Source organism: Ctenopharyngodon idella, chromosome 17, assembly GCF_019924925.1.
Source record: "Ctenopharyngodon idella isolate HZGC_01 chromosome 17, HZGC01, whole genome shotgun sequence".
In the NCBI taxonomy this organism is placed as follows: Eukaryota; Metazoa; Chordata; class Actinopteri; order Cypriniformes; family Xenocyprididae; genus Ctenopharyngodon; species Ctenopharyngodon idella.
The window spans coordinates 17,015,648-17,076,866 of record NC_067236.1 but is presented as its reverse complement, the minus strand read 5'-3'; the positions used below and the strand labels follow the sequence as shown (position 1 = coordinate 17,076,866).

The following is a 61,219-nucleotide window of genomic DNA, read 5'->3' as shown; positions in this document are numbered from 1 at the left end:
AAAGGGTCAGTTCCCCCAAAAATGAAAATTTCTGTCATTAATTACTCACCCTCATGTCGTTCCACACCCATAAGACCTTCATTCATCCTTAGAACACAAATTAAGATATTTTTGATGAAATCTGAGAGAGCTCTCTGACTCGTCCATAGACAGCATTTTAATTCCCACTTTCAAGGCCCAGAAAGGTCGTAAAAACATCGTTAAAATAGTCCGTGTGACTACAGTGATTCAACCTTAATGTTAAGAAGTGACGAATACTTTTTGTGCACAAAAACCAAAATAACTTTATTTAACAATTTCTTCTCTTCCCTATCAGTCTCCTACGCTGTTAGTGTAAACACAGTGCAGCGCTTCCGGGTTCTACGTCAGAATGCCGGCTCATTATTGGCCGGCTCCTGCGTCAGCATCACGCATGCGTCATGGTGCTCACGTGTACAGCGTCGGCCAATACAGAGTCACGTTCTGACGTAGACCACTGAAGCGTTGCACTGTAACATTAAGGTTGAACCACTGTAGTCATGTGAACTATTTTAACAATGTCTTTTCTACCTTTCTGGGCCTTGAAAGTGGTAATTAAATTGCTGTCTATGGAGGGGTCAGAGAGCTTTCGGATTTCATCAAAAATATCTTAATTTGTGTAGCTCTTACGGGTTTGGGACGACATGAGGGTGAGTAATTAATGACAGAATTTTTGGGTGAACTAAGCATATGTCGTTTGAATCATTCATAAAATCAACTAACATAGTGATATTGGATTCATGAAACAATAACTCTTATGAAGCTATGCTTTTTAATGAAGTCAAAATGTTTAACGAAACAGCTTTGAACTTGCACGTGAACAGTTTGAATCAGACTTTCACTCAGTCTGTGAATCATTTAGAGGTGTTACCGAGCTCAAAATGATTCGCTCACTGAACAAAAAGTCATTTTACAGTTATGTCCGATTAGAAATGAACTAGGAACCGCTACCCTTGTGTTGTTTACCTATATATTTCATTTGTGAGACTTACTTATGAAGCGATGCTTTTTAATGAAGTCAAAATGTTTAATGAAACAGTTTTGAACTCACATGTGAACAGTTTGAATCAGACTCTCACTCAATCTGTGAATCATTTAGAGCTATTACTGAGCTCAAAATGATTCTCACTGAACAAAAAGTCATTTTACAGTTATGTCCGATTTGAAATAAACAAGGAACGCTATCCTTGTGTTGTTTACCTACTTCAATCTATTCCCTAATTATACAGCTTATAAATAATGTTTGCTGGTATTTTATAATAAATGAACTGAAACGAATCATAATAAACTGAAGAACTTTCACAGTGTCAGGGTAAAGCAAAGTGTCTATATGAAATCTATTATGCAATTGTTGGTTTAACTTAAAAAAGTAAGTTACCTGGTTGCCTTAATTTTTTGAGTTCATTGAAATGAAAAATTTGAGTTAATACAATGAAAGCAATTGGTTTAATCAACAGAAACTCAAAATATTGTTATCTGAACCACATTAATTATTGAAGTTGATTTGACAAAAGAAAAAATGTGATAACAGATCATGAAATAATTTTTTACAGTGCGGCAGCTCAGATTATGTGCATCCAATTAAGGCATTCGAAAATTGCTCAGTCATACAGATTGTTTTCAGGTGTTTATTCAAATCATAATCAGACCAACAAACACATCATGCATTTTCCTTTTTCAAAGATCATTTAAAAAGAAAGAGAAAAGAAAGCACCTTTATCTACATACAATCTTTTAAAAGGGATAGATCACCCAGATATGTAGGTTCTCATCATTTACTTACCATCATGTCATTCCAACCCCGTGTGATTTACTTTCTTGTTGGGAAAAAAAGCAGCTGGGGCATACTAAATATCTCCTTTTGTGTTCCATGCAGGAAATAAAATCGTATGGGATTAAAATGACATGAGTATACAATGACAGCCTTTAACTTGGTTACATTATCTCATGTAGCGATGATCAAATGCTTTTTTCTCCCACATAAAATGCAATATTTTTCTAAATATTTTATATATTTACAATTACATAAACATTATAATTACTTTGAATTAACTACTAAGAGTTTCTGCATATAGGAATTGAGCCATTTCTGTCTTTCCATTGCTGTCAAAAGCTTACTCTTTTCTCTAAATGCAGCGTCATCTGCCACCACTATGTTTCTCTTCTGCTGGTGACCCACCCGTGAAGGCCAGTTGCCCGTCCAGCCCTTCACCAGCTCCTCCTCCATCTGTGACTGGCTGAGCGGAAGCCAATCATCTCCCACCAGCTGTTCTCTCTCAGCCTTAGCTGCTCCAAAATCTGGGGCGGTCAGCATCTGAATGCTCCAATCACGGAGCGAGATGGCGGGGAACAGCACTTCCCACTGTTCGCTTTTGGAATCCTCTTGACCAATAGCAGGCAAGTTACTGTTTGGAAGAGAGAGATGTGTCAGAAATTTGTAGGAAGTGACCATAAATAAATATGTAATGATAACTCTGATTGGACAATGAAACGTGATTTATAATTTTATAACAGAGCAGCCATTTTACACACATAATTGGGGCTGCAATTTCTAGAACTCTTTAATCTATTAAATGTTGCCAATTTATAAATGCTATCTCCAAAAATGACATGTAAAGTATATTTTTTAAGCTTTTCCTGGCAGAACTTTTAGTACCTGAGGAAAATTTGTATATGTTAGGAGAAAGACTTCCATGCATGTGAAATTTTAAGTCTCTAGCTCAAATGGAGTTTGGTGTTTTGAATATTGCAAATTTAACCACTAGTTCCTAAATAACCACACATCTAATCCATCCCATAATTAAACAAAATGCAACTTTAGTAAGTTTTCACCAAAGGGATATAGGATATAAAAATGCTGGGTTAAAAACAACCCAAGTTGGGTTAAAAATGGATAAACCCAGCGGTTGGGTTAAATGTTTGCCCAATGTGCTGGGCAGTTTTATTTAACTCAACTATTATTTAAAAATTACTATATGGCTGGCTTAAAATGAACCCAAAATAGGTTGGAAATTAAAAATCAGACACATAATTACCAGAGGCAACAATAATAATTAAAAGGTGAACATTTATTAATAAGCAATTTAATAAATCTTTATTGTTTAAATATTATTCATTAAACTGATTAATAAATGTTAATTTCTCATATGTTTGGGTTCATTTTAAGCAAGCAATACAGTAATTTTTAAACAATAGTTGAGTTAAATAAAACTACCCAGCAGGTTGGGCAAACATTTAACTTTTTTAGAGTGTAGCTGTTCAAAAAGAGGTCTAACAACAACAATAATAATAATAATCAGAAATCATCATCAAAAACAACAATGTTAATAATAATACTCATATTTTTGAGGAACAGTTATACCTTTGCAGAGGTCGAAGTTGAGGCTGTGGAAATGCAGATGCCATCAGAGTCACACTCATAAGGACTAAGAACAATCGGGCAGGACGAGGAGGCAAGGATAAAGCCACCATCTACAGATGAATATGTTGACCAAGACATAATATTAGAAAAATATTTCTGTACAGATGAGAGAGGTAGAGAATATACATGTGCGACATTCAAAATGTAGATACTGAATGTAATTTACTCAGATATGAGGAATACGAGGGATGCTGACTATTTCTAGAAGATAGTTCTGACTACAGGCAACTTTGAAATTAAACTCATATATCAGCCAATCAGAAGTATATTTCAAACATCTATATACATTATTTACGCACTTTCACTCACATTATACAGCAGTGCTTTAGAACGGATCAAAAAGGTACATATTAATAGCTACATTTTCATATTTTTTTTTTTAAATAATAGACAAAGTTCAGTCGATGTTTTTGCAATATATTTCAAAATTTCAAAAAAAAAATTCCATCTGCAATTTTGTAAAAGTGCAATTTTTAAAAAATAATTTTAATAGTAATATATTATTAAATTAACAGGTATATTGTTTAATAATAGCCAATGTTTTATGTATATTTGAATATATTATAATTTGCAATTATAGTATAGTTAATATTTATGTTTGTGGTACCTTTGTGGAGTAGTTCTTCCTCTTGGCTGTGTGTTGCTGTGGTGAAGTTTTTTGTCTCCAGTGTGTGGAGTCAAAAATCCAATCAGTCTTGTGTGACTCCAAGCTGGTTTGCAAATCTTCCATGCAAAGAGGTCTGTGATTGTCCAATATTTCTGTCTAACGCTCTAGGTAGGTAATTGTTGAGAAGTTACCTATGGTTTCTATGTATGTATTGCTTTATCAACTTAGCTCTACCTCCAAACTCTATTGTGCATTGTCAAGTGCCAGTGTGAATATATACAGGATTCGGATGTGTGGGATTATATATACCTCTCTTTTTGTCAGAAGTTGTAGGGGGAAACAGAAAAGATAAAAAGGCATGTGTCATTCTCCTTGTTGAAAAGGAAACCGAGCTGAAAAAGAGAAGGCCACACCCCTGAATGTCCTGTTTGGATGGAGCCTTAAAATAGAGGAAAGAATCAGAGGAGAAAAGACAACTGTTTGGACGTCAGAGCACCTAATGATGTCTCAAAAAAGAAAAAAAGGATAAATCTGGAAAGTGCAGCATGATCACAAAATCATGATCAAAACTAGTTGTTCCAGCACTATGGCGTATGTATAACGTCCTTGACTCAAGCGTGTGACCTACCTGTCGCTGGGCGTAGCCTATAGGATCATGAGTTACAAGATAAGGGTCGATAATGAGGATCCTGAACCGAATTTGAAGTGACGTGCTTGCCGTCCTCATGCAGCCCACGCAGACGTTTGGATTCTAGGCCAAGCAAGACGTCACTCTCATTAAATTTGAAAGGTCTTGTCAAACACCGAATCCCCCACAACAAGACAATTTGTCACATTTTATGCAACTTCAGGTAGGTTTTTGCTTCAGAAACACTCCACACAATCTGACAACTGCTAAAACGGTCATGTGCAGACAACATTATTTTTTTATACGCAAGGTACACCTTGTTTTCTAATGAAAATATGTGTATTTATGGTATATTTCATTGTTATTCAATTAATCAGACCGTGGAAAAACATGCGTTCAGCTTATAGGCGATATCCGGAAAACATTCATTTTCATTCAGCACAGGGAGGCTTGTTACCGAAGCTGACTTTAGCTAGGTCTCATTTAAAATAATGGGCAGCGGTTGTGAGTGCAAGGTTCAGACGAGCAGGTCCTGACAGTCATTATAGAGCGCGACAACAGCGACGTGGGTCGGACATGAGTGGAGGGACAAGAATGAAAGCGTGGAGGGAAAGAATCAGGGCGTGAGACAGATGAGGTCAGCGGCGAGAGGCTGAAGAGATGATCTGAAGCATTTAGTAGACTCTGGCCTCGATGTTGGTTGTTGTAATCCATAGATCTGCAAGTTTTAACATCCACCGTCAACCGCGAGTGTGAGTCATGAGCTCTTTTTACACAAGCTAGCACTCTCTCTTCTCTCTTATTCCTCACCTCCTTGCCTTTCATATCCTCATACAAACCTCGGGATTTTCGTGCCCACAAACTGTGAAAAAACTCAAAGAGTAGACTTTACTTAAAGGTCATCATCATACGAATGAAGAGAAATTTTTTGGAGTGTTTATTCTTAAAGTAAACTCTAAACTCTATCTGACAAAATTAGGCTAGCACTCTAATCATTCATTTTCATAAACACTGGTATTACAAACCTCTATCAAATCATTAAAAGATCAGTTCACTTCAGAATTAACATTTCCTGATCATTTACTCACCCCCATGTCATCCAAGATGTTTATGTCTTTCTTTCTTCAGCTGAAAAGAAATGAAGGTTTTTGAGGAAAACATTCTGGGATTTTTCTCCATATAGTGGACTTCAACAGTTACCAACGGGTTGAAGGTACAAATTGCAGCAATGCAGCTTCAAAGAGCTCTACATGATCCCAGCCGAGGGTCTTATCTAGCGAAACGATCAGTCATTTTCTTAAAAAAAATAAAATTTATATACTTTTTAACCTCAAATGCTCGTCTTGCACTAGCTCTGCGATACACCACGCATCATGTAATCACATTGAAAAGGTCAAGCGTGATGTAGGCGAAAGTACCGATCCAGTGTCTACAAAGCGAATGTGCAAAGACAGAGTCAAAACGGCCTTTACAAAAAAAGGTAAAACAACAATGTTGGACGATTTTGAAGTTGGAGGAGAAAATGAGATGGAGTTTTTCGCCCTACTGCAGTACTTCCTCCTACGTCACGTGTGACCTTTCCAACGTGATTACGTAATGTGTGGCGCATCACAGAGCTAGTGCAAGACAAGCATTTGTGGTTAAAAAGTACATAAATTTAATTTTTTTAGAAAATGACAGATTGTTTCACTAGATAAGACCCTTAATCCTGGATCATGTAGAGTCCTTTGAAGCTGCACTGAAACTGCAATTTGGACCTTCAACCCATTGGACCCCAGTGAAGTCCAATATATGAAGAAAAATCCTAGAATGTTTTCCTCAAAAACCTCAATTTCTTTTCGACTGAAGAAAGAAAGATATCTTGGATGACATGAGGGTGAGTAAATTATCAGGAAATGTTCATTCTGAAGTGAGCTAATCCTTTAATATGTAGTAAATATACATGTTCTGAACATATACTCTGAATATAAATAAATATTCTGAACTTCTGAGAGGGGAATGTGATGGGTGAAACATTTAAAAAATATATGGCTTTTCCTATTATCAAGGTTATGATAACATTAGCATTCTACAGCCAACACAGAAAGATGCTTTTTGCTGCCAGATTATGTAGTGATCTACAAGCAGATGCTAACAGCAGCCATGTTAACAAGCCAAACCTTGACCCCCTGAGACAATAATATGGTCTAATGTTCTTTCTAAAGGTCTGTAATATAATAGTAAAATATGTAGTAAAAACAGTCTGTTATGAAGGATACAGTAATGTGATGTTATGCAAGCGAATCCCTTCATGAAGGGCCCATTAAAAAGCAGTCAGCCAGGACATGTTATGGTCACTTTAGGGAAGTAATTTGCCATTTATGATCATGTGATCGTGAGTGGCGGGTTTGCAGGATTCATTCATGAAAACTGATGTAATTTGTTTTAGATGCTATGTGGGATAAACAGTTAATCCCAACGGGAAATGTTTATGATTTTATAAACTTGAATAAATTGAAGACACAAAGTGGCTATATTTAATGCAAACACTAATCTAAACTGTAAATATGAATTTTGCTGGTATGTTGTAAGTTTGGCATTGACAAAGGTCACATGTGACCAAAACATTTGCTCTTTTCTTTAGTAAAGTATTGATTTTATCTCGCACTTGATGACTTCTATGTTCCAAACAGCCACATATAAGACCGTTATGCTTCAAATGTTCTGGCCTCACTTTCGAATTAAATTCCTCCCTGAAAATTCATATGATGTCACTTCCTCTTCATCTGGAAAAACCTTTGCACGTTTTATCATGACAAAGTTTAGCGTATTATTTAATTTTAAGAAGAATCTCTATATGAAAAATGCATATACTGTACTTTTTAAATATTTTTTTAAAACAATTAACACATTAAACAGTATTTAAACAGAGCTGGTTTATAATTACATTTAATTAATATGTTTTAAGCTTTTAAAACGCATAATAATACACTTTTAAAATGATTTTTCTAAGTTGTATTCTAAATGCAACAAACATTGAGTACGTTTTATAAGAAAATACTAGCCTATTTCAGTTTTTCTACTTTAAAATTTCATGCTTAATTCAATGACTGAATGTTTTTTCTACACCATTTTTTTAGTGTAGATTTTTGTGTTTAGTACACCATCAGATGTTGTGGACACAAATGGTTTCATGGTTGTCATGGAATGACACTGTAATCAGTCGAGGATTTCAGGGATGTGTTAATTAAACTGTCACATCTGGAAGTGAAGAACAGCATGACATCACACATTTGCATCATACACCTCTGCAATCATCTCATGTGTATTACAGTCAGCATCAATGTCTCATTTTTACCCCGCTGCATTCCTCTATCATTGATATGCGATAAACATAGCTGAGCTCATCTGCCTCCAGAGAGGCTCTACCACTCAGAATTTCAATGTTTGATAAAACTGCAAATATTCTTCCCACACGTGTCAGTCTGGAGCTAAAGCTTTGGTGCCATCTTAAATATGACAGGTATTCATACACCCCCTCCCATTTTTGTTCATGCACAAACAAGAACGTTGCTATTGTTAAATCTCTCATACTAACTAATGTGAGGGTTCTGTAGGCAGTATTGTTCTGGATCATATTTAGATTTTCAGTGTATATGAGTTACTGTAATTGTAAATTCACTCTTACACAACAGATTCAAAGCTAAGTAACACCATGTGAAAACCATGTACCTATTACCGCACAATGGCACTTTTTATTAATTATTGACATCTTTCATAATGTTGGTGTTACTTAGCTTTGTGTTGTGCCTAAGAACACCTAAAACCATGCAATGCACAGCCTCTCATGCGACTTATTGCTAATTTATACATTCAGATCACATATATATAAATATATATATATATTGTGCAGAGACATGAAAGTGTTTTATCTGAAGGGGAATCCTAAAGTTGCTCTTTACATATGTGTAAACACAGCGTAAATGATGTAAAAAGTATTTATTACCAGTATACATTTATAATATAACAAACACCTTGGTTTGACAAGTGTTGTGCTCACTGAAACACATATTGGGTGATATTCATGCTGCTTAAAATAATTTGCACAAAGTCAGAGCTTATGTCTAAACTACTGTATATGTTATGAGATATAAAATGCAGCAACAATGAACCAAATATGAAGAAAATATAACACGGAAAGCATATCTGTATGGCAAATTACTGAGTATATAATATAAAAGCAATGCAGGTGCATAACCAGTTCAAGGTCTGTAAAGATGCATTGCTTTAAGAAACGTATAAATGAAGAAATCAGCACCGAAACAGGGTATGAGTCACAATCTGCTGAGCCCTGAGATGTGAAAGGATTTGCATTGTTGGAAAGTTAAGTTTAATTTATAAATTGTGAAACTTTCAAGGACTGTATATTGCTTGAGAACATCAGATCTGCTGAAGTAAAGGCTAACTAAGGTGAAGGATGTATCTGTTGTGTGTTTGCTGATATTATTGAGTCTCAAAAAATGAATGTTTTTATGATGCAAGCTCTTCATGTGAGGCTCACCATGCGCCTTTAGGAGAAAAAAATTAGATCTTTTCAAAACAGTTTTCGGATTCCAGTCCTGGACCTTTCCAGGAAGCGTTTTAAAGCAAATGCCACTCACCTGAAAGGCAGTCTTTGAATTCATGCAATTTCCCTCGGCAAATAGCACATTCTGCTATGTGGTTAGGCATTGTAATTTCAGTTTACATTCTTGAACATCACTTACATTCTTTCGTATATTAAAGTTGTCCATTCAAGCATCTCAAACCCTCTGCTAAAGACCCCCCCACACACGCACACCAACTCAGTAGTTCATATCAAATTCTCTTCTGTTGCTGGTGTAGTTGGTGTCTGGTCCACAGACTCTTGTTCTGGCCAACGACCATGGCGGTAGACGAAATAATACTCTTTGCGTGGCTCACTGTGGTGCAAGGTGGATTTTATCGTGAGAGGAGAATCTTCAGGAGCCAAATGCTTGTAATGGCCTTCCACTAGCACACTTAGGCAGTAGGATTCAGGATCCAATACCTCAAATTTCTCTGCACACTGATTGCACAAGTCCTGAGCGGTAGTGTTGGGACGTGCTCCCAGGGTCTTGGTGTTGGAGCCGGCCTCCAGAAAGGACACGTTAATGAAGTCCTTTCAGACAGGAAAATGGAACAAAATTTAGTAAAATTAATACTCGCGTTGACTGACCAATAGTTTTCTCTAGCCATTTTGATTGTCATAGTACCTGTACAGAGGAGCGTGACGCTCTGGCTTTGTTTAGGGTGCGGCGACGCTCCCAACGATGGATGGAGTCCTGGATCTCCAAACTTAGCTGTCTGGTCACAGCTTGTTTATCAAAATTTTTGATGTGCTCCAGAGCTCCATAAGTGGTGGTGAGATAATATGAACCTAGAAGAATATAGATATATATTATAATGGTTATATTGCACCAACTTTGACATGCTGGCTGACATTCAGTGTTACTTCCTTTGTGACCAAAGCAAGTGATAAAAATGGTAAAATATGTTATTTATTGGCCTTCAACTATGGCACTCTTCTCTCCCAGGGGTTGATTTTTATTGAAACTAATGTATTTGCTACATTTCAAATGTATTTTATTTAGGTTTTATGGAGAAAAAAAAAAAAAATGCTATGGACGTCAATGGGGACCAGAAACGGTTTGGTTACCCACATTCTTTAAAATATATTGTTTTGTGTTCAGCAGATCAAAGAAACTCATACAGGTTTAGAACAACTTGATTATTATTGCACTTGCAATAACAATAAAACGTGCTTTTGTAAAATAATGAAAGCAAACAGGGTGTGATTTCTGCCATCTCGCTCTGTGAACTTGAGCGCGCCAAAAAAAGAAAGAACCGAAACCCCATATAACTTGCCTCAGACATGAAAAGTATATCTATATAAAGCAAAATGTTTACTTTTAAATGAACCAATTGAAACCGGAGGAAACTGGTTTCTTTTCAAGTCTTCAGTTCCCAGACCTCGGATTATTCCTCCGTCCTGGGTCTGAAGGAACATGACTATGGGGCGATGCCTAAGGTGAAAGAGACTCTCCCCTGAGTCAGCATTGTTCCTGAAGGCCAGGACGTTACCCACCAAGCCGGTCAGAACAACTTCAGCTTTGGTGTGTAAAGCGTATTCAGTGGCCATTCTGCATACCAGGCTGACCTGCTAAGAGACCTTGATGAGGGTCTAGACGCATTAAGAGAGCTGCGCCTGGCCACTAAGGAGATGGCCAAATCAGTCGGCCAGTCTATGGCAGCCCTGGTGGCTACGGAGAGACATCTATGGCTAAATTTGTCTGGTATGAAAGATGACAAAGATAAGAGTTTTCTCAAGGATGCCCCGCTTGCCCCTCCTGGCCCCTTGCCGAGAGGTTTCAGGAGGCAAAAAAATCAGGCGGTGGCGTTCCAGAGATATCTCCCTCTCAGGTCTCTGGGGCTGCTGGGCTGGGCAGGCACTTCGAATGCTTCGGGGCACAGAGGTCTCCTGTGAGCCCATATCTTAGTGTCCGCCCAGGGACGTTGCGGCACTGGGATGCTTGTTCCCTGTGTGGTGGGTCCCAGAGCAATCAGTGAGGTCATTCCCTGCCGGTTCGCCGCTTCAGGGTGCCGAATTAGCTGCTCAAGTTACACCAGAGACCAGACTGGTTCCCTAAGTAGATTTTTTGGCAGCATGGAAGCTTCTGCAAAATGTATCTTAATGGGCCCTGCACAACGTAGAAAAGGGTTACAAAATTCAGATCGGGTCTTGCCCGCCCAGGTTTAATGGGGTCCTATCCACAATAGTAGGCCCTGAGCAGGCTCTGGTTATGGAACAGGAGGTAAAAGCTCTGTTGGGGAAGGAGGCCACAGAACATGTTCCTCCTCCCAACATTGTAGAAGCTGTGACAATCTAAACAAACAAGTGAAAAAATATAAAAAGAAAAAACAAAATAAATAACACCTGTCACTTCAAAATCGTCATTTCCACCGTTGTAATTTCCACCACAGAATGTATTTAAACACAATGCACGGACGTAATTTTTCTTTGAAGTATGCAATCACTCCGTTATACACATGATCACATCCATGGCTTGTGTATGCGTGTGTGTGTGTGTCCTCACCCTCTCCGAGCTGCAATGCCGGATCCATTAGCTCCATCATATACTCTACATCCAGCAGCAGAGCGCTGATGTTACAGCGAGCCAAGACGTACATCAGCACAGGCAGGAAGTCATCAGCCCCGTGAACCTTTCCTGTTACATAACAATCAGGAAATAATCGAAATACATTCATCAATAAAATATAAAACAGTTGAGCAGGATTCATTCTCATTTTCCATTGCTTTGAGAATAAAATCATTGTGGATATGCTGCCACATTGTTTAGGGGCAGATCGATGTGTGGCCACTAACAGGGAACACTTTCTCATTCCTGAACGCATTCATTGCAACACTACACAGATTCCTGTTAGTCATTTGTGCTCCCTGTGTTTTATTTGTATATAGAACAAGAAATATATGCAGGAAAGAAATGCACACTAGACTGCGTCTGGAGTGCCGCCAATACACTACAATTCAAAATATGCTGAGAGAGCTGTGCTGTACACTATAAGAGTCACATGACTGACATTATTCTGTATGAGCAATGGGGCCAAATCATTTTAAGACTTCAGGCTTTTAATGCTTAAATTTGGACATTTGACAATGAATGTCAAACAAATATAGATACATATGTTGGATGTAAAAGCTGGTTTGTATCTGTATACCCATGAGCTGGTTATGTCCATTACTTATCAAATATAATCAACAATAAACCGACATCTGTTTCATTTAAATAGTGAAAACATTGCTTGCTGTGAATATGAAGTCTGTAGCAAATTTAGCCTCCTGTATTCTGAACCTGTCGCTGTGCGTCTGTTTTCACGCTAGCTTTATCACTGGTGCAGTGAAGTAGACTGTAAATAAAATAGCTTTCAATTTGTTGGCCAAACTGGAAGGCTAATTCATCCTGGGTTCCCTTAGGAATTTTTTAATGGGTTTTTAGAGTAGTGGTTTTTGAGTAAAATAAGGTCTGTGGTTTACATTAAGAGATTTTCATGTTTTGGATGGAGAACCTGATTTCACCAAGTGCAGTATGTTCCTGGATCAACATCTTTGTTGATCCAGTCATTCCAATCAACCAATCAGATTTGAAGGACACGTTTACAGTTTATGTCAAGTTTAGTCTTACAACCAAGGTTAGTTGCTTAGAGGCCATAGAACACATCTCTGATTTTTAGGGATAACTTATTGGTAGGATTAGGTTTAGGGGTAGGGATATGGTTAAGATTACATTTTTGGGCAGGAATGTTGTTCCAGGATCAACAAAATATGTCTAACTTGACAAAATCAGGACGTGTTTTGGATGCAGAACCTGATATCAAACTTTTTTTCCCCTCCACATTCTTAAGGTTGTTGTTTTAAAAGTTAAAAAGGAAGTCCATATTTAGCAATTTGCCAGCAACTCATGTTTTCCAATCACTCAATTGTTTCAAAATGTACTTTGAGGTTTATGTGTGTGCAATTGATGTTGTAAAACAAAATAGTGTCTTACAGACATTATTTTGCTCAGAAATTAAAACCACTATTCTTAAAACATCAGAAATTCCCAAGATATTATCAGTTTGTATTAACTGTTCACATTAAAATAATTAAACGTTTTTATAATACAAAGGCTAGCACACAACCACAATATAACTTGACCGCAGTACATTCAGCTTTCAAAGAATGATTTATTGGGAGTTCATCTGTTCCGATCTTCATTTCAAAACAGTGCTTTGCATTTAAATGAAGTAGCAATGCAATTTCGAAACAAAATTGCATTGCAATGCGTTGCATTTTAATCTTGGTAATTTAGAGGCGACGTAGTGATCTCTGTGCAAGTAAATTGTCTCATTAGATGTAAATTTCATTACTTCAGTATTACATTCCCACAGAAAACCCAGTCTTTTTATTATGGATCCAAAAATAGCACCTGCAGTGTGATACAGTCATGTTAATTTAAGATAATAAAATCAACTAAATGAGAGTAATAGAACCAAAATGTCTATCTTTTCTAACTTACAGTAGTCAACATTTGAAGTGGATCAAAAAAGTTCATCAAAGTTGTCCTAAGAAGAAAGTTTTAGGACAACTTTGATGAAAGGTTTTGATCCAGTTCAAATGTTGACTATATGGTTACACAGTTAAGAATAAACCCACTGGAATTATAGTTCAATTAATTTGACTTCAATTAAGTTTAATTAGTAGATTAAAAAAAAAAGATTTAATGAAACAACACGAAATGTCATTGTTGATCACACTGATAATTTTTCTGTGAAAATGTGTGTTTTTGAGGGAAAAGATATTGTTTTTGGACTTCAGAAAAGGGTTGTTGATGCCCATGAGACTAGAAAGTGTTGCCAAACCATTGCTTAAGATTGTGGTTTGGAAGTTGTAATAGAGGAAATGGATTTCATTTGTGACTGTTCTTTGAGATGGATAATTCTTTGAATAACACTTGAATAATAGCTCAGGATCTGCAAGCAAAGCTCGTCTGGGCTAATCTCAGTGCTCATGAATACCTATTAAAGAAAGCACTGAAACAAGAATGGTGTGTATGAAATGATAAAAAAGAAATATAGTAGATCAGTGGTTCTCAACTGGTGTATTTCAACCCAAAGATGGGTCGTGACTCTGTTCTGAGAGCAAGGAGGTAAATGATAAAATGCAACTGCATAATTGTGAGTTGTTAGGATACTAAAATAAATAGCCTTATCCATTTGTAAAACAAAAAGTTCACAGAAAATGTGAACTCTCTCTGTTATTTTGGCACAAATTCAGCTGTCACTTGATGGAAGCAGATGCCAATATGGATGGGTTGCATGACATGCCCTCATTTTTGAAAACCATGAACAAAACTATGCAAGGTAAAATAAAATATGTTCAAGACTATATTATTTTTGCTTCATTGGAAACAAGGTCTTGTGCCGACCACATTGTGTTTTGTGCAGTGAATTATTGGCTTTTTTTTTTTTCTTTTTTTTTTTTTCCAAATTAAAAATTCAGTTGAAAGTAATTTAATTTTTTTTTTTTAATTCAATTAAAGTTTATTTACATTTCCACTCTGGGATCAATAAAGGAAGTCTAAGTCTAAAACTGACAATTTTGTAAATACATTATTATAGCATTATAGCATTTTGTTAGAGTTCATGATAAATTTCAGTTGTTAAATACCGCTTTTTTTACTTTCACTTTTATTTGGCAAGTGTAAAATATGGATCATGAAGCACAACCAAATGAAAACCACTGTAGTAAACCATAGTTTTGGTGGGGTAACACTTTACAATAAGGTTCATTAGTTAAACATTAGTTAATGTATTAACTAACATGAACTAACCATGAGCAATACATTTGTTACTCTATTTACTAATCTTTGTTAACGTTAGTTCATGAAAATACAGTTAGTTCACAATGCATTAACTAATGTTAACAAGATTTTAATAATGTATTAGTAAATGTTGAAATTAACATTAACAAAGATTAATAAATGCTGTATAAGTGCAGTTCATTATTAGTTCATGCTAACTAATGTAGTTAACTAATAAACCTTATTGTAAAGTGTTTTTTTTAAAACGAAGCCCATCTTAAGCCGTAGATAACTTAAGCTTAGCTGAAGTTCAGCTCAAACTTTGTTTCAAATTCACACAGGACTATAAATAATACAAAAAGCCTGGTAATCTGTAACACTATCACTTCATGAAAGTGAAGCGCTCTGTTTACAGAACTAAAAAAAAGAGAGGGGTTGTCTTTAAGAACAGGTCAGTGGTTTATCCATGCTACTTTCAGTTGTTCTGCATGTACATGCAGAATAATACAAACAGACGAGCTTCGAGAATTAATTTTATGATACATACTATGCATGTGCAGCCCTTTGCACAAACACTGTCTTTTGCAGCTGTAGCACTTCCTTATTTGGAGGCGCTAATGCCAGGTTTGATGTAATCTGGACTAAATTTGGGGTGAAGAGGAAAAGGCGGAGCCTGGGCTGTAGAGAAACATCGGTTATGTGTTTTCCGTCCCTCTCTGTGATCTTTCCTCCAAATTCTCTAGAACTGATGAGTAATGATCTGGCCTACATTTCCCTAAAGCATTAAGCGTAGGCCTAAGTAGATCATAGAAACTATTAGCAACAACAGTCTCCAATATCTGCTAAGGCTAACGATGCATTCGGGAAATGCAGCCCTGACAGGTGACATTAGATATAATGCTAAAAATATATATTATCTATGAACTAGATATATAACTTTCCAAATTTTGCTAAATAGACTTGTTTCCCCATAGATATCATTTCGTATTTGTTTTATATAATATACAAATTTAATAAATATAAATATATACATATAATAAAAAAATAGAATAGAATATGATGTGAAAAATGAAATAGAACTAAAAAGGATCTAATAAGGGTGTATCTGAACACTAGAGAATGTTTATAGAGGATGTTAGAAGGCAGATATATTATTATTGTAATGTTTAATACTAACATTATGGTATCTGTTTATAAACATGAATGCCAGGCATCATATAAGTATAGGATCAACTATTTCTCTAATTCACAACATTCCAAATCAAACCCACCTGGACTGCCCACAGACATGGATTCGTAGATCATTTTGCAGGTCTTGAGGAGGAGGTCGATCTTCTTCTGAGGTGAATATTCTTGGTGTAGGTTACTGAGCTTTGTTTGAATTTTCTCCATGACGGCGTTTTCAGGAACACTTGTAATGACCCCCAGGTCTGTGGTGGTGGTCCCCTGAACCACTTGCTGGTTCTCTTTTAATTTCTTCAGATTTCCTGCACGGGAGTGGATATCCTTCAGTCCATTATACACAGCCTCCCGCAAGGGTTTCAGGACACTTTTGCATAGTGCTGCTTCAATAATGATCTCTGAAGAGGGGGAAAACAGATACAGCATAAGTAACTGAATATATATATATATATATATATACAGTCCAACCAAAAATTATTCACACATATTTTTTATATATTTTTACTACTGGGTGCAGGACACTATAGTTCATTTATGTAAGTGAGGATAGCAAAATAAAGTAAACGGTGACATATTATACCCAAAAATTATTCATACAGTGGACTACCAGTAAAACTGATAAAAATTTGGAACCAAAAATTATTCAGACACTTTGACCTGACCATGTTTTGCTTAAGTGTTATCTGACATAATTAAGATAATTTTTTTCTGACACAGTTTAACTCTGAGATTTTGTCATTTTTTATTACCATTTTTTTAAACTATAGTGAATAAACTGTAATAACGAATGAAATGTTCAAGGTGTCTGAATAAATTTTGGTTTGACTATATATATATATATATATATATATATATATGTATACCAATCATCTTCACTCTCATGAAGTAATAGTTTATTATCTAGTACTGTGTGAATTTGATCTTGGTATATATACCAGGTTCTGTCATGAAACTCTAGATGGTGCAGGATGATGGGTCCTTAACTCAACTGATGATATTTACATTAACTACATGGCACAAGCTGATTGGTTCATGTTGGATCTACATTCAGGCTATTTTGTATAATTCTGCTACAGATAATTATATATATGATGTTTGTACAGCAGCAGTATGTCTTACATGCTCACACTAGGGGTCAACTGATTATCAGCCTGGCCGATTATCGGTGCCGATATTAAGCATTTTTATGGTTATCGGTATCGGTCATTTTCAAAACCAATTTGCTGATAAAATAATTTAATTTTAAAATACGCTATTTGGCTCTGATGCAGCCAACTCTGTCCGAACACACCACTCTGTGGCCTAGAGCAAGCTCCGCCCACCGCCCATCTAATTTGTTGGGAGTCGCGAGTCCGGGCAATCAGCGCGGAAGGCTGAAGGCACGGAAAGTTTTGTACTCTCAAACTGAAAGCACTTGATCACTGGAGCTGCTTCAGAGATCACGCATCAGTTGTCTCTCAAATGTAAGGCAGCAGGAGATGTTGCTGAAGGTGCAATAAATCACAATCCACTGCAAAAAAAAACACCTCAATATAATCAGGGCCTGAATTCCTGCACGGGATCGCGGATATTGCGCATAATTCTACACATTCTCACAGGTTTCGAGATTATTAAACAGGAAATTCCCGCAAACATTTATGCACTATAGCATGTAGATTGAATCCAAACAGATTATCAGAGCAGCTCAGTTATTTTAAAACTTTCTGTGAGAAGTAGTTTCACAAACATTTTGAGTGAATCAGCGGCACAGAGTCTCCCTCTCTCTCAAAATGCGCAAATAGCTTCACATCCATAGTATCCACATTGAGTTTGCTCTGCAAGCGAGCTGTACGCTGCAATATTAGCACGCGTTTCGGACAGTTGACGGAATTGACACTTGCATGTCATTTTAAGTCATGCCAATTCAAAAATACAAGCCATTTTAAAGCATAAAGTACTCGCGAGCTCTCAAGAGACGGTCAGTTACACACAGTTATGTTAAAATGCCCGTCCTGGCGAGTATACACATTTAATTTATAATTTATACAGTTAAGGCTAGTTATTTTATATTGGATTATTATTAATATTATTATTAATAATATTATTAACGGTTCTCAGAATTAAAGATATGCTTAAAAGCATTTAAAGAAAGTTTTTGTCAGAGCCCTTGTTATTCTTAATTTTGACATTAATTTTCATTTTTACATCAGACATATATCGGTTCAAAATATCGGTTATCGGTCTACTTTATCTGTAATAATCAGTATCGGCATCGGCCCTGAAAAACACATATCAGTCGACCCCTAGCTCACACAGCATTTCATTGAATGTATTGGCAGTAGAAAGTTCCTGTACTTGCTCTGCAGCAACAGCAATAATCAAGAGCAGCAGCAGCATAACAGATCTCTTCCGCCAGGACCAAATTCATTAAATGTTATTACCCATTACAACTGTAAACATCTTCAGAGAGTTGTCAAGATATATATGTGACATGAAGCAATCAGCTTGTGCCAAGTAGTTAACACTGAGAATATCATCAGTTTGCGTTAAAGAACCATTAGCCTGCGCCATCTACAGTTTCATGACAGAACTAGACATATATATGTCTATGTAGACATATATATTTATATATTCTTTATATATTATTTATGTCCGTCTAACTTTTAGTCATAGTAATCCATGAGGATATGGCTTCAAATATTATATGCCTATATCACTGTGAAAGTCTTCATAAGACAATACATTTTTAATACTCTGGTCCTACAGAGAAGGAAAAGCAGCAAACATATCTTGTGCCTCGGTGCGTGAGCGTTCATTTTCCTCAAGGGAAGATATGAAACTTTCTTCATAATGCACCCACAATCACTAGTTAGAAACTTGATGATTTAATGCTGCTTTAAGAATGCACAAAGATTCCTGGGTTTTCTCTCTGAGCAGTGAATTGATAATAAAAGGTTATCGTGGTCTAGTGTGGTCTTGTTAATTCATTTGTGTGTGTGTGAGAAGCACAATAGAGAAAGCTCAGTCTTTACAGATGGTCTATTAAAGCTTAATGTAAGATTGGTGGCAACAATCTTCTGCTTGGATAAGGTGCTTTGCCTGGATGATTCTAGCTTTGCAAAGTAATTACATCAACAACACAAAAAAGACAATAGATGCAAATTTTAGTATGATAAAATGCTGGATGAGATACAGCAAGATGTGAATAAAACTAATTTGTTAATATGTTATTTTTGCCTTTGAATAATTGGTAATCACAGAACTGTTATATCGCAGAACTGTTCTTAAATTAAATTTGTTTGGATGGAAACACGCTGACATCAGAAGCTGAACATCTGAACATTTTCACAAATAATTGTTTTGATACTAAAAAGAAGCTGCACTGACAGTAAATATAATGTAGAGGTCAATTACCCAGTTTCTCCTCAGAGTATGCAACTGCTTCCTGTAGATTTTGCAACTCTGCACTCTGGATCAAGTAGCTTTTCAGTTGGGTTATCATCTGCCTGATCTCTTGGAGCATCTCTGTGCTGGAGGTGTGTTTCCGCATGGTGTCCAAAGTGAAAGTTCGATAATCCTTAACAAGGTTCCCAAAGTACGTGTTACCATCCCGGGACAGTTCGACGATGCGTTTCTGCAACTTGCGGTCCGCATTCATGAAGCCTGTGAGGACATTGGAGAGGTTCGCCATGGACACCATTGACAGTCGTTGCTTGGCGCGGTCTAGCATAATTGTTGGGGACCTCTTCATCACAGCACTTGTTGACACACTGGAATCCGCCTCCTCTTCTGTGCTACTTGTTGAGTAGGAGTCATGGTCTGGTGGAGCTCCACCTTCAGGTGAGTATAAAGAAACATCTGAGACTTTTTGATGACCAGCGTTGATGCAGAGCGAGTGACGGACAGGACTGGGGCTGCTGGAGTTCAAAGTAACAATGGAAGCGGGCTCTTGGGGAATTGGCGCAAGTGAGTTTCCAAAGCTTTGGGAGACTTGTCCCGTCAGATTCTGAGACAGTCTTTTCTTCCTGGGAGGTGCCACTGGAGCACTGGGCCGTTTTGGTTGAGGTGCTACCTCTCGAGTCACCATTGGAGCTCCATTAGTTACCTTAGGCTCTTCCACTGGCACCTCTTGAAGTTGCTGAGTATCTGGCTCCATAGGCTTGTCCCTTTCTTCTATACTGTCATCTAGGCAAATGAGAGATGCTACAGGGACTTGTGGAAAATCGTCCTTTGCTTCTATGGAGGTACTGGTGCGGACTTCCTTCTGCGTTGGCTCCTCTGAAGCTTGCTTTTCAGATAACCTCCGTCGGATTGGAATTGGAGGAACTCGATGTGAAGCTGTATTAGAAAGCTGCTTTCCTTCTTTGCCCTGAGCTGGTTGTAAGACAGCTGGCTTTTCACGCTCAGTGCTTGGGGCAGGAGTTCCCTGTCTCTCTTGTTCTCTGTCTACACACTCAGAGTCACTTCCTTCCCCTTTCTGGCCTGAAGGGGGAGGAGAACTGAGAACAGACTTAAACTCCCCTTTTGAAGGCTTGGCCAATGCATAGTTTAAAGAGCACTCAGGTGAACTGGGAGGACGAGGGCGTAGGGGTGGCGGCCTTTTGTATTTGGGCGGAGCCTGTATTGGTGCGTTGAGACTCTGGGTCCTCAGAACAGGGGTAGAGGAGGTGGGTGATGAGCTGTTGCTGCATTCCTCAATGAAAATTGGGTTGACATACCAAAGCCGGTCACTGCCAATGGAAAGCTGGATTTCACAGGAGCTGCTTTGCCCCTGTCCATCCGAAGCACCACAGCTACCAGCAACGTTTTCCACTTCCTCATGACTATTCAGAGCTGAGTTCCAGAACTCTGTGTTAGCAGGAGAAATATGTTCATGTTAGCATTATTTAACTTTTACAAGACAATTTGCACAATGCTAAATTGTTATAGTATTAATTGCTATCTATACTTATTTCCCATCATAAAACTAGATGTCACCATTCTTTCATCATTCAAATTAATATCACTTATGTAATATGACAAATTAATTGTATTGATGCATTTCTTTCTGCACTACCAAAATAGATTGCTTGCATTTAGGTGATACGTTTAAGCCATTAGCTTGTACAGCAGTTCCTAAGTGTTGTCATAGAAATTCTGTGGAGGACGAATTTAAAAAGTTTTACACAAAGATATTAATAGAGCTTTCAAATAATCATTTCAAACACTAATAAAAGCTGTTTTATTTTTACATTGAGCAGGGCTTCTTGTGTCAGAGGTGACAAGTTCACATGGCTAAATATGACTTTCAATACTTCCCCTGTTATTGAACCCTTTTCATGCTTAGAATAATTAATCCTGGCAGGCCCACACAGACTATGTGTGCAGAATTTCTGCAGATTTCTCCATAATTGGAACGCATCCCACACATACTCCACCCCTTGCAGATTCATTTTGAAATATTCTCTGGGGCGGCATGGGACACACATACATGCACACGATGAGAAACCCAGTCAACTGCAGCATTTTCATGGTATTGTGACCACTCTCTGTTCAGCCCACCCTTCTCGCCTAGGGCAACATGTGAGTCAGGGCCGCTACTGAATAAGCTCTATTTAACACATTCTTCTATATTTACCATAGATTTACTCTGAAATCAGCACAAGTCTGCAGATAAAATTTTACTGAGTGCAACTTTATATAAACTAAAATTGGATAAGATAAAATATTACGTCTTACCTGAACCTAGAGATGAGATCACCTCCATGTCCTCATATTTCTCTACCTTTTGAATTACCTGAGGTAACTTCAGAGGAAAAGGGAGGATGTCCCTGAGTAAAAAAGATTAATGAAAAGTCTGAATATATTGCAAAAAGTTAAACGAAGTAAAATCTGTATGTAGAGAGGTTTGTGATTTTGTTTTTATCTTACCGGCTAACACAGTAGAAAGCAATGAGTTTAAAAATGTTCTCAAACACCAGCACAGACCCTTCAAGGTACAGCACTGCAGCGAATGAAAGAAACAGACATGTTAATGTAAGGCATACATCCGGTCCCCGATGTTAGCCATAATACTTCAATTTATTGGTGGCACTAGTTTGTTTGTGTGACTTATTGCCTTCTGACGTAGAAACACTAAAATAGAACCTAACTCACTGCGTGATTCCTCAAGGGTGGGAAGTGGGATGATAATGGACGACAGTGTGTAAATAAACACGTCCTGACCGCCCTACACTTACAGAGTTTTTATTTCAGACATAAAAAGATGGAAACAATAGACTCTTCAGCTTTGTAAAAGCTGGACAGACAAGATTTATTTGTAAAACTGTGAAAATGACCACACATATGCATCTGCTCACACACACCAGGAAATGAAGCTATAACAGGCCAGTGCAGGACATCCTGTAGCTACTACTGCAATGCAGAGCTGGGAACAGGAAACCTGTTGCCCGCAACCCCCACCTTCAAACAACTTCGATACCCTCAAGGACCTGTTTATATCTCTACCCACGCAAACATCTATGCAGATCTGTTCAGGTATGCATCCACATTTGTTTGTGCGTGGGCCTGTCTGTGTGGATGTGTTAAGGTCTGTATGCAAATGGGTTTGTGTGTGGGTTTGTCTATGGCATAAACTTTCCTAAATCAAGTTAAAAGTACAGTAATTTCTCAATGCAAAAGAACTCACAGGATTTTTCTTCTTTTATAGGCAGTTCCTTGACATGGGGCTCCCCCAGCTGGTCAGGAAGACGTACTGCCAGTATCATCGTTTTTTGACTTGCATCCCTCCTGACTAAAAAGATCTGTAAAATCAAACCAAACCGATGACACAATCATTTCGGCAGTACTAGAGTGTAAATGAATCGTATCAGGGTAAGTAGTTAATAGCATGGATATGAACTTGTAAGGAGCTGTTCACACACAACGCATTTTTCCATTTAAAAACCCAAGACAGCGCTGAGAAATAGTACAGTACAGTACAGTACAAAATGCTGGGGTATCGAGACGCGCTTTTATGAGAGGTGCTCTCTGGCAAAAAAAACGGAAATAGCATAAAAGATGTAGCCGAACAGCAGGGCTCAACGCTATTGTTTTTTTTTTTTTTTTTTTTTTCAATGAAAAACAGATTAATTAAATAAGTAATTAATAATCGTCATAGCTAATAGTGTGTTTAAGTCCTCCTGGGATTTTCGTATTTACCGGGAAGTTGTGTTTACGACGTCACTTTCGTCGGAGCAAGATGGCGGTGTACTTTCTCTTCATTAACTACACAAAAATACAGCAATCTACTTCTAGAAAATGAAGAACAAAGAATGTGAATCAGGTGTGTTTTGCTTTTTGAAGTTTTTAATTAATTTATGAGGCCACTGTAAACTTTATTGTTACATATTATATTGTTATATTACAATACTATTATATTTTGGTTTATTTTGTTGTAAATAAAAAAGCCTGACAATGTCACTGCTAATGCTTTCCTTTTTTTTGGCTATGTTTTTTTGTATAACTTTCTATTGGCTTTTATCCCATCATAATGCCATCTTTCAGTTATCTTTTTCTTTCTCCCTCCCTTTTTATATTTATCTGTAACTATTGCCAGATTGATGTAAGGTGTGTGTGTGTGTGTGTGTGCATGTTAATTATGTAGGCTATTTATGTAATCCCTTAGTAATGTTCTTTATATATATATAATTAAATATTAGACTGGTTAGATTCTATACAGAAAAGAACATGGCGATTTTCACATTGGTCTGCAGAAAAACTGCAATTATCTGAATTAAAATGTAATCCACTCTTTGACAGTAGGTGGCGCTGGAACAGCAGAAATAAAGCCGTTTTCTTTGGTAACCTCTTTACACAAAGTAGCTGTGCTTATAACAACTTTTGCTTTTACTTCCCTTATGAAAATTAACCATGGTTTTACTACAAGTAAAACATTATTGTAGTTAACCATGGTAACCACAAATTAACCATGGTTTTTCTACACAATAGTTTATGGTATTTGTAGTAAAACTATTGTTATACAAATAGTATCAATCTGACAAAAATCATAGTTACCACACTTTTACTATAATAAAACTATGGTTAATTTTCATAAGTGTTCACGATAGTGTGCAATGCAAGCTAGTTGCAATGTGTTATTTAGCTAACATTTATACATGCAAATAAAACTAGTGAATAATACAAATTTACAAGTTTATGTTTTATACAACTTAGTGTAACAGTTAGAAAACTGATGTTTCATCTGATGCCTTTATGTCTGATGCCTTTTTGTCCAAATCTGTTTCGTCTGATGCCTTTTCTGAGGCAAAATAGTCGTTATTTTGTTTTTTTGGTGCACAAAATGTATTCTTGTCGCTTCATAACATTAAAGTTGAACCACTGTAGTCACATGAACTGTTTTAAATACGTCTTTAGTAGCTTTCTGGGCAATGTAATTGTTGATTGTCTTGCTGTCAATGGAGGCCTCACTGAGCTATCGGATTTTATCAAAAATATCTTAATTTGTGTTTCTGAAGATGAACAAAGGTCATACGGGTGTGGAACGACATGAGGGTGAGTAAAAAAAAAATTCATTTTTGGGTGAACTATCCTTTTAATCAGATGATTTTGCTAAACACACAAAACTACAAGAAGGCGTCAGCTAACACAACATTAAAAAGTTACCATAGTAAAAGTAAAAACATTAAACATTTTTTTTAATGTTTTTACTTTTACTATGGTAACTTTTTAATGTACCACAGTAAAAACCTGTAATATTGAGTTAATAGGGTGAAAAAACAACTCATTCTCACCCGTGAAAGGTTATCCCATTTCTTCGGGAATTTAAATTCCTGGTTTCACAACCAGAAGCTGCGCAATGTTGTAGCATCATTGGCTCCATGTCTGGAGCAGTTGAATGTGGCATCTACATATAGCTTACATATCTATGGTAATTACCAAAAGATTCTGAACTGTAAAAAGCCTTCACGTGCTTGTAGAACTTGTAATTAGAACATGTAAAGTCAATTTTCTGAGAGCTATGACCTGTACCACCTGACCACTGCAGATTTAACGAGTGATCAACTCGGAGTCTCGTAATTACAACATGGCGTGAACGCACCTTTTTATTTTTCCAATTGGTCCAATTTTTTGAGGCTGATATGCGATTTGTTTAATGTTTGCATTTGATGTGATGTTTTAAAAGCAAGGTGTTCTCTTGCAAGATGCTGAAAAAGCAGCCAGGCGTGGCACAATGGTAAAAAAAAATTACTTAAAATAAAGTGCAGTAGAACGCAACAATGCATTCTATGTGAATCATCTCCTGTGTTTTGCACTTACCCCAGGAAACTCCTTGCTCAATATATGCATGGCTCTGTCCTGCTTCATTCCCAGTTGAAGCCACACTGGACATGTCTTAATCAGTTTCTCCAGGATGCTGATACCAGGAGGAACAGGTTTACTGGACTTGCTCACTGGAGATGTGGGGACTGGAGGTTTTGAGCCTACTGGTGGAGGTGGTCTGGGTTGAGGTGGAGATGAGGGCCTTGTAGCAGGAGGTGGAGGTGGTCTAGGCTGGGCTGAGGAGGAGCTCTTAGGAAGAGCAGAGGGAAGTTGTGCTGGGAGAGGTGGCTTTGAGGACTGGGGAGACATGGGTTTGTGGGGAGGAGGTAGGGATGGTTTGGAGTTAAGCTGAGGTGAGGAAGGCCGTACACATGAAATTGGGGGTGAAGTAGGGAGCGGAAGGGAGGCAGTGTCAGTGTCAGATATATCAACCAATGGGAAGGCTGAAGTAGAAGTCAAGGAAGAAGAAGGAGAACTAGGAGGAAGAGGAGAGGTTTGTGAATGGAAAGATGCCTGAATAGGTGAAGATATAGGTGGGGAAGTGGGTTTGGAGAGGCTTGGAGGTGCTGTGGAAGGGCCAGGAGAAAGCATAGTGCATACTGCAGGACACACAGAACTTTGAGAAGAATCCGATGAATGTTTTTAGATCACTCTGCAGAGACATGAAAGAGCATACAAAAATCTCTGTATAACAAAACTGCAACAAACTCAAGAACAAGAAGATAACCACTGCAAAATACAGTAGACGGAAAAACAGAAGTCTTTGCTGATTTTTATTTTTTTTTTCTCTTGAAAACATGAGGTCAATTCAGAATGTCATATGATCATTATTAATGTGCCAATATGGCTAAGTTGTGCAACGGGAATGTGTCAGCATTTTCATGTGAGGATGAAATTAGCCTTGTGCATCATAGCAGCCGTTTTGTTCCCTGTTCTCTCAGCTAAACTGCTGCTGTTTCCCATTCTTCCTGTTTCTTGGCTGCCAGGATGTTTCCTTCCTCTAGTTCCTACAAAAATCTCTCCTTTGGTATTGCTGAACTGTGATATCATATAACATATTTTAGCTTGTATGTACCTCATGCTTTTCCACTGCAGACAGCAAGCCAAACCTATCAATATTTACTGCTTGCAAACTGAACATGAGAACGCATGAATGAACTCACTGAACATTGCTGTATTTGTCCAGAAGTAGTTGATTTCTTTGGCCTTTTCATCAATGCCCAATTATTGCAAAACACAATAAAAAGAGCTATTATATAAAACAAGAACCCAATGTCATGAGACATTGGATATAGAGACACTACCCAAGACATCGAGACATAGATGTTATGAAAATCCTCAACATATACTTGGCTTTTTACAAAATTTCTTAGAAAATAATATGTTAAAAATGCACACAAGTTGTTGGTAAGCTAACATGTCTTATACTAGTAACCTTTTATAACATGTAAAATATGTAAAACTACTACAGATCTGGATGTGGGCGACATATCACATCCCTCCCACATATTCGGATTAGTGACCTATTAAAATGGGGATTTCAGTGAACGATTCTTAAGCTTTTACATTTGGACTCATGATATTCATAATAGATTAAGTGTTTGGAAATTCACTATTATTGATTTATCTTTTAAATAAGTATAAAAGTAAAGACTTCCAGTTGTTCGGGCATTCCAGCGGTTTTCATTCATCCTTAAGTGTTCCAAAAAAGTGAGCATAACTTCAGGACTTAATGAATACTTTTCTGCTCAGTGAGAGCAAATAGTCAAAAACGCTAAGATAGCTACTTTGCTGTATGTATATACTGAATGGATGTTTGCGTATCTGGCTGTACTTACTCTCAGGATGCTCCGTGTTCTGAGTCCCAACAGCTGTTTTCATCATTCAGTCTTCACACTCAACATTCTTCCTTTGGCGTCACAAATAATCCCTCACAGAATGACTCAATGTACAGCAAAAGCTGTCCTCCATATTCTTACTTCACTCTTTCACTTTGTGTTTTTCTCTTTGGTGCGTATTCCTTTTGCGAACGAGGGAAGGCAAAATCATTAAAATGCAGAAAAACTAAGAAGAAGAAACAGAAAAAATTAACGTCCCCTTTTTTCTTTTTCTTTCTAAACTTCCTGTCAGCAATGTAGTCAGGAAGGGGCTGTCCAGGGTGGTCAGCCAACCCCTTACCACCCCTCTACACTCTCACACACAGTTGAACTCTAAATAAACCTCAAACACTAACACACTACACTCTGCTTCTCCTCGTCTCCGGCTTGCTTTCGTAGTGAACACAGCATAAACTATGTCCGCAGATGTGTTTACCCCAGAAACAGAGCCCTCCCTCCCTCCTCCTCCCCCCTAGAGTCTGAAAGTGTCTGAAGTTAAACAACTCCAGATGCTCAGGAACCCCAAAAGAAGTTCCACAAGGTCTGCAGTCCAACATATGGTTAGTTTTACCATTGAGAGCGAATGGCATACCAGATCCACCCCACCCTCCTCAATGCTCCTAATCGTGGGATCTATAATATTTGCAAAGAGCGTCCTCAAGGCAAACTGATGGAGATCATCTACATTGCACCGCCTGTTCAAGAGCCATCAGGAGGGCGAACATATTTGTGATGCTGCCAAGCGTAATACACTTTTAAACGATTTGTTTTCTGTTTGCATTAGAAAGCATTTGGCTGCAATTTCAAGAGGTTTTGAAACTTTGAAGAGCATGAAGAATTTGCAGGTTAATGCATATGAAGGTATGAGTTTGGGCCTGCAAATTGTGTACCGAGAAAATAAATATATTGAAGTGAATTTTAAACAAACTGTTGAAGTCTGATGTTTTGCATGACAAATCAATTTGTATAGTTGTCTAGGTTTGTCTGTAAGAGCTTCACATGGGTACCGTGAACCTGTCAGCTTGACAGCAGATGCTTCCTGTTAGCGAGGTGTGACTTCCACAAGTGAGTGAGCTCAGAGAAGAAAAGACACTATCGTCGCCTTGACCCAAGTGCCCTAAAGTGTCAGGTTTGTAAATGAAATCTTCTTTATCTCTCTCCATTGTGAAACATCTAAACCATTGTGGTAACTGAGTGATAGTCACTTGATGAATCTGCTTTAGAGTAGCTATTTGAGACCCATGAGTTGTGCAAACAAGAAAAAGGTGTATTTTTGGGGTGGGAGGAAGCTGAAATGGTAGAGCTGTTCTGGGTTCAGCTCAAGTGATGACTACCATGGAATCTTGGAAGGGGGGTTGGGTGGGTGTGACTCACTCCTCACATCCAGGAGACTCAGTCACTGTTTCCACTTGGCTCTCACAGCTGCTGCCAGTTCAGCAGAAACACTGCATGAGACTTCCCAAATCACTCTGCATTCAGGGGAAGAACACAGCTTCACACAGCTACAGGAATGTCTAAATTCAGCAGTCCAGGAACATTCGTTTGCCCAATACAGTATGAATACTGGAAATATAGTAATAAGTCCTGGTATTTTATACATTTTATGTCCTTGAATTTGACTGGCTGAGCGGCATCCGGATGTAACAGTCCAACAGCACTAGGTTTGTGTTTACCCGTGTCAGACAGGCTGTCAGTCTGTGCATTTGTGGTTGAGGTATTTCAGTTACTCTTTCTGCAGGTTACATTATCACACCAATAGATGGCGACAAAATGACTGTGAGTTAGTCATTAAATCATTTATTCAATCAATTCAATTTGGAATTACAGTAAGTCAGCTCATGAGCGCCCCTTTTGAGGCCACTATGCTCCCTCAGTATGCAATGTGCAGTCAAAGTATGGACAACAAGGGCTTATGGTGCCATTTAGGACAAGGTCATTATATGAGGAGATACCAACCTCCATGGCTCTGCTGAGTGTAAGTGACATGTGAAGGCCAAGTATGGTAACCCATACTCTGAATTTGTCCTCTGCATTTAACCCATCCAGTTAGTGCACACACATTAGAAGTAGTGAGTACTGCAAACTGTGGACACACACACACACCCAGAGCAGTGGGCAGCCATTTTAGCTGTGGTGTGTGGGGAGCGATTGGGGGTTAGGTGCCTTGCTCAAGGGCACCTCAATCATTTCCTGCTGGTATTAAGAATCAAGCCCACAACCTTCGGGTTAAACTTTATTAAACAATTTTAATTTAGAAAACCCAAGTAGCCTTGGGAATAGTAACTTGCATATGAAAAGATAACAAATATACACACAGTTACAGTATATCTTCTTCAGTCATATATTTAGTGTAATTCTTACTCAGACTTAAATGCTCCAAGTAGCTAAATCAGCATAAAATAAACAATAGCTATATTCAAACATTTAAATTCTATTCAATACATTTTAAATTTAGGGGGGTTGAAAGACAAGCTTTAAAAAATGAATAGCATGCACTAGCCTATATCTTAAAGGGATAGTTCACCCAAAAATGAAAATTCTGTCATCATTTACTCACTCTCAAGTTGTTCCAAACCTGTATAAATTTCTTTGTTCTGCTGAACAAGCCCCCAAGCAGATCTCGCCCCCCATTGACTACCATAGTATTTTTTTTTCCTACTATGGTAGTCAATGGGGGTCGAGATCTGTTTGGTTACAAACATTCTTCCAAATATCTTCCTTTGTGTTCAGCAGAACAAAGAAATTTATACAGGTTTAGAACAACTTGAGAATGAGTAAATAATGACCGAATTTTCATTTTTGGGTGAACTATCCCTTTAAGATGGTGGTTCTCAAACTTTTTTGACTCCATTTTCTAAGATGATATTCAAAGACCTCCAAAGATATTTCTGTTACTTCTGCAATAACAAAACTGCTCATTTTCAATAAACCAAAAACATATATTTAATATATATATAATAGCAACAGATTAAAATATTTTAATACACTATAGAGAAGTATAATTAAATTCCAGAAGTTTCAAAAACTAAATGTTCTTCTCGATTTACACTTTTTATTACCAATAAAATCTTACTACATTTCTAGTTGTGGTTATTATTTTCACTCACAAATAGCAAAAAATTACTTTTCCAGGTCTAGAAATTACACTATATATATTAATGTTTTGGTTTTACATTAAAAATGACAGTTGTTGAGTGCATAAATTAAAATAAGAAATATGATGTCGGCTTATATGTGGATTTTTAGTTAATTTAAACTTGTTTTGTCTTGTTTTAAATCCTAAGTAATCTTGAGGGCCCCTTAAAAGTTTGTTGTGGCCCCCTAGTGGGGCCCGGCCTCCTGGTTGAAAACCACTTAAAAGATAAAGAGTCTTTGACATTACTTCAAAAGATTGATCACAGTTTAGTTTTAATGTCACTGAATTGCTTTATGACCAAAGGAATGAACAAGTAACCGAATACTACCCGTCGCAAAATCATCTGTGACTTATTTTATAAAAACACTTATTTTTGTGGTAAACTCAATATGTTATGTACTCCATACGCACATACCCTCAAGGTTCCCCACTAAGGAAGCGGCTCTAATACTGAAATCACTACTATGAGTTGCACATTATTGATTCTGTTTTGGCTTCATTTACTAACTATATTTTTGACAGAAAACAAGACTTAGTAAATGGCAATATTGTGTCTAAGAGCTTTTTCAGTATTAACATCTTATAAGTATTGTATACAAAATATCACAGTTGCGTTGTTGGTCTGAATTTCACTTCATTCAAGAATGCAGTCTAGATTTACTTCTGAAAAGTTAAGTGTTTGTATTAGTTGCCTGTCACAGGTATCCCTGAAAATGAAGAAGAGTCCAAAAGACCTAAAGCATGTGTCAGACTGCTTGATGTAGATCTGTCAAGACAGCTCTGCTGCACTCAGCCACAGAAAATAATGTGGTACGCCAAATAACACCACTGGGGGTGTGACGAGAAATAGGTGTTAGAACTCATGTCAGTATGTAATATCAAGTATAAACTGCAGAGGAAACAGTCTAAATACATTTTAAGTACACAATATTCATCAGTTCATTTATAAGTACACAAAAAAGCCTGCAAGCAAGTTGGCATGTGAGTTTATAGGACTGTTAAACTGAAACAATTCTGCTTTTAATCAGTTCTGAGAAAATTCTCCTACATAAGTACACAATATATGCTTCATGAGGCCTCCATCTTAGGAAGCACTTTGTGGTTAGATTTCAAACTTGTCTAACAGCAACCTCTGCTGGTAATTTTGACACAAAGACATACAAAGTACAACATAAGGGATTATGAAATAACTTCTCCTTCCTCTTGCAATGGTATCTCTTCTCTGATGACGTGTTTACTGCAGTGAGGGCGGGACAACCTGTCACTCATATGAGATCACAGCAATAGCAAACCGCAACCATTCAATGATCCAACCAATTCCCAGTGGACAAAAGTAAGTCCCGCCCTACATTTTTTCTTTTTCAAGAAGCTGTTTCACTTGGATATACCACATAATAGGGAAGAAAAGGGGATTGCAACTTTCGTTTCATGCCGACTTTAATAAAACTGTCCAAAGGGTCAATCATCTTAAAGCCATATTATGCAAATTATTTAATGACACAGCTTGTGTCCAGCAATTAACAAACACCAAGATTACAATGAAAAGACACAAATGGCGCTGAAAGAGTTAAAGTCGCGATGAAATGTAAGTAGCGGCAGATCTTTTCTTCCGTATTGTGATGTACATCTGAGTGAAACAGATTATCGGATAAGAAAAAAATGCAGTGCAGGACTTATCGATCCATTGGTTGTTGACTGGATTTTGAGTTGTGTCCATTGCACACAAAACTGGAGGTAAATGAACGGGAGACTAACTGACTAAATGATTGGAGAAGTCCTGCAGAAGATACCAGAGAGAATTCTGTCATTTTCACCGGTAGATTTATTATATATTTATTATAAATCGAAATAGATTAAAAATTACAAGGTCAAACCTTTTTTTAAAAAAATATACACATATGCACAGATGAATTGTTCACAATAAATCTATAACATGCATTTAGAAAATTGATGGGATGATTTTTTTTATGTCATGCCGACTTAAACTTGTGGTGGTCCTTTCAGTGTTTCCCTTATTGGTGTTTCCTGGCTTTTTTTTTCTGCAGCAACAGCATCATGTGTAATATCTATAACCTGGCAAAATAATAATAATAATAAAATAGTTATAGTTACTGTGCAAAGTAAAAAATAAATATATAATTTCAGTCAAGTTCCATATTTTTCCTCCACTGAGCTCTCAAAGTTCTAACTCAGGAAACACAAAGGCCAAATTCCCGTAATCATTCATCACAATGAGTAAAACCAAAGAATATAGTTCTGATGTGCAGCAAAAGATTGTTGAGCTTCACAAAATAGAAAGTGGCTGTAAGAAAATAGCTAAAGCATTGAAAATCCCCATTTCCACCATCAGGGCAATAATTAAGAAGTTCCAATTGACTAAAGATGTTATGAATCTGCCTGATAGAGGACACGTGTCTATATTGTCTTAACGCATAGTGAGGAGGAGAGTTTGAGTGGCAAAAGACTCTCCAAGGATCACAGCTGGAGAAAGTAGAAATTGCAGAAAATAGAGTCTTGGGGTCAGCAAAAAAATTCAAACAGCACCTATATCACCACAAGGTTGTTTCGTAGGGTTTCAAAATAAATAAATAAATAAATAAATAAAATAATCCCCTGCTCAGTTGCTGGATCTTCCATCAGGACAATGATCCAAAACAAACATCAAAATCAACACAAAAATGGGTCACTGAGTACAAAATGAAGCTTTTGCCATGGCCATTCCAGCCCCCTGACCTGAATCCTATAAAAAACTGAAGAGGAGAGTATCAACATGGACTTGGGAATCTGAAGGATCTGGAGAGATTCTGCATGAAGGAATGGTCTCTGATCTCTTGTCAGGTGTTTTTCAGACTCATCAGGCATTAAAGGTGAAGACTCAGAGCTGTTATCTTGGCAAAAGGTGGTTGCAAAAAGTATTGAATAAAAGGGTGCCATTAATTGTGGCCAACGTGTATTAGAGAAAACATTTATTTTATAATGAGATTAGTTCTTGTATTTTCTGATTACATAAATGCAGCCTTGGTGAGCATAAGAGACTTCTTTCAAAAACAAACCAAACAAGCTTTATATATTGTGGCAATAAACACTTCAGACCTTCACCTTAAAAGCATAAAGTAATGTGGCACTGACAGCATCCGCCGCTGGTCAATTCGGGTCTAAAAAAAAGAAGGGAAATAGCCAAAGAAGGTTTATACTGGCTTTATTAGAAATAAAATAGATATAGTGAAATGTCCGAAATAGCATGGTAAATTATGCCATTAAAAAAGACACTACCATACATTTTACCCAAAACATTGAACAAAACTGTTTTCACAAGGCCCATTAATTTCTTACGATAATTAAATATGAGTATAATCAGTCACAAAACCAGCTAAACGGGGGAAAAAATGACATAAAAACCAAACATATAATTAGCCCAAACACATAAACGGCTATAAGGGCAGTATACAAGGACATTAAAGGTTCTGTCGTAAGTCTTTGGCCTCTCATTCAGATTAGTAAAACAATTAGCCATGTTGACTCAAGTCCAGAGAGAGGGACGGACAAAACCCATCACCATCCAGAGAGATCAGACTCCATCCATTACAGACTGACAGGACAGCAGTGAGCAAAGCCGCAAAAACAACTGCACACTGTGTGTCCAGCATATTTGTCTCACATAATAAGGGTGAAAACTTGATTGTGTACAAGGCTCTAATGTGTGTGTGTGTGTGTGTGTGTTTGTGTGTGTGTGTGTGTGTGTGTGTGTGTTTGTGTGTCCACCTATTTACAATAGAACAAAAACTGCAATAAAAAGGCACAGATGGCATTGGAAGAGCTTAAACGGTTAGTTCACCCAAAAATGAAAATTCTGTCATTTATTACTCATGCTTATGCCGTTCCAGAACCGTAAGACCTTCGTTAATCTTCGGAACGCAAATTGAGATATTTCTGTTGAAATCCGATGGCTCCGTGAGGCCTACATAGGGAGCAATGACATTTCCTCTCTCAAGATCTATAAAGGTACTAAAAACATATTTAAATCAGTTCATGTGAGTACAGTGGTTCAATATTAATATTATAAAGCAACGAGAATATTTTTGGTGCGCCAAGAAAAACAAAATAACTAATTATTTAGTGATGGCCGATTTCAAAACACTGCTTCAGGAAGCTTCGGAGCATAATGAATCAGCGTGTCAAATCCGCAGTTCGGAGCGCCAAAGTCACGTGATTTCAGCAGTTTGGCGGTTTGACGCGATCCGAATCATAATTCGATACACTGATTCATAACGCTCCGAAGCTTCCTGAAGCAATGTTTTGAAATCGGCCATCACTAAAAAAGTCGTTATTTTGTTTTTTTTGGCGCACCAAAAATATTCTCTTTGCTTTATAATATTAATATTGAACTACTGTACTCACTGATTTAAATATGTTTTTAGTACCTTTATGGATCTTGAGAGAGGAAATGTCATTGCTCCCTATGTAGGCCTCACGGAGCCATCGGATTTCAACAAAAATATCTTAATTTGTGTTCCGAAGATCAACGAATGTCTTACGGGTGTAAAACGGCACGAGGGTGAGTAATTAATGACAGAATTTTCATTTTTGGGTGAACTAACCCTTTAACTCACTTGCCGCAATTCATTGCTGTGAAGCAGAAAGTTTAAGTGTAAGTGTGTGGTAAGATCAATCAGGCTCCTGAGCGATGCTGGCGGTCTCCACTCTCTACAGAAGTTTGTTGGCTTGTTGGATGGCTTCATCAATGTGAGCTTTAGTCTTATCAGCCTGTACAAAACAATTATAATCATTATATATATATATATATATATATATATATATATATATATATATACACACTGCTCAAAAAAATTAAAGGACCACTTTTTAATCAGAGAATAGCATCAAGCCAGTTAAACTCCTGGGATATTGATCTGGTCAGTTAAGTAGCAGAGGAGGTTGTTAATCAGTTTCAGCTGCTTTAAATGGGCAACAATGAGACCCCCAAAACAGGAATGGTTTTACAGACGGAGGCCACTGACATTTTTTCCCCTATTTTTCCCATGTTTTTCAATAGTTTTGCTTTTGGCTAGGGTCAGTGACACTACTGGTAGCATGAGGCAATACCTGGACCCTACAGAGGTTGCACAGGTAGTCCAACTCCTCCGGATGGCACATCAATATGTGCCATTGCAGCTTTCAAAGCTTTTCTGAGTTCTAATTCTTACCATTTTTTTTTTTTTACTATTTTTGTTAAATTAATTAAGATAAACTTAAGTGTGGAAAATAGAAGTTGTCACTAGATTGCCAGCTAGATCTAAATCTCTAGCGACACAAATGCACATGAATCACCTCCGGATTTAATAAGAGTAACTTTACCTTATCAGTGATGTCCTTAAGAGTTTGGTTCTGTTCGCTGAGCTTGGCATTCATTTCCAGTGCCATGTTCTTTAGATTTCCAATGTTGTCGCCCACCTGCTTCAGATCCTCTTCCATCTCAACTTCTCGTTCATCATTTGTTATTCTTACAGAAAGAAAACCACTTGAATTTTCCAGCTAAGACCTTTACACATCTATTAGATAAACATATAAATTAACAGCTTGTGCCATATGGCAATGCATAACACAAATCTCTATATCTCACCTCTTGACGTAAGGGCCGGAGGAGGCCGCTGACACAGCAGAAACAGCCTGCCCATTGCGGATAGCATTCTCTTGACTGGATACCACATTCCGCTTGTTTTCCTTTGGTTTCTTACCCTGCTTATATCTCCTGTCAGTCTTGGTGGACTTCAATCTGAAAGAGAAGCCATTCAGATCCAAAGAAATAAATCACATAACAAGCACTAAGGTAAAAACTAAAAAGTGCCAATTTAGTTTATACAAGACGTAGGACAGCTTCAAAGCTTAACACCGTGTCTACACCAGACATGAGCGGACCAACGTGACGAAAGCAAATAGAACCAATTATAATCAGTGATGCTGTCTACACTGGATGTGGCGCGACGCGACAAATTCCCGATGGTAAACTTACTCAAGGTCATTTCTTGCCAGTATTGAGAATCAAACCCTAACCTTCTGGTTACCAGTCCGACTCTCTAACCATTAAGCCACAAGTGCCTTAAACTGAGAGAAGTATAGCTCCGGCTACAATGTTGTTTCACAAGATGCATACAGTTTTGTTTATTAACCGCTAGGGCACCAAAAGTTACCTTTAATTTATGCTTGTTTTGTCTTAAAATCATTTTAAGTCATCTTGAGGCCCCCTACGAGGCCCCTGAACCACTGATGTAGCCTTTATTCCAATATTGTTCCACAGTGTCTTACTTCTTAATCGTGTTGTATTCCGACAAGAAATCTAGTCTAATGGTGTGTGCACACCAAAAGCGAATTTAATTATTTGTGCGAGTAGATTACATACAAAGTCAATGCAAAGACTTGAATAGACGTGAATTCGTGCCAGGCAACGCAAATGACGTAAATTGGGCGACACGATTGCCGCAAACGCGTGAAATTCGCCTCAATCATGTCTTCCGCGCAAGTTGAAAAATTTAAATTTGAGCGGGAAATTCACATGATGCATTGTCGCGCAAGCCAATCAGCAAAGAGTTTATTGACATGTCCGGTTGTATCAGAAAATGGAGGGGAGCATTATTGTAGCGACCCTAGCTAGCAGGTTATCAAACTGGGCACCCAAGTTGTGTTGGAAGCAGCTGTCATCCAGGCGCAGTTTCTGGAGAAGACGGTGAAATTCACCGAATTGGATGGTGCTGTAAACCCAGACACGTCTGCGTTTGACTTTCTGGCGTATTTGGGACTTCCACAACAGGTACAGAGCAGCAATAGTAGTTGTTTCCAACAGGTTGATGATGGAAAAAATGGCAGAAAGAAATATTGTTGTTGTTGATGTGCGTGAAGACACTCCTCATGTTTTTATTTGCGCGAGTGACGCGAAAAACAAGTAATCCCGCGAGTAATCTAGAGCGAGTAACGAGATGTGAATATTGTCATATAATAAGATATATGCCCTAACCAACCTGTTACATGGCCACAGACACAGGCCGCAGCATTTGGACAGTTCATTCAGGTTTTTTCGAGCCTGTTTCACGTCCTGCTCGATTTGGTCCATTTCCAGTTTCACATTCTTTAGTTTTTCTGAGATAGAGAGAAAGAGAGTACAGGTGCGGTTATCACCAGTCTGTTTTCCATTGTCAACAGTATAGTGAAGCATGAAACATGGATCACACAGAGATCACTTTCAAACCAAGCAGCTTTCTGTTGGTCAATGCAGAAAGTCCGCATGATCAACCTGATCCCAGTGTGGAATGTATGTGGGGAATTTTTTTGCCTTCACGCAAAAATCCCAATTGCTCAAAATTACTGGATTTTGAATGCGAAAATTCACAATGGCAAATGTGATCGCACCTTAAGAGACATTTCATGGCTAATTATTATAAAGTGTACTGTAAATCATTTCTGTATATTCTTACAGATGTTGTTTAATGTGTGAAAAGGCCTCCAAATTGTGGGATATTAGACATCAGGAATCAGGTGTATTGAGATTCGGACTCACCTCCCTGCTCATCCAACATTGTCAATGTTTTGCCCCCAACGTCCATACTCTGCAAATACACACAAGCTTCAAGTTAAACTTAAAGCAATAAGCAAATTGTGACAGTTCTGAGCATTTTTATATTTCAAATAGCAGTATAAGTTATTTGGGACATGTTTTAAGGAGGTTGGTTTAACTGGTTGAAAAAAGACAACTTACCTCCTGTGTCATTTGTAACATTCGTCTACAGCTATCAACTGACTGACAAACAAATACAAAGAAACTTAGTCAAACATTACTGTAATATAATGATAAATCTATTATGATAAACACATTTTATCAATACTGTTCTGATAAACTGGGGTTGTCCAAAACTAGTTTTGTTCTCATTAAACCACATTTGACCTGGAAAATGACAAGCATTAAACAAGTGAGAACAAAAGAAAGAGTTTTATCTCTAGTTTAGAGAAATAAAATGCTGCTTTCATATGAGCTGGGAATTTTAAAGGAACAGAAACAACATCTAATAAAGGAACAAGATCCTCATCCTCATGGTATCAGAGGACAAACCTACCTCATTTGTTAAACGGTTGGCTTCGATTGTGATCTCATCCGTTGACATGTCTGCCATCCTGCTGGATTGGGATTCTGCTGGCATTAAACTTTACATACACTCTGGGAAAAGTCAAATTTAAGATGCTATATTATTGCCAAATATTGGATTCAGTCTTGTTTTCTTTCAATTATCACAGGTTTTGTATTTCTTTTTAGAAATAATTGATCATAGGTATCACTAATCTGAATTTATGCACCAGTTTCAGAGTGAAAAAGTTGAAAAAGAGTGAAAAAAAAAAACCAGAGGCACATAAGCTTAGATCAATTAGGTAAAGGATTTTCAACACAGCACAAGTGATAAGTCAAACCAAATAAGCTATCAAGCACAGCATAATTTCAACAAAAGTGTAAGTAAAAGTGAGAGTTGTCTACAAACTATATTCTGTGCCTCTTTTAGTTACTGTAGAAGTGTATGTGTATCTGTGAACTTACTCTCAAGATGCTCCAGAGTTCTGATGAGTGATGGTGGTGTTGTAATTCAGTTGTACATGTTGAAGTTTCCTCTTTGCATCACAAAAAAAAAATCCCGCAGAGAGAGTTGTGGGTGTAACTGAGTGTAAATATGTTAAATTATTGCATAAATGAGGAGGGGGGATGTCCGCTTCAACAAGGGGACTAAAAAAAAAAAAAAAAACGCGTCAATAGTGTAACTAGCCCAATTCCAAGAGAAAACCGCGGATTTGGCAGCACTGAAATGGGGACAGTGGCTTCCTGTAACAGCGTTCAGCGCACCTACAGACAGTTACTCATGGGAACGCAGATTGAGATTATTACCACATTGTATGGCTGCCAATTGATTAAAACATTGAATCATGTTCTCTGCTGAAACTTTCTGAATAATAAATAAATATATTTCCCCACTAACCTGCAGCAGCTGGGCTCGTCTTCTCATTAACGGTATTTTTCTCTTACTGGTCATACCTGTTGAGTTTACATTTTTAAATGAATCTGACTTATTAGTATGCAGTGTTTTAAAACAGCTGAATGAATGAATGCGCGGTACAGTACGTGCCTTAAATAAATGTAACAGTGTTGAATATTTAATTAATCTTAAACAGTAACGCGTTGACAGCGCTACTACTTTGAATATTAACAAAGTCCCTTTATTTTCTGTATGTCTTCTGTTCCAGATGTATGCCACATTAGTATTATTATTTATTTTATTTTACTTATTTATTATTATTTTTTTAGTTTACTTATTTAAATGTTCTTTCTGTTCTCATGTCATATGTATGTGTGTACCAAGAGCTCCTGCAGAAAACCACAACAAATTCCTTGTGTGTTTGTGCACACCTAGCGAATAAAGCTCATTCTGATTCTGATTCTGATTATGACAAGACATTTCGCTCGGCGGCCGTCTTTGAAGCACCTCTCGGGCATTCAAGTGCAGCTCATATCTCTTTGAATGGGGAAACATCAAATTCTCCAAAACTGTTTGCCAAGCTTTCGATTAAAAAAATTCATATTTGAAATCACCAATGAAATCTGACAACAACTGTCTGATAAATTTTGTTTCTAAACCCCCAAATCATGACAAAAAACGGTATTTTTCAGGCTGGATCAAGCTAATGCGCAAGCGCAGTCCTAAATGCGCGTCTCTTGTGCCTCATTTCAGAGGCGCGCGTCTGACTGTTTCTATAGGAACCGGAGCTTCTAGCGGCCGCTGCAGTGACGCGATGACTTTACCAATCGGTGATTGGCTCTTATTTAGAAGGCGGGACTTATTCCGCCATATTGCGCGTTGCACTTTCTCTACTGGTATATTGCGGAACCCCTAATTAACACTATAACGATATTTAATTATTATTATTTATTTTTTTTAAATATCTCTCTTATTTTTAATGGTTTGTTTGTTCGTATCGAATTGCACATATTCACCGCTAGGTGGGGATGTTTTCCTTCAAATCGAATTTATCTGTATTGTTTCGTAATTCATTGAAATGTTTATAACTGTCAGTCTGTGAAATTGTACCACTATATGATCACAAAGCTAAAAGATTTCATTGATTTAAAAGGATTAAAAAGGAAGAAAACTGTTTTAAATAAACAGAGTCTGTAGGAGACATTGAGTTACATGAAATTATTAATGTATAAAGTATTACACCTGCCTTTACAACTTCCTGTGGGCAACCATTCTAAACAGGAAGTGAGCTGGCAATGGGGGGTGAGAAAGGAGAACACTACATGGGAAAAACTGTCTTGTTTTTTTAACTTTGTGATTTTCATCTTTCTAATAAATATCAAGTTTTTCCTCAACTTGCGAGTAGTAGGCTATCAAATATTCAGTCTCACATTTCACTGAAAGAGCGCAAGTTATTATACAAACAAAAAATTGCTAAGTTTTGCAAATGATAAAAGATGTCTGTCAATGTCAAACTTAGGCCATCACAATGGGAGAATCAAGCCTGAGAGATGAAGGGAAACCTCGGTCCCAAGTTGATCCTTTTTATCTCTTTTGCCTTTAGGCTGTCTGCAAAACTTTATCAGCAGACTTTGTTTTTATGCTATATCCAATGTGGTATTACATTTGTCAGACTCTCGGTGAACAGATAACACAACAGAGCTGGCTGATGACTTGTTTCCTTCCAGCTCCACAGCATACGTAGACCCTCCTTAGCAGTTTCCTGGACAGCAGACACAGAAAGTCTCGAAGGGAGTTGAAACAGAGGCACTGTCCTAGTTCTTGAGACCTCAAATGATTCAAATAACTAGGCTACTATGTAATCCTCTTGAGGAAAACCAGAGAACAAGGTTTTTCTTTTTTCTTTTTAAGTGAAGTGACGTTGCCAAGTATTGTGTCTCATACTCGGAATTTGTGCTCTGCATTTCACCCATCCAAGTGCACACACACACACCGTGAACACACACCCGGAGCAGTGGGCAGCCATTTTTGCTGCAGTGCCCAGGGAGTGATTGGGGGGTTATAGATGCCTTACTCAAGGGCACTTCAGTTGTGGGTAATGAGAGTGGAAGACAGCGCTGTTCATTCACTCCCCCCACCTACATTTCCTGCCAGTACTTAGACTCGAACCCGCAACCTTCGGTTTACAAGTCAGACTCTCTAACCATAAGATGACAACTGCCCTAAATGCCCTACATGGAAAAATACCCTGAACCGTGTGATTTTCTTCTTTCCATTAAATATAGTTTCCAATAAATAAAGCTTTTCTCTACTTCATGCAAGTCAGTGACTAACAGAATGTACAATTTAATTAGATTAATATACATGTGTCAAAATATTTAGGAAAAAAGTGAAGAAAAAAAAAAGTTAATAAGTGGCCAAAAGAATATTTTGAAAAGTAGGTCTAATGTCTATACAAAAAAAAAAAAAAAAATCTCAATGGCACATGCAAAAGCTAGAAAGGTGAATTTAAAGGTGCTGTATGTAATATTTTTGGCTGTACTAAAGCACAAAATACCATATGTTTGTAGAGATTTAGAAAACATACTAAGTTAGTTTCCACACTTTCCCTGTTGAAGAACATCAGCAGCTGTACTTTCTAAGGACACTGAGGAAAAACAAACTGTCCCAGCAGCTGCTTGTGTCCTTCTACCATTGCTCTGTTGAAAGTGTACTAACTTACGTCATGTTGATGTGGTATGCTGGATGCAGAGAGAAAGGCTCTGCAGAGAGTCATCAACTCGGCACAGAGAATCAGCTCCCTTCACTTGAGCACATTTACAGAACCAGATGCCTACGGCGTGCCAGAAATATAATAAAGGATTCCTTTCACCCTGGCAATCATCTCTTCACTCGGCTGCCATCCGGAAGACGTTATCAGTCTCTTAGAACACGCACCTCCAGACTCCTGAACAGTTTCTACCCACGTGCCATCAAGGAACTGAATTCTAGTTCAAAAAAACTGGAGGACTGTTTATTAAGCTACAGGGTGGTGCAATAATAATGTTTTAATTAACGTATTTTTCTTATTTATACTTTTTTACTTTGTTCTTCTTGTCTATATTTGTCTGTATACATGTTTTTATGTGGATGTACCACTGAGGAGCACAACATTTCATTGCATAGTTGTGCAATGACAATAAATTATTCTATTCCCCTAAAAACAATGCTACAGCCAGTTATTCTACTTTGAATTATGCGTTCCATGTCGGAATGGCTGTTTTCTGTTATGGTGTGCATATTAAAACATGGATAAATTTACAGATTCATTCGTTCGCTCCTGTTGCGTGTCCTCAATCTGGAAACCTGAGTGAGTGTCGAGTCTGAGGAGGAGATGGCAGGGGAAACAACCCTCTTCAATATTTTGAATTTGGACTGCAGTACCAATTTCAACCACTAGCTGTCAATATTACACACTGCACCTTTACAGCACTGATGATCATATAATAGAACAAATACTAATACATGTAAGAGATTACAAAGTATATTTTCATTTAAACTTTCACTTTCATTTAAAAAATCTGAACTAAAACAAAAAATTCTGATTACATAAATGCAGCCTTGGTGAGCATAAGAGACTTCTTTCAAAAACAAACCAAACAAGCTTTATATTGTGTGGCAACAAACAATTTAAACCTTCACTTTATTAAAAGCATAAAGTAATGTGGCACTGGCAGCACATGCTGCTGGTCAAGTTGGGTCTAAAAAAAGAAGGGAAAAAGCCAAGGAAGGTTTATACTGGCTTTATTAGAAATAAAAAAGATATAGTGAAATGTCCTAGTCCTATATAGCATGGTAAATTATGCCATTAAAAAAAGACACTACCATACATTTTACCCAAAACATTGAACAAGGCTAACTGTATTCACAAGGCCCTTTAATGTCTTACGATAATTAAATATGAGTATAATCAGTCACAAAACCAGCTAAACAGGGGAAAAAAATGACATAAAAACCAAACATATAATTAGCCCAAACACATAAACGGCTATAAGGGCAGTATACAAGGACATTAAAGGTTCTGTCGTAAGTCTTTGGCCTCTCATTCAGATTAGTAAAACAATTAGCCATGTTGACTCAAGTCCAGAGAGAAGGATGGACAAAGCCCATCACCATCCAGAGAGATCAGACTCCATCCATTACAGACTGACAGGACAGCAGTGAGCAAAGCCGCAAAAACAACTGCACACTGTGTGTCCAGCATATTTGTCTCACATAATAAGGGTGAAGGCTTGATTGTGTAGAAGGCTCTAATGTGTGTGTGTGTGTGTGTGTCCACCTATTTACAATAGAACAAAAACTGCAATAAAAAGGCACAGATGGCATTAGAAGAGCTTAACTCACTTGCCGCAATTCATTGCTGTGAAGCATAAAGTTTAAGTGTAAGTGTGTGGTAAGATCAATCAGGCTCCTGAGCGATGCTGGCGGTCTCCACTCTCTACAGAAGTTTGTTGGCTCGTTGGTTGGCTTCATCAATGCGAGCTTTATTCATATCAGCCTGAACAAAACAATTATAATCATTTTATTTATTTATTTATTTTATATATATATATATATATATATAAATATAAATTATGAATTTCGTTAGACATCTGGGCATCTGATAGTGTGGCTTTACCTTATCAGTGATGCGGTCAATGGTCTTGTTCTGTTTGTCGATCTCATTGCCCATGTCCATGGCCAGATTCTTGAGATTCCCGATGATGCTGCCCACCTGCTCCAGATTCTCCTCCATCTCATCTTCTCGTGCATCATTCGTTATCCTTTTGGGAATGAAAAATGTCAATAAAGCATACAGTACATCTTAATATACACAGAATAATACAATGCAAATTGACTAATCTAAATTAATAATCAGGAGCATGAATTATTCTAGGTCAAGAGCTGCCTGCTTAGACAGGAACACATCTTTGGAACACAAATTAAGATATTTTTCATAAAATCCGATGGCTCAGTGAGGCCTGCATTGTCAGCAAGATAATTAACACTTTCAAACTCCCAGAAAGTTACTAAAGATATATTTAAAACAGTTCAACTTTAAATGTTATGAAGTGAAGAGAATACTTTTTGTGCACCAAAAAAACTAAATAATGACTTTATTCAACAATATCTAGTGATGGGCGATTTCAAAACACTGCTTCATGAAGCTTTGAAGCTTTACGAATCTTTTGTTTTGAATCAGTGGTTCGGAGCGTTTATTTCAAGGACATAAACCCCAATATATGTTCTTGTTTATTTGCTATTAACTGCCTCAAACAGTTGACTAAACTCAAAAGATTTAAGTTGGACACTGGATCAATGTCCATCATTCTCAGTGTATTTTGCCCTTACTTCTTGATGTAGGGGCCGGAGGCTCCCGCTGACCCACCCGAAACAGCCTGCCCATTGCGAATGGCGGTCGGTTGGCTGGATACCACACCACCCTCTTTTTCCTGCGTGCCTGAGTTGTCACTGCCTGTGCCCCAAGTCCGCTTATATCTCCCATCATGCTCAATGGAAGACACTCTGAAAGAAAAAGGTTTTTAAAGGGAACCCCAGGTATTAAGACTTGTATGGCTTAATATAACGTAAATGATGTCTCTTACTGAAATATGTAGTAGAAAACCCATGACAGATTTACGTTATTTAAAAAACCCACATCATTTTATACATACTATTTTGGTCAATGGGGGGCGCCATTTTGTTTAGGTGCACAGTGCATTCTACATCGATGACAGCAAATGGTTGCGCTCGGTGAGCTACTGGCGCTACCCTGTTGCTATTTTTACCGCAACACAACTTGGAATACAATTCCAATACACTTTAATGCTCTGATTTACCACAGAAAGATCTCTCCTCACAAAAATATTACTGAATTGGATGAAATATAATACAACATAATTTAAAATCAGTAGCTGGAAGTAGAGTTATAATAGCGAACCTGTCACATGGGCACACACACAAGCCACAGCATTTGGACAAATCAGTCAGGTTCTTCTCAGCCTGCCTCATGTCCTGATTGATCTGATCCATTCCTTGATCAACTCGCCTCAGTTGCTCTGATCAAGACAGAATAAAGCAGATTTCAATCAATCAATGATGTCTTAATTAGTCAGTTTCTCCTAAATAAAGTTTACTTAATTATGATTTATTTATGATTTAACGCCAGCAATGGCTATATTCATGACAATATCAACAATATTTAGAAAAAAATAATTCTCATTACAATATCATTTTAATACATTATTTACAATAATATAAATATTTTCTTAAGAAGCAATCAGTTTACAAAAAACATACATAAATAACAATAACAACAATAGCAATGATAAAGGTCATATAGAACCTTTTAATTTACTTTGTGATTAAAAAAAAAAAAAAAAATGTAAAATTCTTCCAGGAGAGACCTTTTTTTTATTATTATTTTTTTTTAAGATTTATTTTTGGCATTTTTTCCTTTAATATGATAGGACAGTAAGCAGACAGGAAGTAAAGTGGGAGAAAGAGAGGGGGACGGGATCAGGAAAGGTCCTCGAGCCAGGACTCGAACTCGGGACGCCTGAAGCGCTACGGCACTATATGTCGGCATGCTGCCCACGAGGCTATCGGCGGAGACTTCCAGGAGAGACCTTTTTAAAAAACTCCATTAATATATTTTCTGAATAAAAACATAGTCTAATATAATTTAAAAATGGACATTCTATTAAACTATGTTTACACTCAAGAAATACTTACAAGTCACAAACTGTTTTTTCTTCTTCTTTCAATAAATATGAATGAGTGAGTCTTGAGTGACCAATTTACATTTCGTATACACAATCTAGTCATAAAATAATAACAGTAATTAATTCCTTGATTTATTACTGGATTCACCTCTTATAGTTTGTTACATATACATTCATTTAATTATATTTGCCATATATTATAAATGTACAGATTCAATATGGGTTTAACGTCAGATGCTGGTATGTGGTATTCTGTCATTTCCAACTGAAGTGTTTTCTTAGCCGTTTTATCTGCTTGTTCATTGCCAGCTAATCCCATATGGCCCAGTATCCAACAAAAAATAATATTAAAATCTTGTTTCTTTAAAGAGTCCACTTTTCCTGTTATGCTGATAATTGTAGGATGTTCAGTTTTCAAAGACTCAAGTGCTTGTAGGCAGGACCTGGAATCTGTGCAGATTAAAAAAATGACGTTGCTGTTCCTTTTTTATTTGTTCTAGAGCTAAAAGTAATGCATAAGCTTCGGCAGTGAAAAATTAACTTTGTCCAGGGATACTCTTGCCAAAACATTTTGGACTAATAACTACTGCGGCAGATACATGACCGTCTGACTTTGATCCATCTGTATATATTGGTACATGGGATGGTAAGCTGCATCTTATGACCAGAAATTTTTCCTGATAAACATTCGGATGATTTAGCTTTTTTTAGGTGCATCATAATAGTTGTTTTCTTCCTAAATGAAGTTTTTACAGATTGGAATGGAATGGTGCAGTCACTCACCTCCCTGCTCATCCAGCATGGTCATTGTTTTGACCCCTGTCTCCCGGCTCTGAAAATATACACATGCTTATATTAGGTTATATATAAACTCTAATGATGTAGTTCTAAGCATTCTGTACTTTAAATAACAGTAAACATGCTTCTGAAGCTGAAGCTCTTACCTCCTCTGCCATCTGGAGCATCCGCCTAGTGCTTTCAAGTGACTGAAAGAAAAAGAAAAAATACACATATTTAAAAGGTAGTCAAAAAACTACGGTAATAAGAAAACAGCAGATATGTGCGTGTAGACCATTATGAGCTGACCTTAATCCAAACACGCTGATAAATTCAGAAATTATTAGAAATGTGAAAATCCTAGATAATGCTATGAAGCCATGCAAAGAACACAGGAACACAATAGAGATGCAAACTGGCATAATTGTGAAAAACAAAACATTTCCAGCTAGGGCTATTAAAAAAAAAATTGTATCTCTACATTTTTTAGATATTTGATGACAGTTCATATATATACACTGATGAGCCAAAACATTATGACCAGTCACATCCAGGTGAAACAAATATCACTGATCATCTCCTAACAAGGCCACAAACAATCAGTTCTCTTAATCAACATGCTGGATGCAGCAGAAATGGGCTGGAATAAAGATCTGAGCGACTTTGACAAGGGCCAAATTGTTATGCCAAGGCAACTGTGTCAGAGTATCTCTGAAACGGGCAAGGCTTGTATGTTGCTTCTGTTCTGAGCCAACAGAAGGTCTACTGTGACACAAGTCACACAAAATTTTTACCATTATGGGAGAAATCTGTCAACACACAGTGCATCACAATCTGCTGCGTATGGGGCTGCATAGCCACACACCTATCAGAGTGCCTATGATGACCCCTGTACATCGTCGAAAGCGCCTACAATGGGCATGAGAGCATCACAATTGGACCTTGGAGCAGTGGAAGAAGGTCACCTGATCTGATGATTCCCGTTTTATTTTACGTCACGTGGACGGCCGTTTACGTGTGCGCCGTTTACTTGGGGAAGTGATGGCACCAAGATGCACTGTGGCACAACGACAATCCAGTGGAGGGAGTGTGATGCTCTGGGCAATGTTCTGCTGGGAAACCCTCGGTCCGGCCATTCATGTGGACGTAAATTTGACATGTGCCACCTACCTAAACATTGCTACACCCCTTCATCACAACGGTGCTCCCTGGTGGAAGTGGCCTCTTTCAGCAGGATAATACACCTTGCCACACTGCACATATTGTTCAGGAATGGTTTGAGGAACATGATGAAGAGTTCAAGGTGTTGCCCTGGCCTCCAAACTCCTTAGATAATCCAATTGAGCATCTGTGGGATGTGCTGGACCAACAAGTTTGATCCACGGCAGATCCACCTCGCAACCTACAGGACTTGAAGGATCTGCTGCTGACGTCTTGGTGCCAGATATCACAGGATATCTTCAGGGGTCTTATAGAGTCCATGCCTCGACTGGTCGGCGCTGTTTTGGCAGCAATCAGACGACCAACAGAATACTAGGCAGGTGGTCATAATATTTTGGCTCATCTGTGTATATATAAATTTTTATGCATTTGCTCTGAACTTACTTAAAAGGGTGGTTTTTTTTTTTTGTTCAACCAAATAGCCATAAATTCATGTTTAATGCAACTAAAACACAGTAAAAAATAATGATAATAGTAATAATATAATGATTAAATAATACATAAATATATAATTATGTTTTTCGATATATTCCAATGTATACTTACATAATATTATAATAATAATAATTTATTATTAATAATATTTTAATAATTTTATACACACACAAAATACAGTAATACATAACTAATATTTAGTAATATTATTAGTAAATATTCAATATATCACCCTAAATTCAGCCATCATTAATCTACTTTTGACCTGGGAAATTACATTCTGAGAGTACTTGAACACTAATGGTACAATCACAGTAAAAAACAAATGTAATGTTAGAATGGGAAGATGGGTGGGGGATGTTTCATGGATTTGTAGTTTACCCCCAGTCATCCATGCTGAGCATGAGCACAGTGGCCGCTTCATGCTATTAGTTTTTATTACAGCAGACAGGCTCATGTGAGTCCCTTCAGAGGCAGCAAGAAGGAGAAAGAGAGAAGGAAACAAAACAAAGTTGTGGGTAAAGTGAGAAAGAAGTGTGTTATAGTTATAGGAGATTTAGTAGGCAGCACAGAGAATCACTTATTTGCAAAGACATGAAATTTTGAAAACATGAAGTAATTTTCCACAACAGTTAGTGCAAGAAATGTATTATAAGGTTGAGAAATAGAGCAGTATAATAGTGAGTAAAAGGGGGAAATTTGTTTGCCGTCACAAACAATGAGTCTGCATGTATACAGGAACTTCAAACATGAGGTCTAATAACAAAGAAATGAATTACTTTTATCCTGTTATATCGCTGTAGTAACAGATGGCAAGCATACCTCATCTGTAACTTGATTGGCTCTCATTGTGATGTCCTCCACTGACATGTCTGCCATCTTGCTGCTGTCCAAGTTTGCCGCCCCTCCTGTGGCCTTAAGCTCTACGCTCTGGGGTCTGAAGTTCAGAGACAAGAAGTCAAAGTTCAGAGGCCATTTTCAAACACACACACACACAAAGACGCCCATGGAAATCTACCACCTGGAATTTTAAGGAATTATATCATCATTATTCAACCTCATGTTGCTCAAATTATTATTATCATTAATTTGTGAAACTCAAGAAAGTACTATAATTGCCTATTTTTCCGAGTCTCTAAAAAGTCTAACAAATCAAAATGTGAGTTTTAACTTTTGTATTATAAAACATTGAGCAACGTGAGGCTGAGAAGATGACAAAACACTGGGTGAAAAGGTTGAAATATATAATGCAAATAAAGAAAAGCATTAAAGTGGTTATCAGTTTTCAATTATGTTTTAAAATGAATAACAAAATTGATAAAATATGATCTTCAAAAGGACAAGAGGACACAAACAGTACAGTACAATGCAATTTTTTCAATGCCTATTACACACCTTAATACTAAAAGTGAAAATGCGCATAATGTCTGTGCTGTTTAAAACACTGTTAACAATGGTGTGAAATGGGTGTGAGAGAGATACAAGATAAGTATTAAGTATCTATGAAGATTTTGTGACCAATGTTTTCAACATAAGACATATTTTGGGGTGTGTTTCATTGCAAAGAACCCTGAAGCTTAAATAAAAGCAGAAATACTCATAAAACATTAATGAATAAACAGATACGGAGGTCAATTATCAACTAGCTTATAACTGACACAGCTTACAGTAAAAAACACATGCACTGTAGTAAAACCGCAGTTAAAAGAGAAATAAAGTGCTTATAAGTGTTTATGGTATGACAGAGTGTGTAATAGGCCTGTATCTCTGTACACAGGAAACAGATTTCTTTTGTCTTTTCCTTCCATTTTCCTGTTTCAAATGTCAGCAAGGTAGAGGCAAAATCCATTTAATTATCCCTTTCAATTCACTTCTCTGGGTTTTAAATTGCTTATCCAAGGTTCTTTTCAAAAAACAGCTGAACAAGAGTGTTTAAGGGGGTTAACATGACCCAGACTCTCATCCATTGAACTGCCCAACCATGAGAAACACCTCCTTAAGAATTATACATTTCCAGTTTGTCAACAAAAACTGGTTCCTCAGGTTAAGGTCATGACATCATGTCTCTTACACTATTTTCTCTGTATTCTGTATCAGACACACACACTAATCCTCATCTGGACCTGCATTATGATCAAATGGGACTAAACTACAACATGCCTCCTCTATATATGATGCTTGGGATTTGACAAATCCTCTTTCATTCAGGAAACCATACACAGAAACCACACAAGAAAATCCGATCTTATCAGATAGTATAAACCCATAGCAGTGATGTTTAATGCTGCTGATTCGAAGAATAACCTTTTACACCCAACTCCAGAAGGACAGAGCACAGTTTTGCCAGGTAAATAAACGACCGAGCTAAGAAAGTTAGTACTTTGAAAGTGGGGAAAGTCTTTGTGATCTTCCCAATGATGTAGGATCCCAACACCACTGTTTACGGTCAGGTTTTATACTTACTGTTTACTCATGATGTTTCACGTTGTTCTTTTATCGCTAACTTACTGGTAAAATGTGTTTGTTTAGTTAAGGCAGTAGTTGGTCAGTCGGTCTCGTACTCAGTTCCGCTTTTGGGAAGTAGAAACGCATTACCATCCTCTTGTTTTTAAATACTGGACGAAACCTGGAGCACAACGTTTCATTCGCTACTTACTGAGGTAATTTCCAGGACAGGAGACGGATAAGACTGAGGATCGATCGGTGTAAGTGTTTAGAAAGTGTCTGTGCTAGTCCAAACTTTCCGAAATTCCTTCAGACAGATTATGACAGTAGTGCGCATGTGCAGTCATATGACAGGTGACTTAGTGCGCATGCGTCAAAGAGAAGCGAATATAAATAGAAAAGATAATTATTAATAACACCAGAAATGATGCTGAGCGGGGTGAAGCGTTTAATAGAGGTAGTTAACATTTTGAAAGATCATGTAATAAAAAATGTTTTGGCCAAATTGCTATTATTATTTAGTTCCTGTTTAAAAACGAGTTAGTTCCTGTATAATAAAAAAATAGTTCCTGGACGAAAGGTGGCTACTTTTGGTGCTTCATTAGAGTAATGATTAAAAAGACGTTGTTAAAGTTGACCACTGTAGCACATTTTAGTAAAAAAAAATAAAATAATAATAATAATTTTAAAGTGTCTCTCTGTTCCTTGTTTGTTATACAATATTTGAATAGAACTACTCAAGCAGACATGCATTTAATATTGGAACAAAAATGTTTCTCTTAGTAAAATTTGACTGTTTTTGATATGTGTCGAAATGATCACTATGACGCGTAAATCCCGGAAGTGCCTTTTGTAAACTTGCAGGTCAGCTGTACCAACTTTAGAGCAGTCTAATCTCATCGAGAATGTCGTTCAGATGGGATAATATTTGAGTCTGAAAAGTGGAGTCTCCCTTTGTGTGGTAAAGTATACGTATATGCTGTCGAATACTATTTCGCATGCGCTACTACAGTGGTTTCGTTATTTACTAGTAGGCATGTTGTTCACGACTAACGCCGCACCTTGACTCGTTCGCATATTATTTACATGTTACGTGTTGTTGTTGTAAAACAGGATTAGAAGCGCTTGTTAACGCACGTGATGACACGATTTTATATCACCGGACAATGTTTATATTATGTTTGTTTACCAGTGTGAAATATTTTGTCGCCTGTTCAACATTCTACTGTATTAGCGGATTAGTGGTTCTCAACCTGGGTTAGGGGCCCACTAGGGGGCCTCAGCAAACTTCCACGGAGGCTATTAAAAATTAAAATGATTTTAAGTTTATTTAATATTTTAATTATAAGAACCTGACTTCACTACTAAGCTATATACTGAAAAACAAGCACAAAAACATTTCTTGTTTTAATTTATCCCCTCAACAACTGTTGTTTTATAGCAAAATATGCAGTTTATGAAACTTGTGTTGTCAGGAAACTAACTGTGGTTCTTTGTTAATCTGTTGACACTCCCCTTTTCTAAAATGTTTGCAAATATATTGGCCTGTGTAATGGAGGCCAGCTAGTAGTTGCTGTGCAAGGAAACCTCACTCCTCTGATCTCAAGAGATGCTCTAGCGAGTGATGCTAGGGGTTGCAGCCTTTAGCCTCCTTGTTAGAGCGTCCAACTCCCATGCCGGAGACCCGGGTTTGAGGCCCGCGCATTGCGGGGCGAGTAGGACCTGGGTAGAGGGGTTACACCTGCCTTTGAATGTTTTTTGAAAAATGGGGTGCCTTGGAGTCATAAAGGATGGGGGAACCACTGAATTAGGCAACAGTACCAAAACTGGAGCTTGCAGGAAATCATTATCACATTTTTAATGAAAACTGAAACCACTTAAAACTTTTCAGGCTCCTCTGATCATGTCTGTCATTTTATTCTGTAGATAATTTGGATGACACAATGGAGGAAAAGAGTAAGAAACGTAAAAGCCCAAAACCGTCTTCCAATCAGCCTGCTCCCCCAAACACTGCACGAAAAACAACATCCAGCAGCAGATTAGGTGTTGGCGGTATGGTCACGCACTCCAGTCAGAGGACAAAGTATCGCAGGTGAGCATCATCTGTCTTCATATTAAAGATGTGTGTACATTATTAAAATGTTCATATTTCAATCGTCATATTTTGTTTTGGGGTTTTAGAGGGGTGAGAGATAAACCAAGGCCTCAGAGTCAGTCGGGTAAGAGTAACCAGTCGGGCCACATCCAGCATTCGTTTCTCACAGACGTGTCTGATGTTCAGGAGATGGAGAAGGGTCTGCTCAGCCTTCTCAATGACTTCCACTCTGGAAAATTACAAGCCTTTGGTAAGCTCTTACAGTACAGTAAAAACAAATTACAGTGTGTTTACAGTTTTGATTGAAATCAAAATCTTCTCTGAATCAGGCAACGAGTGCTCAATCGATCAGATGGAGCATGTGCGAGAAATGCAGGAAACACTGGCTCGCCTGCATTTTGACCTTTATGGAGAAGTGGATGAGCTGCCAGAAGACCAGAGGAAGTCCGCTTATGACACTAACATGGATAAATTGTTATTAAATGTAAGCAACATTAGATATTTGGTCCCACTTTATATTAAGTGTCTTTAACTATACTATGTACTAACATTTAAATTTATCATACAATGCACTTGTTGTGTACATGCATATTTTTACATTGTACTTGTATTTAAAAAATACCTGCATGCAATTGAGCTGAACTGATTCGAGCTGAATAACGACACTATTGTCTTCTGTAGAGCTGCTTATAGGTGAATTGAACTCATTTCTAAATTGATGAACTTTACAGAACTAAATCAACACTGAACTGACTTGAGCTGAATAATGAGACTATCGTCTTCTGTAGAGGTGCTTTACAGCAGAATTTAAATTTGTCTCATATTTGATGAAGTTTGCATCATTGGCCCTGTTTCCACCTGGTATGCATTTTGGTCGATCGGATCACAAGTGGACGACGCTAAATACAGGTGTAAACGGGGGCTAAAATGTTTTGAGCTTGTCCACTTTCGACCACTTCCAGAGGTAGCGGAAAACACATTCAACCTGATTGTTTTCGTAGTGTAAATGCTCATGTGGTCGAATGTGTTCAGACAGCCACAAAAGACCGTCTACTCTCCACCTACTGATTTAGTGCGTAAACATTATGGGAAGCACACCACCAAGACAGGATTTAAACTGTCGGCTAAAGTTTGGTTTGAAGACAAAAAACTTACCAAGCACAATGTTCTCTCATCATTACTGATTTCTAACACGCACACACAGCCATGATCTTGCGGCTGTCAGAGCAGAAACGGAAGCTGCTGCTCTCCGTATGTTTTCCATCATCACCTTTCATGTTCATATGTAAATTGCGCAAGCTAATTTCGTCCATAAGATCGAAAGATCTGAAAAAGCCCATACCTTTACCCGCCCATAGACCCTACCCTCAAAGAAATCAGGACAGAAGTGGTTGAAAGTGAACAAAAGAGATGGATTAAAACACCAGGTATAAACGAGTATGTGTCTCCCTCGTTTACTTGTGATCCGATCGACCAAAACGCATCTTAATACCAGATGCAAACAGGCTATTGAATGCTTTGAAACCTGTATTGTATAAAGCGCTATATATAAATAAAGGTGACTTGATTTGACCTTTAGCCAGATTGAAACCTGTCCCTAACCTTACCTTTATCGTTAACTTACCTCAATAGGAGCAAAGTGAGTGCATTGTACCAAACTTTTTTTTTTTTTTTGATGCAAGTACATAGTGGTTAAAGACACCTAAGAAAAAGTGTGACCAAATATTTGGTCATAAATCTAGAAATCTTATTAGTTATTTTATGCATTTGTCTAGTAAGTCTAATGAATTTCACTTTTTTTTCCTTCAGCTGGAAGAGTTGAGCTCCTCAATGTATCCTTTCATAGTTTCACCAATTATGTTGATCAACTGGATGATATTGTAGTGTTTAGTTAAAAATGATCAGGTAACTTTGTGTAATCCTGAAATTTGTCTGCATATGCATTTTGTAGTACAACAGCAGCATGTTATTGCCTTAAAATCAAACGGTTCTTTTAAAGGATTTTCTAACACAAGTCATTTCTTTTATGCCTTAAAAACTGAGTTTGAAATCCTTAACTATTATTCCTCAGACAAAAGCTCAACCTTGCTGACACTCAAGATGTCCCCAGAACCTCCAGCATATGAAATACAAAGGCTCAACCATGCAGGATACTGTGTGCATATTTAGCACACAGCTATGGAGAAACACCAGTATTACAGTCATATCGGTGACACTGTGGTCTTAAACTTGTAGAATTTGTCAGCTTGGCTTGTTTGGACTCTATAGTTTTATAGATGTGACATCAAAGAACAAATCCAAACAGTTGTAATGAAATGCCCACTTGTCTTTCTCATCGGATCATTTCACATGTTACCACATGTTCATAAGATAATGTTCGATTACATTGTGGCATCTAATTTTATGTTTTAAATGTTGCTTTGGAGTTGTCCAATAGAAGCACCTTTGCATTATCACTAATTCACTTTAACAAGGAACTGATGGGCTCAGTTTGAGTTCATTTATGCCCTGTCTTAAAGCGATTAATAAGATAATGGCAGGTTATTTTCAGTTTCCTAAGACTGCAGAATGAAAGTAAAATTGCATTGTATATTTTGGTTATAGATTATAGTCCTATTTACATATTTTATTTTGATTTAAAACATTGGAAATGTAATATGTAACCTACTGGCTTTTTATGTGCATGAAAAAAAACTTTTTATTCCTGCTTCTATCAATAAAGTTCAAGTTGTAATGTCAAGTTGTATGACGCACATATGAATTACATAGATTAACATAAATATAATAAAATAAATATGTTGAAATAACTGTCTCCGACCATGAATCCGGGACCTGCTGAAAGTAACACGATTCGTGTGAAGGAATTTGCAGAGCTTAATTTGTTATGTGGTCTCCAGGGAAACGAGCTAATAAAGGACGTGCAAAGGCGCCTGGACGTTTACTAGAGGTAAATCCAACCGATAATAACCAGATATTCGCGCAGAATTCATATTAATTATATTGAGCGCTTTAGCAAATGAAACAAATAAGTCTCCGTCTGATATTTTATCTACAAACCGAGAAAGGCAGTGATAGTTTTAGACTGTTTTAACTGATATAATGACGTCTGTGGAATCAGAACCTATTATAAGTCAAAAAACCGCGGGAATCCGGATTGTATTAATTATTGGCAGATGAATGGAAGTGACTACAGACAGTCGCTGTCGGATAGGCCGAGCTCCGACGGCATAGAAACCAGATTCAGTGCATGGACGCCTGTAACAAATAAAGCATGTAACCAACAGGTCAGAATTTTTTTTAATTAGTTTTATTTTATTTTATTATACACTGCCCGGCCAAAAAAGTCGCTGTTTGGATTTTAACACTTAAGAATCTATGAATGGATCATTATTACAGTGATTATTATGTTTATAGCATGTTATATGTTTGGCAACGGTTCTTTTAACCCTTAAAGATGGAGTGTGTAGCTTTTCAGCTATTTCAGGATGACAATGTCAAGATTCACCAGGGTTAAAATTGTGAAAGAGTGGTTCAGAGAGCATGAAGAATCATTTTCACACATGAATTGGCACTGACCTTAATCTCAGTGTAAGTTTTGGGATGTGCTGGAGTAGACTTTAGAGAGTGCTCACCTCTTGCATTGTCAATACAAGATCTTGACCAAAAAATGATGCACCTCTCGATGGAAATAAATGTTGTGATGTTATTTCCATCAAGAGGTGCATCAATTTTCGGTCAAGATCTTGTATTGACAATGCACCGTTGCCAAACATATACAGTGCACAGCATAAATGAGTACACCCCCAATAAACAAATACAAAAGATGTATTTTCTTTATGATCACTAATAGAATTCATGGAAAGATGGCAATGTATTAAACATATGCATAATAAAATATATATGTCATTAATAGCCATAAAATAAGTAAATTAGCCAATTTTGTTTAAATTAAGGATTGCAGAAATGAGTACACCCTAGATTTAATTCAACAAATGTATAATATTCTAGCACTTAGTATGCCCTCCATAATTTTGAATATACTGCTCTGACCCTTCTTGGCAAGGAGTGTACAAGTTCATGACAAAGTGTCACATCTGTCCTGTTTAACTCCTGGATGATGAGCTCCTTAAATGCCCTGATCTTTAATGGGGAGTGTTGCTCAACTCGTCTCTACAGAATCCCCCACAGGCGCTCAAGAGTGTTAAGATTGAGTGCAATACATGTCCACAGAAGGTTTTTCAATTTGGGAGAATGCATATCCTCATTGTCATGCTGAAAAAATGCCCAACAATGCAGGGAATGAGAAAAGGGTAATATCTTCTGTTTCAAGTTTGTGTATTAAATTACACAGTGGTGTGGGAATTCATGACAGCATTGATAAAGCACAACTCCCTCACACCATCAGCACTCATACATCCCTATAGGAGCTTTACTACCCCTGAACTTTACTGTGGGAACCAGGCACTTCTCACTGTACTCCTCCTCTAGCAACACCATAACATTTTGAATGCTGTTAAATCCAAAATGATTGATTTGGTCTCACGAGACCAGAGTATTGATTCCCAGAATCTATATTTTGTAAATATGGGCTTTGGAAATGGCTAACTGACTTTATTCTGCTTTGGCTACAGTAGGTAGTTCCAGTGAGAACAGCGACTATGCATATCATTTCTGCAGGCTGCATCTTACTCTGTGAAATAGACAGTCACTCTTTTCATAGCTTTTGCTGGCTCTGCGACACTCGCTTGGTATTTCTCCTGCTCTTTGTCTGGCAAAAAAAATCCTTCATCACTAAATGAAAGCTTAAAATGAAGGCCTGATTATTTCAGGGGCCTTATCACAAGTCCATTGTTTTTGAATTTCTGTGTTACTTTTGCTATTTTTTCACACTTAAAACAATGATTTGGTAATCCTCTTGTACCACTGTCCTCTTTTGTGCTAAGAAATAAGTCTCCTGACAGTTCTCTCCCAAGTGGTTGTCAGCATTAAGTATGAGAATGATTCAGTGGGCTATATCACACTTTTAATTGTCAAGAAATTACTTCTCTTTAAATGTTTTGGTTCAACATACTTATCTGTTGATCAAACATTGCCTTAAACTTACACCAGAAAATGTTTATTTTGTTACTTTTAGGAGGGTGTACTCATTTTTGCTACACAACATTTTATCACCTTGATAAGAAAATCTTATTTTCCTGAATAATTTTGACATGCTTCTTTGGTAACTGATTAAGCAGACTTGCTGGAACATGATATCTCTAAAGAACCCTAACATGTCTTCTAAGTAATTGAGTAATTGCTGACTTTCAGAAATTTCAGAGGGGGTGTACTCATTTATGCTGTGCACTGTAACATGCTAGAAACATAATAATCACTGTAATAACGATCCATTCATAGATTCTTAAATATTTGCCTATTAAAACCAAACAGCAACTTTTTTTTTGGCCGGGCAGTGTATTATTATATGTTTGTACTTTTACATTATTTATTTTAGATGAAACAACATTTAATCTAACAATAAATATATTTGTAGCTTTTTCAGGAAAGAACAACTCTCATCCTCCATTGGTTTGACCTGTGGACAGACCGACAAAGAAAAGAATTTATTTGTCGACTTCTGAGAAGATGCTCCAAAACTCAGCTCAAGTAAATTCTCAGTGCATAATATCTGATCTTACATATTTCACGCAGAGGAATTCCACTTTCTCGTACAATGACTTTGTTTGGTTATGATTTTAGGTTCACCAGTGATTGTTTGGCAGAATCAGTCCCTATCACTCGAATGGACTTCACGGCTGTGTTGCCTCGCTTTCTGTCTCTCTACATCATGTCCTTCCTCAGTCCTCGAGACAGCTGCACTGCAGCACAGGTGTGCTGGCACTGGAGATTCCTGGCAGAGCAGGTAAGAAATGAATCAGTACAAATGTGCCTTTCATTTATTAGATACTAGCTTTTATCAAATTTCTCTCTTCATTCAAACATTGTTACTGAAAATCTTCTAAAATTCAATTTCAGAATACTGCCAGAAATGTCAAAGATATGTTACTCACTCACAGTGTGATCTCTATGTGATTCTAGGACTGTCTGTGGTCTCCAAAGTGCATCCGTCTGGGCTGGTTTCTTCCCTACAGCCCATCAGATCATGAGTACGGAGCGTGGAAAAGACATTATGTGGCCTGTACTGCCAGTTTAGATATTCTGACTGCACGGGAAGCAGCAGATGTCTATGGTACCTTGAATGAGAGTTTGACGGCACCAGAGGAGCAGGAGGATAGATGGAGAGAGCACAAGATAAGACAAACTATCAGAGAGAAGATAGCAGAGCATAAAAGTAAGTGCCAGAGATTCCAGCACTGCTTGTACATGGCCTCATGAAATTAATTTGATTCGATTGAGGTTAAAGAGTTTTACTTTACCTAGACTTAAGAAAATGATACACGGGGCAACTTTTTGACAAATGTTCCCGGGCCTAATGTTGCTTGGGCACTTTCCCATTGAGAATGGGCAACAAATTTCTATCTGGAATTTTTACATCGGTTGGGGGCCCTGTGTCTCACCTGGTTGCCCGTTGACGGCAACATTGCCCAGCAACATTGCTCAAAAAGTTGGCCTGTGTATCTTAAGTCTAAGTAAAGTAAAATTCTTTAACCTCAATCAAATGTAATATGAAACCTAATGGCTTTTTATGTGCATAAAAAAACCTTTTTATTCAGGCTTCTATTAATAAATCAAATTTCGAGGTCGGTGTATAGTGTGGTCACGAAGGCTCATTCATTCCCATGACCAGCCTGATCCTGTTTGGTCTTCGTCTTTCATCGATCAGTTACCATGTCCTGTCTTGGATCCATCGTTCTTTAATCTTTAACTAATGTAAATGATCTGAGGTTAAAGGGTTAGTTCATCCAAAAATGAAAATGATGTTATTAATTACACACCCTCATGTCGTTCCAAACCTGTGAGACTTTCGTTCATCTTCAGAACACAAATGAAGATCTTTTTGAGGAAATTTGAGAGCTTTCTGTCCCTCCATAGACAGCTACGCAATTGAAACTTTGACATTTCAAAAAGTTCATAAAGAGATTGGAAAACTAATCCATTTGTATTGAGTGGTTTAGTGCAAATTTTCTGAAGAGACTCGATCGCTTTATATGATGAACAGATTGAATTTAAGCTTATATTCACATATAACAACTCACATCAGTTGTGGTAAACGGAAGCACAAGCATGTTTGCTTGTCGTGTGAGAACCAGTGAGGTTTGTTCTCGTGTTACGCAGCGTGTTTGAGCTTCTGGAAGAGGTTTGTTCTCACGCGTCAAGCAGGTTCAGTTGAGCTTCTGTTTATGTTCGTTGATCAATGTTTATATGTGAATAAAAGCCTAATTTAAATCTGTTCATCATATAAAGCAATTGAGTCTCTTCAGAAAATTTGCACTAAACCACTCAATTCATATGGATTCACTTTATGAACTTTTTAAAGCGTCAAATTTTCAATTCCATAGCTGTCTATGGAGGGACAGAAAGCTCTCAGATTTCATCAAAAAGATCTTTATTTGCGTTCTGAAAATGAACAAAACGTCTCATGGGTTTAGAACGACATGAGGGTGAGCAATTAATGACAGAATGTTCATTTTTGGGTGAACTAACCCTTTAATGTTCTGGTCCTCGTATTCCCTTCTGCTTTTTCCACAGAGGCTGCACTGAAGACCAGGAGAGCATGGTTAAACACCAGTAAATTGGGCACATCATCTATTCATAAGCCACTGAGTCTTACTGCTGCTCTTGTTCAGCTTGGGGTGAGGTTCTGACATTATTATAGCTAAAAAGTGTTCATCTACTAGCATGTCCTATCCAAATAAAAAATAAAAATAAAATAAATATTTAATTAAATTAATACATTTAATTAATTAATGAATTAATGGATAGATAAATAAACAAACAAATAAATATTAATAT

At 37.4% G+C, this 61,219-nt stretch overlaps 6 protein-coding genes across 9 annotated transcripts in view; 2 read left to right on the top strand and 4 right to left on the bottom strand.

Moving 5' to 3' along the window:
- Nucleotides 1-1,626: 1,626 nt before the first annotated feature.
- Nucleotides 1,627-5,925, bottom strand: pth2 (parathyroid hormone 2). The gene is made up of 3 exons (XM_051869137.1): nt 4,047-5,925; nt 3,380-3,489; nt 1,627-2,423 (listed from the first exon to the last, which is right to left on the bottom strand). Exons 1-3 carry the CDS (start codon nt 4,167-4,169, stop codon nt 2,057-2,059), a joined length of 600 nt encoding a protein of 199 aa, XP_051725097.1. The 5' UTR covers nt 4,170-5,925; the 3' UTR covers nt 1,627-2,056.
- Nucleotides 5,926-8,637: 2,712 nt separating this feature from the next.
- Nucleotides 8,638-27,820, bottom strand: rin3 (Ras and Rab interactor 3). Its single transcript, XM_051868364.1, has 10 exons — nt 27,371-27,820; nt 25,530-26,184; nt 22,900-23,014; nt 22,143-22,215; nt 21,951-22,042; nt 19,647-21,080; nt 16,343-16,651; nt 11,808-11,939; nt 9,927-10,090; nt 8,638-9,832 (listed from the first exon to the last, which is right to left on the bottom strand). Exons 2-10 carry the CDS (start codon nt 26,121-26,123, stop codon nt 9,506-9,508), a joined length of 3,240 nt encoding a protein of 1,079 aa, XP_051724324.1. The 5' UTR covers nt 26,124-26,184; nt 27,371-27,820; the 3' UTR covers nt 8,638-9,505.
- A 7,242-nt stretch (nt 27,821-35,062) lies between these two features.
- On the bottom strand, nt 35,063-39,575 carry LOC127498196 (synaptosomal-associated protein 23-like). 2 transcript variants are annotated; one of them, XM_051867280.1, is made up of 8 exons: nt 39,121-39,562; nt 38,648-38,748; nt 38,293-38,334; nt 38,095-38,143; nt 37,559-37,676; nt 36,166-36,318; nt 35,901-36,045; nt 35,063-35,309 (listed from the first exon to the last, which is right to left on the bottom strand). In XM_051867280.1, exons 2-8 carry the CDS (start codon nt 38,729-38,731, stop codon nt 35,250-35,252), a joined length of 651 nt encoding a protein of 216 aa, XP_051723240.1. In that variant the 5' UTR covers nt 38,732-38,748; nt 39,121-39,562; the 3' UTR covers nt 35,063-35,249. The 2 variants fall into 2 exon arrangements, with proteins under 2 accessions (XP_051723240.1, XP_051723241.1); XM_051867281.1 differs by lacking the exon at nt 38,293-38,334 and having other exon boundaries at nt 39,121-39,575.
- A 3,741-nt stretch (nt 39,576-43,316) lies between these two features.
- snap23.1 (synaptosome associated protein 23.1) lies at nt 43,317-51,548 on the bottom strand. 2 transcript variants are annotated; one of them, XM_051867279.1, is made up of 8 exons: nt 51,383-51,548; nt 49,549-49,663; nt 47,238-47,279; nt 47,077-47,125; nt 45,510-45,627; nt 44,921-45,094; nt 44,208-44,352; nt 43,317-44,087 (listed from the first exon to the last, which is right to left on the bottom strand). In XM_051867279.1, the coding sequence occupies exons 2-8, from the start codon at nt 49,603-49,605 to the stop codon at nt 44,028-44,030; spliced, it is 645 nt and encodes a 214-aa protein (XP_051723239.1). In that variant the 5' UTR covers nt 49,606-49,663; nt 51,383-51,548; the 3' UTR covers nt 43,317-44,027. The 2 variants fall into 2 exon arrangements, with proteins under 2 accessions (XP_051723239.1, XP_051723237.1); XM_051867277.1 differs by having other exon boundaries at nt 51,190-51,453.
- Nucleotides 51,054-56,006, top strand: ccdc28a (coiled-coil domain containing 28A). 2 transcript variants are annotated; one of them, XM_051867282.1, is made up of 6 exons: nt 51,054-51,073; nt 53,098-53,263; nt 53,353-53,516; nt 53,596-53,750; nt 55,076-55,098; nt 55,338-56,006. In XM_051867282.1, the coding sequence occupies exons 2-6, from the start codon at nt 53,115-53,117 to the stop codon at nt 55,390-55,392; spliced, it is 546 nt and encodes a 181-aa protein (XP_051723242.1). In that variant the 5' UTR covers nt 51,054-51,073; nt 53,098-53,114; the 3' UTR covers nt 55,393-56,006. The 2 variants fall into 2 exon arrangements, with proteins under 2 accessions (XP_051723242.1, XP_051723243.1); XM_051867283.1 differs by lacking the exon at nt 51,054-51,073 and adding an exon at nt 51,898-52,132.
- Nucleotides 56,007-56,155: 149 nt separating this feature from the next.
- Nucleotides 56,156-61,219, top strand: part of LOC127498193 (epithelial cell-transforming sequence 2 oncogene-like) — a 15,604-nt gene continuing 10,540 nt past the window's right edge. The window contains exons 1-5 of the mRNA XM_051867275.1: nt 56,156-56,550; nt 58,800-58,912; nt 59,006-59,168; nt 59,345-59,597; nt 60,956-61,059. Of these exons, the coding sequence (XP_051723235.1) occupies nt 56,440-56,550; nt 58,800-58,912; nt 59,006-59,168; nt 59,345-59,597; nt 60,956-61,059 (744 nt within the window). The 5' untranslated portion in view covers nt 56,156-56,439. The remainder of the gene's footprint in view (nt 56,551-58,799; nt 58,913-59,005; nt 59,169-59,344; nt 59,598-60,955; nt 61,060-61,219) is intronic.

Bases quoted from the DNA above. Each gene is read 5' to 3' on its own strand.
- pth2 (XM_051869137.1), bottom strand. From the start codon at position 4,169: ATGGAAGATTTGCAAACCAGCTTGGAGTCACACAAGACTGATTGGATT. The intron at 3,490-4,046 runs GTACCACAAACA...ATTCATCTGTAG, and splicing joins GGAAGAACTACTCCACAAAG to ATGGTGGCTTTATCCTTGCC. The intron at 2,424-3,379 runs GTATAACTGTTC...TCTTCCAAACAG, and splicing joins CAACTTCGACCTCTGCAAAG to TAACTTGCCTGCTATTGGTC.
- rin3 (XM_051868364.1), bottom strand. From the start codon at position 26,123: ATGCTTTCTCCTGGCCCTTCCACAGCACCTCCAAGCCTCTCCAAACCC. The intron at 22,043-22,142 runs GTAAGATAAAAA...TTTTTTACTCAG, and splicing joins GCTTTCTACTGTGTTAGCCG to GGACATCCTCCCTTTTCCTC. The intron at 16,652-19,646 runs GTAATTGACCTC...CCCCCTCTTCAG, and splicing joins ATACTCTGAGGAGAAACTGG to AGATCATTATTGAAGCAGCA.
- LOC127498196 (XM_051867280.1), bottom strand. From the start codon at position 38,731: ATGCCAGCAGAATCCCAATCCAGCAGGATGGCAGACATGTCAACGGAT. The intron at 38,335-38,647 runs GTAGGTTTGTCC...TTTGTTTGTCAG, and splicing joins CCAACCGTTTAACAAATGAG to TCAGTTGATAGCTGTAGACG. The intron at 38,144-38,292 runs GTAAGTTGTCTT...GTGTATTTGCAG, and splicing joins TGTTACAAATGACACAGGAG to AGTATGGACGTTGGGGGCAA.
- snap23.1 (XM_051867277.1), bottom strand. The intron at 47,126-47,237 runs GTAAGAGCTTCA...GTATATTTTCAG, and splicing joins TGCTCCAGATGGCAGAGGAG to AGCCGGGAGACAGGGGTCAA. The intron at 44,088-44,207 runs GTAAAGCCACAC...TGTTTTGTTCAG, and splicing joins TTGACCGCATCACTGATAAG to GCTGATATGAATAAAGCTCG.
- ccdc28a (XM_051867282.1), top strand. From the start codon at position 53,115: ATGGAGGAAAAGAGTAAGAAACGTAAAAGCCCAAAACCGTCTTCCAAT. The intron at 53,517-53,595 runs GTAAGCTCTTAC...TCTCTGAATCAG, and splicing joins TGGAAAATTACAAGCCTTTG to GCAACGAGTGCTCAATCGAT. The intron at 53,751-55,075 runs GTAAGCAACATT...TTTTTCCTTCAG, and splicing joins TGGATAAATTGTTATTAAAT to CTGGAAGAGTTGAGCTCCTC.